Genomic DNA, 72,089 nt, shown 5'->3' with positions numbered 1-72,089 from the left:
TTTTCGTAGTTAGAAATTATGAAACGCCCTGTTAAAAGCAAGGAAGTTTTTATGCCCGTTGAAGTAAAACAAAATGCCTGACAAAGTATGGCTTGGACAGATTCCAAGTGCTTGTACAAATGTGCTAAAGAAATTATACTTTGAGTATACAGCTTGTCCAAAGTCATCCATTATTAATACTATTAGTAATATCTTCGGTAAAGGCTTTGATGCATAAATATTTCTGATAAAGGTAGGTTGTGTACTTTTGTCCAACTGAGCAATCTTGCTTTCATAAAATATACCAACATTTTAATGACTGAAGATTAACATGCTGTAATACACTGTTCAAAATTAAAGGCTCAAATGCTGTACATGAGAGGTTAAGCTCCCCCTGGCGGTTTTACAAGGTGACGCCGGATAGTTTCCGGCAGAGCGTCAAATGATGCGCGATTAACCACGTGACACTGCGTGATACCGCGACACGCCCACCGGGGTATGCCGCAAAATAACGCACCCATTTTGAATGGCTGCATCTGTAACCAGGGGGTAGGTTTATAGCAAGAAGCAGAAAGTGCCATCACCCGTTGCTCATCCTCGGTTAACCATATATTCTCATATGCCATGTTCTAGACGTCCCATTTATATTAAAAAGTTCTTGTAAAATGCAAGATTTTAAGACTTTTTATGGTCAGAAGGCAAGGTCGTGGTAAATATGCAGAAAGTGCCTGTGAACTTCTGTTTTGTCTTATTTACTTATTGTGTTTGTGTTACTGTGAGTTTTGAAAATTGGTTTACAATTTTCTGAAATGTGTTTCACACAAAAATGTTATTTGGATAGTCACTACTTACATATTCCCATTTACTGAGGATAAATACAGTAATCCATCCCGATTAGTACTTTTAAAAATTACTGTAAAGAGCCATCTACAGGCGAAAGGCGGCATAACATCACAGCAGCAGCATTTAAGGCAGAAGAAGAAGCTGGCGAATAAGAAGCCAGCTTCAGCCTCGTTAATGCAATACCATTGGGTGAAGTGGAAAAATATTTCTTGCTCTGAATCCTAACATTTTTATAGGAGGTGTTCTAGTACTTCTTGCCTCAGATAAAATTGCCAATACACTTATTTCTACTCCATCAATAGTAGCAGCGTTATCGGTACTGAGTCCTAAATGTACGTCCTGTCATCATATAAAATGTCAAAAGTTTCAACTGCATTCAACTGATCAAAGTTCTCTTCGATGACAGTTATAATTTTATCCAAAATACATCCGAAACAAATTCGCACTGTTTTTTTTTATCCAGAAGAGCATCATCATGAGACTCAAAACATACCTGTTTTTTCTTCTTTCCAGGAGGAAGGATTGTTCAGATGCAAACACTGGTCCAAAATCAATGTACTCTCCTATCGCTGTTGCTTCTTTAAATCCTTCATTTGAACGTCGATATTGAGGGATGATATCGTACAAATTGTGGTTTTCTTTTAAAGCAAATTATATTAAAGTATGAGCCTCTGTTATACTGTAGTTGTCTTGGAAGTTTCGAAAGGTATAATATACCCCCTTGTGCCCTCAGCTAAAATATGATAAAATACAACAAAATTTATTTACATAGAACAGCACTTATGGTTACATGTATATTAAAATTAAGATAAATATACAAAAGTATTGAAATACAAATGTACAGTCCTAACATAATCATGCTGTCCAACTATCTTTTTTGCTTGTCAAGTTCTCCAACAAATCTGTGTTGTAATTTAATTTTAAATATTCTAACTAAGGATGCATCAAGAGCATAAATGAATTCTTCTGCCAGCCGTTCAGTCCTTGGCTGAATATGATGTCCTTGAATGTTGGTCATTATTGGCCATTCCCAGTGATATTGACTTACGTACTTAATTGTTTAACAAAAACATTCACATGTCTTGCAAATATCAAGTGGGTTAAGGTTTTGCTAAGAAATCCGAATAAGTAGAGATGAGGTTTACATTGCAATAATGAGAAGTGCATTTCTGGGTGGGCTCAAACCACTAACCTTTCAATTAACAGAGACTCACATGTGTCCCTTTTCTCCATTTGCAAGCTTAAAAAAAGAAAATAATGCTTTTTTCTTACCAGCCTGCGATATACAAGGCAAGATTTGTATTTCATCTTTCACAAGCTGTATGAATTTCATGAAAAGCAAGTTGTTCCAGAAAGAAAATGAAAACTTGCGTTAAACAAAATCAAGCTGTACGTAATCATCCATAGTGATTCATTTTGTAAGACAAGCACTGCTGGGATTTGAACTCAGCATCTCCTGTTTTAAGAGGAAAGCATGTTAACCAAATCAGCCAAAGTGCCATCAATGGATCAACACCATGTCTGAGTCAGTGATTGCAGCTGACAGTCACTGGAGGACAGTTCATCGTTCAACAAGTCAGCCTGCATAATGAGGGGGAAGAGACTGACTTCTGTGATGCAGTATCGACAAATACTAACCTTCTGTCCAACTGTTCTCTGCTGCATTCTGGATTAGCAGGTAAATATTGGTTTCCATGAATGTGTAGGGGTTTTGTGTATTTACTGGGACAATTATTAATTGTAGCAGTAAGTCACAAAATGATTCTTTGATGGCTATTAGAAAACCGACCTTGTGAGTTAACTCATTAACGCACACACACAGATACTAATACACTTATTAATACATAAAATGTGCATATAAACATAACAGATCTTAAGAGTGTGGGTTAGCAGAATACAAAAGGTATATATTAAATCATGAAGAGTTCCAAACCAAGAGGGACATACATTCCGTATACCATTCATTTAGACTGTTTCGTAAATGAACTGGGATTACAACTTCTACACTAGATACTCAAAAGCAAGTACATCACTCATAGGTATTAGATTGATATCAATTGTGGTTGAGGTAACAATTGAATTCTCGAGCTGTAATGCAGAATGTTGAATACTCATCCGATCTGTGTGGATTCAGATCTCCCGCGGACAAAAGAAGTAGTGGCAGGCTGTTGCTGTGTGCAATCGGCACTCTCTGGCTCGGTGCCAGGCAGTGGCCGGTGCGGCTGGCGAGAAGGAGAGGAGGGAGAGATTCCTGTTGCGATGCGCTGCTGATGCTCTTTGAAGACCGGCTAGTTAGTGTTGGCTGAAACTAGCAGAGCTTGTGCACATGGAAAGTGACTGCGGGTCCAAGCCAGTCACACTCTTTAGATGGGAAGAAGACCAGTTCGTTCCCGATGTAGCGCTAGCCCTGAATCCTGAGATTCAGCTGTCGACAGTTCCGACCGTAGTTCACTCGTTGATCAGGCAAGCTTTGGCGGTGGAGTACCGGTGGTTCACGAGGCTGTCAGCTGGGCTAACCTACGGTAGTTCAGTGGCTAAAAGTTCCGCGGGCATTCGAGACCCATGTGGGGTTACCCTGCCCTACCAGTTCCTGATTGGCTGATTGAGGTGGAGGATGAGTAACAATGACCTCTGTCCTTAGGGTTGTAAACCTTGGGATGAGACTCTCCCATGGAATCTCCCAGACAGTAAGGTGCCAGAGATGACCATTTATTAGGGTGGCTGGTGAATCTCAGCCCTGGGAGCTGTTCCTTATCAGGAAACTCTATCAGCTAGAAAAACACCTTAAATGTGAACCAGATGGAATGGCCTCTCTGTATCCAGCTGCACTGAGATGAGGGAGAGAGGGACTGGCAAGGGAGCAGCAAACTTAATTCCTGTATTTTAAATACGCCTTGCTGCTACAGAAGTGTCCATAGACAGAGAGATCGCTGAACCTCACTGTTCTGGCATGTCCGTTAGCCTCCATCCTGCTTCAGCAATGAATGCAGCGGGGCACATTCTGAGAGAGATGCGGTCAATCAGGTTGCAGGAAAACCACGCTATGCTTTTTTTTGAGATCCTGAAAAGGCCAGAGAGGCCATGTATATGTGTGCAGCTGGATGTGTATTTGCAGGTGGCGTAGCAAATTCTGCTGAAGCCCCACTGCCTGGTGTGGACGGTAGCTGTGCATGTTGCAGCAGAATTGTGCATGTGAGATCAAGGGGGCATGTCATGTGTTTCAGCACTTCACTCCCTTCAGTAGCACGTGATTCCCTGAGTCCAAAACAATTGTGAGTTCTTTAGATGACCTGTGGACCAATCTTTCACGATGAAGAATTCCTTAAGAAGAATAGATCTCGGCCCACCATCCCAATGCCCCCGTCTCAAAACAGCAACCTCCCACTGCCCTTAGTCTGCAAGGCAGTCCTTTCAAGTGCGATGACAACGCCGGGACCTTCATTGCCTATTGTACAAGCTGAACTTTTGTGCTCATCAATACAATGCTCTTTCCATCAACTCATCTTGTCTTTTGACGCTTCGTGTTTTGCGCTCCTTTGACCATCGGCATATCGGGTGACTGCAAACACTGAAGTTCTTGCTTACGGAGTGTGGAACATTGTTTTGAAAGGATCGCTGTTCTGTCATGTTGACGCCGAGTGAATCTTTCTTTGGGCAACATGGGCAGCCTGACAGCAGCGCGAAAGAAAGTAATGGCAAATTTCTTGACTTATTTCTGAATGTGAATGTTCTTCAGGAAAGGGATGCGGCATTGCTTCTCCCCCATGTAAAGGTCACACGTTCCAGACGTGGTTATGAGAGAACAGTTGCCGCAAGTGTCTGAAAAGAGCAAGAGAGGAAGTGGCCCTGCCCCGAAACTCACAACTTTCTGATGATGAGGTTATGAGGATGCGAGAGGTCCCTCATTTGTAAGGAATCCACTGTAACAGCTGCTGCCCTGTAGTCGTTGGTGCAGTAGGTGACTAAGCAGAACACCAGATGATATTAGAACGTTCCTGAATATAGTGGAAATAATATCCTCAGTCAGAAATGAACTTGCATCAGTCGCTTGAATTTTATTGTAATATTTCCCTAAAATTGCTATAAAGACACACCAGAAATATACACAGCGAAGTTTAATTAATTCTTGTTTATTAATCAGTGCAATTTAACAATGTATTTTAATGTCTATAAGATTCGATATTTCAGCTAATAGATGTAGAGCCTTAATATGCAATAGTGAATTTTCAGAATTCCTGGGGAGCAACAAGAACAAAAATTAAATACATATTTAAATTCAGTGTATGTCTTAAATGCGATCTGGCCCCTCTGGCTGTTAATTTAATAGATTTGTTGAAATTTTCATTAGGATGGTACTCTACACTTTTGAGAGTGAAAAGGGATAGGATTTGGGGATTCCGAGTATAACGTTTGTAGGCCAGTGTAAGGACATGTCCTCTTTTTAAAAGTCATTATTTAAGACAGTTCTGAACACTCTCACTTCTCTCACTCACTCACTCACAAAGTCAGAGGAGCAGATTGTTTCAGGTCATTTTAGTTCACTGTAGTTACAGAGGTCTCTCCTCTGTAGCATTTTTGACTTATAAGTAAAACAGAAATTATATTTGCAAATTAATTGTATTTGCAGCTCTAAAAAGATAAACTTCAGAGACTTCTGTAACAGATCTTTTCAGGTCATTTCAGCTCAGTGCTGCTCCTCTGACCTTGGGAATGAGTCTTAGGAAATTCAGAACAGCGTGTTGCTCGCCTCTGACTTGCTCTGCGGACCAGTCCAGTAGGAGCTGCACAGTCACTATGACGTGTGCAGTCCTACACCGCCTTGATATCAACAGGATGAACCTCCTCTTCCATCTGCAAGACTATCAGCACTCTGGCTGTATATTACTGGACCACAGCCACAGGACAGAGAAGGGGCAGTGTTCCTACGAACTATCATGAATAATCACTTTTAAAAAGACGTAGAAGGTTCTTTCCTTGAACGTACCCTTACATTTGCCACCACAACTTAATTCTCTGTACCCCCAAATCCCCAATATCCCTGCTTTCCCCAGAGAGTCCTGGGACCCTCTCAAACTGCTAGGCGGTGCGGTCAGTTACAAAATAAAAGAAATTCCTTTATTTAGGCATCGTCATTCCCCGACATTTCCTTGGCCCAGTGTACAACATTGGACACACACCTTCGGAAATGTCTAAGAGGACACATTTTGTGGATATCAGAGATGAACCGCTGTTAATAAAGACCCTGCCCTTCACAAGCACTTGAATATTCATTCAACCTCTGGGTGAAGCCATTTCCAATTGGGGCTCCTTCTCACCAGTTACTTCCCACAAGTAACTCCAGTCGTTGGGATGTTGGAATGACAGATGACCCAACTGGTGATGTGCTTGTGTGAGCCTCAGTTAACTGGTGTCATGGGATACCAGATTACAGCGAACAACAGTCCCTCGGTAACAACAACATAGTGAGAGCTATTACAGCAATCTACAGCTAGTCCATATTAGGAGAGCAGGACGAATGACCGGAGACAGTTCATCACATCCTTTTACAGAATACATTTGGTTACAAAACAGATCATGACCCTTTTGCCCTTTCTATTTCCACATAAGATACAAGAACAGTGTTAGATTGCAAGGCTTAAGGAGTTGTTTCAGACCTTGCACAGGGAAATGTAAATATAATTAATATGAATATATTTAGAGGTCTCAGGTTTTGCAGTCTTATTTTCCAATAATAGAAAAACACAGTGACAGCAGTTAATTAGTACAAGTACACATCTCATTTCATTTCAAGTACACCTGTACTTCACCGGGTGCCAACAGCGTCCGAAAGCGATGGTCGAACGGGGATTGATTTCTGTTGTTTAAGTTGTGGTACGTGTTGCCAACTAAAGTTCAAACGCTTTCTACAATCTTTGGCTGAACGTGGATCTTGTAGGTCAAACAAATGTGTCGTGACTGAGGATGCCTCTTCTTCGTGTCTTCGAACAGCTTCCAGTCCATTTCGTCCAGCAATTTCCCTCACGGGATCAATAAAGTATCTATCTATCTAGCCAGCCCGGCAGAAGAACATGCTGGATTCTAGGGAGATGCGCGATGGCCCTTACACAGGCGACGACCAGGCAGGAAGAAGGTTTCAGCAGATGAGACACGGGTCTGGAGATGTCCACCTTCACCAGGTTACTCAGGCGCCCCAGACAGTGGAATAATTCCTGCCAACCTCTTTCTGTGGTGTTGATGCTGTGATCTATAATGAGTTTATGAAGTCCAAGGAAATGGCCATTTTGAGTTGCCTTTGCTAAAAAAAATATTTATATTTATTTATTACATGGAATAAGATAACATAAGATCACTTTATTAGCCATATACAATTTCTTGCATTAGGAATTTGTCTTTTCGCATACCACAGCTTGCCTTCCATGAGACAGACAGACAGAGAGAATCTTGGGGTCAGAGCCCAGGGTCAGCCATTGTACAGCGCCTCTGGAGCAGTTGGGGTCAAGGGCCTTGCTCAGGGCCCCAACAGAGTAGGATTCCTCTGCCGGCCGCGGGATTTGGACCAGCAACCTTCCAGCCAGAGGCAAAGTCCCTTAGCCACAGAGCCACCGCTCCTCCCATAGGCTGAATACAGTTGTGGTATCACAGCTGTAGGTAAGGACAGCTAATCAAGCATTTTAATTCATTTGGATGTCATTTCCAGGAACGTTTCAAAACAGTAGTATCAACCAAGATAATGTTTTCCTGATAGATAGGTTTAAACAATATTATTTTTTGAGAATACTAATGCTACTAAGTTTATATATATATCTAATAAAAAAAACTTCAATTGCATTGAAAAATGAAATGCACTATTGTTAGAAATAGAACTACTGTTTTCTTACAACACAGTCCTAACTTAATAGGATAACAATTCTGGCATGCAGCTTATAAAAAATTAGAAAAAGCTCTATTTTATTTTAACCAGGATATCCCACACGGGGTCGGAGGGGAGCTGGAGCCTATCCCAGCAAGTAACAGGCATAGGGCAGGATACACCCTGGATGGCACACCAGTCCATTACAGGGCAGACGAACACACACTCACAAACAGCAGGGTTAATTAACCTACCAGCATGTGGGTGGAAGCCCACATCAACACAGAGAGAACATACAAACGCCACACAGATAGCATCTTAGGAACTGAACCCAGGGCCCCAGCACTGACAGGTTTGATTTAGTTCTTATTTTTACACCATTTGAAAATCATACAGTAGACTTGTCATAACAAGCACTTATTCTGTTCTAGATCTATTCTAAACATAAAGGATCTCTGTACAACTTACCAAATGTGACAAGACTGTCATCTTTCAAACAGGAGTGCATTCGAAGGGACCTCAAGCACGGCAGTTTGACAAACTTTAATAATCATCTCAGCTGCCTTTTTAATGCCTTTTCCAAACGGCAGATGCAAGACTTCAAGGTTTTTAAGTTTCTGCAGTGCACAAGGTGAGAACACAGATAATTAGCAGCACTTATTTACTCAGCTCTATCCTATCCTCCTCAGCCTATCCCTTCAGGACATTCAGTCTCTTTACTATACATACTGTACAAATATGTGCAAGAGGGGAGTGAGTCAAGACAAACTTGAGGTTCTTGTCTGGACCGCATTTCCCAGAATGCTGTGGGGTGTGAGCTGCTGCCCGCTGTCACAAGACCTGCTGGTGGAAGATTATTGGTCAGGTGTCAGATCACAAAGAAGGAAGCTCAAGCTACCAAAAGTCACATGTTTTTTGTGAAGAGTCACAGAGAGAGAGAGACTGGAGTTAAGAGTTGTTCAGTTAAGGCTGGCAATTAGCTTAGCTGCCCACTCCTGATAGTGAGAGACTGAAAAGGAGCTAGATTATTCCTTTGGAGTTTGTTTTTTATTTCCCTGCACTATAAATAAACAGTCCTGTTTCTGAGCCTTATGCCTGTATTTGTGCATGTCTGTTTCTCTGCATTAGCCTGTGTTTAAAGACTGTTACAGCAAGTCCAATGGACAGTCAAATGTTTTCATCATTTGGTTTTCCATCACAGGGCACATATAGATGCCAGCTGTAGATATTTTAATGTTTTATAGACACACATACAATACAATATCTATGCAATGTATTTGAAAAAACTGATAATTCTGTCAACCAAATTCATCCATCCATTTTCTAGCCATGTTATCCAGTACAGAGCTGCATGGCAGCTGGCGTCTATCCCAGCAAGAAACACGTGCCTGGCAGATACATCCTGGATGTATCTAGATGTGCACATACCTATATAACCTACCACTGTGGGAGGACTGTGGGAGGAGACCAGAGCATCTGAAAGAAACCCACACTAAATCGGAGAGAACATGCAAACTCCCCACAGACAGAACCCAGGACCGGAATTAAACCCAGGGCTCCAGAACTGCTAATGCAATGACAGGCAATGCCAATGTCCCAGCAATACACCCCAGGGAGCCACCGTGCCACCCATGGACAGAGCAAGCTAATTGGTTTTAGGTCAACACAATCATGCCCAACATCCCAAAGAAATTGGAGCTGAATTGCAGAGCAAACAATCATTTCGCCTATATTAAAAAACTCAAAGAACTTTTGATCAAATCATAAATATGTTACAGTCACATTGTCAATAAGACGAGTCGTTCACATGAAAGCTTCAATAACTCAGTGAGAAGTGCCTGGCTTTTTAGAAGTTAGTTTCCACCTACCGAAAGCTGGCGTTACTTCCACAGTTTCAAACACTTCATTACACAGCTTCAGCACTTTCAGATTTGTGAATCTTCCAAGCTGTGCAACTGAGAAAAAAAACAAAACATTACAATTAGCAGAGATCAGAACTACAACTGTTAGAGTGATTGTTTACTTGATAAAAGACCTCTTACATTTTCTCTTCTATTATGTCCAGAAATAGAATACCTTCTGTACAGTTTGATCTGTGAAAAGGTTGTGCAAGGGAAATAAACCTAGAATCACAATTTATTTTACTTTTATTCACACACTGTAAAATACGTCCTCCAAGTGAAAAACAAATGGTCAGACACTCTAAACAGTAATTTCAAATGAAAATGAGATAGAAACACTGGCTGGACATCTTCAGAATGAACAGTGAAATGTGAACCAAAGAGGACAGAAGGAAACTATGAGAGTGCAGAACAAGATACCCAGGCATGTTGTTGAGGGTAATGCCCTGGATTCAAGTGTTTCATAGCAAAAGCAGTGAACTACTCATGCAAGTTACATTCTGTCTTAGATTTCTAATTGATTTGGGATGAGCTGTAGACTTTTGTTATTTTGACATTATTTTGTCAGTAATATGTGAAAAAGTCTAGGCCAGGGTTACTAGTTTTGATAAACTCTTTAAAACCCGTTGGTGTGGATAAGAACTGCTAGAACAACAATCTGGAATATGATCCATCAGAACATGGCACAGACTCATTGGCAGAAGGAAACGGCTCACCAAAAGAGCTCAGCTGAGAACCGGTGAACGCTATGCAGCCCAGTCTGAGCTCCTGCAGGCTAGCGCAAGGCAGGGGGCTGATGATGCCTTCCAATGCAGGACAGGAGTCACTTTCCAATACAAAGCTGGACAAGAGTGGGAAATGTGTGAAAAGCCACGCTGAAACAGAAACAAAAAAACAAAAACCACCCATCAGCAGCTTCATACTGTTACTGGTGCAGACGATGACTGGTCACTCCTCCTGAAAACCACAGCCTCTGGTTCTTTCACCAAGAAGGGCAGTGCAATCACATTGCAATAATACAGTAGGAGTTTTCCCAATAATAATTACTGTATATTGATTTGACCTCAGCATTGTCCTTACCTTGATTCATTTTGGTATTGGTATTCTTAATTTATCTGCTTGTGCCTTTTCAAACAATGCTGTGACAACTCCCAAAGTGCGCTCTATTCCTTCGTCCTTTAACTTTCCATCAGTACTTTTGTAAGACTTACATTTTGGTTATTTGTAAGCATTAATGTAGCTTCTACTTGTCACACACTATCGCATTTATAAAGGGAAATTTGTAGTTGATTACATAAATAAGTTTGGAAATTTAAGATGGAATGCAGTTAAGGCAGATATTTAGATTCATGCAGCAATATTTTTTGCATTCGTATTGCTCCAAGGAACACATCTGTTCGGTCATGTTAAGTGTTTTTAAAGATAAAATGGTTTGATGTTTTAGAAGAAAATGCAGTCCAAACACCCATATTTGTTTGCTCTGGCACAATATTTCTGGAATCATGTTTTGATCACCTAAAAACTGCTTCCCAGTCTTGGTCAGGAGTAGCCATTCATTCCAATAGATCTTTGTTAGTCTGACTCATCCATCCACCCTTTTTCTAACCACTTATTCCAGTTCAGGGTTAGGGTTAGCCTTGTAGCGCAGTGGCCCTGGGTTCAATTTCAGTGCTGTCTGCATGGAGTTTGCATGTTTTCCCTGTGCTCATGTGGGTTTCCTCCCACATTCCACTGGCAGTGCTGGTAGGTGAACAGACCCTGATCTGAGTGTGCATGTATGTTTGTATCTGTCTGCTCTGCAGTGGGCTGGCATCCCATCCAGGGTGTATCCTGACTTACCCCTGTTACTTGCTAGATAGGCTCTGGCTTCCTCATGACCCTGTACTGTATAAAGCACTTTAGAAAATGGATGGATGGATTAATCTGATATTACCTAATATAGCGTCTTCCTCTTGTATGGTAATATTCAAGTACAGTTTCCTTAGAGTAACCACCTTACTGAATCCAACTGGTAGGGCACACACAATTCCTGGAGATGGACCCAGTACTAATTTCAGTTCCTGGCAGAAAATTAAAATTCAGAAAATTAGAAAAGGCGGTTTATTCATTAAACTCTAAGCTACTAACAGCCAACTTTCTGTAGTAAAACCGTGTTCAATATTCATGATTTCGCTTCTTTGCACAAAAGTGTTATAAGGTTTTACAATGTTATAAGGCACAACTGCATTAACATGACTTAACATGATTCTGGAGCAGTGCATCCTGGGTAATGCTTCAGTTGTTCAGTTTCCTTCAGGAAAGCGTAAGAAGTGGCTTGTATGTGGACCTGTTACCAGAGCAGTGCCTGTGCGCGACTCAGTGTTGTGTTGCCAGATAAAAGAAATATTATTAAAACAAATATCTTCCATGAATCCCTAAACTATCAATTTCAATTTACTTTCCTGTCAGTTATTCCTGTGAGGTAATAAACGTCATTACAAGACGATAGTGCTGCATTTTTTAACAATAATAAAAATAAGATCTAAAAGGAAAGAAAATGCACACAACAATGAAAAGAAAAACTTAGTCCAGTACATGGTAATCTGTTATATAGCAGTGATCTTATTAGTTTGCACATACAATAATTAGAATTATAGGGAGGACGGAATGCTTTTCTGAAGTTTTCAGTACTAATTTTCTTTAAAAATACTAATAACTAATATCACTTATTTCTGATATAGTTATAACAAAAATAATTATGGTTTTGTGAACTGTGGAACCACACATATTTTCCCGCAAGGCATTAAGTTCCATGTTTGAAAATTCACCATCTGAGGAGACCTCAAGGCACCTAACCCTCATAAATACCAAAGTGTTACTGTACACTGTACTAGTACACTAGAGGGCACAAGTGAATTTCAAATTGGCTTCTTTACGAAAGCAGCTGTAGGTGTGTGGAACATGCTGCCCAGTGATAGTGTTGAAGCCGATACCCTGACTTCATTCAAGACAGCTAGATGAGGTCCTCCAGTCAGGAAGGGAGGCACTCCTTTACACAAAGGGATGTGGGAGCATGGAACAAGCTAAATATCCAAGTTGTTTCACAAATGGAAACCACAGGGAAGTACATTTAAAAATGAGCATGGGAGACAGTAGCTCACACAAAGGGTGGTGGGATAGTTTTCTTTCAGGAAACAAATGGATGACATCCTGGGATCAATTCAGTACTAGCTACCAAATAAAAAAAAGGTCAGAATGCTGTTGTAGTGTGCTCTCATGAGGCACCAGTTCTGTAGGGGTTTGGGCATTTACTGGGACAATAATTAATTGTGGCAGTAAATCGCAAAATGATTCTTTTAATGGCCTTAGAATCCAACCATGCGGTATAACTCAAACAACGCACACACACAGGTACTAATACACTAAAATACATTTATTAATACATAGAAGGTGCATGTAAATCTAACAGATCTTATCGTGAGGGTAAGCAGAAAACAAAAGGTATATATTCATTCAGTTACAAAGAGTTACACATATCAAGAGGACATACATTCAGTATATCATTCATTTAGACCGTTTCTTGAATGAACTTGGTTACAACTTCTACATTAGATACTCAAAACAAGTACATAACTCTTAGGAATTAAATTGATATCAACTGGTTGGGATAACAATTGAATTCTCGAGCAGTAATGCAGTGAAGTTGAATACTCATCCAATCTCTGGGGATTCAGATCTCCCCCGGACAAAGAAACAGTTGCAGGCTTGTTGCTGTCCAATCCGTGCTCTCTGGCTAGGTGCCAAGCGGTGCTCGGTGCGGCTGGAGAGATTCCTGCTGCGCTGCTCTCTGAAGACCGGCTAGTTAGTGTTGGCTTTAACTAGCAAAGTTTGTGCACAGGAGAAAACTGACTGTGGGTCCCAGCTGGTCAGGAAGAAGAACGGTTCGTTCCTGATGAAACGCTAGTTCTGAATACTGATTCAGCTGTCCACAGTTCCGACCTGTTCACGAGGCCTGCTGCTGGTGCTAACCTCGGGTGGATCCTCTGGTTACGCGCTGGCAACCTCCGCTCTAGACTCTTAGAACAAGGAAAGTTCTGGCACTCGGACACACTGGCCGTTACATGGTGGTCCTGGCTGAGTCTCAGGATGGTCAGGAGGCGTGCTGCGAGAATGTCCTGCACTTCCCAACTGTTCTGGCCTGCGGGCCGTCCTGTCCTGGAATCATTCACACCCCTGGAATTGTTCTTTTTGGAATTCTTCTTCAGGCCCTCTGTGTTGCCTGTTTTTACCTGGAGGAACTTCAGGTCGTTCATTGGCTGAAAGTTTAATGGGCATCAGAGACCCACGTGGGTTACTCGGCCCTACCAGTTCCTGATTGGTTGATCAAGGTGAGATGTGAGTAACTCACCCCTGACACTTAGGAATGCAGTCCAGATGTCCATCTGGCACTCCCTAGACAGATAGGCGCCAATGGATGACCATTGATCATGATAGCCAGGCTTAGCTAAGTGCATCCCCATTTGGGAGCTGTCCCTTATCAAAGAAACCTTAAATCAGCCTGCATGAATAGCTTATCTGTGGCTGCACCACAGAGATGAAGAGAGAGATGGGGCCTCACTGGCAAGAGAGCGCAAAACTTAATTCCTGTATTTTAATAAGCCTTGCCGCTACAGGTGTAACAGTAATAGTATCATGAAATCTTTATTCCTCCCTGCAGTCTCACTCTCTAACAATGTAAAATAAATGCATTATGACATTATCCATAAACAAATATTTCTGGTAGTAGCTGATACATTAATGCTGCACACTGGTATCTTTCCGGGAGTGAATAGGATGTGCATATAAACTGTGCATCATGTGATACCTGTCAGTTACACCTTCAACAGGCTGACAGGGTTAGCTTGAGAATACCAGCAGAGTTAGAAGATGAGTGTTAGTTGTTGTGAAGCAGGGTTATGGAGTGGTGTAGCTTCTTCTACACTCTGTTGTGTTAAATCCTGCTTGACCTTAAAATGCCTTTTGTCTTGTGTTTTTGTGTGTGTGAATTACCTGAGTCAGGGTAGTGTCAGCAGGGTCTTGTCACAGTAGATGAGTGTATATACAGTGCCTTCAGAAAGTATTCACCCAGTGGAATTTTGTTGCATTTTGTTCCCATTACACCTCCACATTTTAACATTTTTTCCTCGTTTTAAGAACACTAAATTCAACACATTTATGAATCAAAAATATTTTTTATTCAAGAACATTTGTTTTTCAAAATGAAAGATTTACATTTCTCATTTACAAAAGTATTGTATTACAAGAGATTGTTTGTGTCTGCAGTTTCTCCCATTTCAGCCAAAAAGCTCTGCAACTCTGTCAGTGTTGGAGCTGGCCACTTTTGGTCACTTTTCTGACAATCACCATTCTTGTCCGGTTGCTCAATTTGGTAGGAGGGCCTGATCTTAGTAGTGTCTGGGTTTTGCCATGTTTTTTCTATTTAGTTACAATGGGATTTAACGGTGCTCCTAGGAAGGTTCAAAACTTTGCCAATCTTTTTATAACCTTCTCCAGTTTTTTTTCCTCCTAACAACTTCATCTCAAAGTTCCAAAGGTAGCTCCTTGGTCTTCATGACAGCAGGACTGATCTGATCTGCTGTTTCAGTGAGACCTCACAGTCAGTGATATCTATTGTGCAATCAAGCAATTGAACACCGGTGAATTTGAAATGAACACAGGTGTACCTTGTTAATGTATTTAGTGTGATCTCTCAAGATAATTGACCCAAATTAGGTTGTTGAAACAAAGGGAGTGAATACTTATCAATTAAGTAATTTTCCATTTTTATTTTTAATAGATGTCTTCAGAATTATAAATACTTAATTTCATTTGAACATTATAAAGAATTGCTTCTACAGGAGTGGAGAAAAACATTTAAATATGATTTAATTTGACTTTGCAACACAGCAGAATGAGAAATAAACAATGGGGTGTGAGTACTTTCTGAAGGCACTGTATATATAGCTTGTCCTGTCTGCAGTTGCATTGAAAAAAAAATTGAAGTATTACTAACGGTGCCAAAATAGATTTTCTTATTAAAAGAGATTCATACAGTATCTTATTCTTTATTATTTACCCTTTATTGCATAAATATTTCTTGTATTTGATATATATGCTCTCTTATCCACATAAATTAAACTCTGTGACAAGAACTATTTCTGTTTTAGTCAACTGTAAATAAGAGTATAGTCAAAATTTAACTGACCAGACGAACTCAAAATTGGGTGACTACAAAGTGACTATGACTAATAGACATTTTGGGAACAAGTAAAGGTTTGTTCCATGCTGAAAAGAGAAGAAAATAAATGTCTCGGCTGTGGAGCCTTCTTCGGATGTCACATGCTGACGCACCTACCCACTTGAACTAAAGACATTTTAGTTGACTTGACTTAGACTATGATTAAATAAAAAACCTGGTGACTAAATTGGTTTTTTTAAGTCACCTGACTGGAACTCTTCCCACACTGACTGTAGCTGAATGGTCTGTCTCCTGTGTGAATGCGCTGGTGCTTTTTTAAGTCATGCGATTGAATAAAACTCTTCCCACACTGACTGCAGATAAACGGTCTCTCTCCTGTGTGAATGCGCTGGTGGGCTTTTAAGCTACGTGACTGACTAAAACTCTTCCCACACTGACTGCAGCTGAATGGTCTCTCTCCTGTGTGAATGCGCTGGTGCTTTTTTAAGTCATGCGATTGAATAAAACTCTTCCCACACTGACTGCAGCTGAACAGTCTCTCTTCTGTGTGAATGCGCTGGTGGGCTATTAAGCTACTTGACTGACTAAAACTCTTCCCACACTGACCACAGCTGAATGGTCTCTCTCCTGTGTGAATGCGCTGGTGGGTTATTAAGCTACTTGACCGACTAAAACTCTTTCCACACTGACTGCAGCTGAACGGTCTCTCTCCTGTGTGAATGCGCTGGTGTGATTGTAAGTGGCTTTTCTGACTAAAACTCTTCCCACACTGACTGCAACTGAATGCTCTCTCTCCTGTGTGAATGCGCCGGTGGGCTATTAAGCTACTTGACTGACTAAAACTCTTCCCACACTGACTGCAGCTGAATGGTCTCTCTCCTGTGTGAATGCGCTGGTGGGTTATTAAATTACTTGACTGACTAAAAGTCTTCCCACACTGACTACAGGTGAACAGTCTCTCTCCTGTGTGAATGCGCTGGTGGGTTATTAAGTTACATGACCAACTAAAACTCTTCCCACACTGACTGCAGCAGAATGGTCTCTCTCCTGTGTGAATGTGCTGGTGGGATTTTAAGGCATGTGACTGACTAAAACTCTTCCCACACTGACTGCAGCTGAATGGTGCCTCTCCTGTGTGAATGCGCTGGTGGGTTATTAAATTACTTGACTGTCTAAAAGTCTTCCCACACTGACTGCAGCTGAACGGTCTCTCTCCTGTGTGAATGTGCTGATGTTGTTTTAAGAGCTGCAAGTGACTAAAACTCTTCCCACAATGACTACATCTGAAAGGTCTCTCTCCCGTATGAATACGCTGGTGTCTTTTAAAGTCACTTGACTGAATAAAACTCTTCCCACACTGACTGCAGCTGAATGGTCTCTCTCCCGTTTGAAGGTGCTGGTCGGGTTTTGATTTGCTAGACTGACAGAAACGCTGCTCCTCTCTGTGCCATAATGGCAGTTTGTCCACTCCATCTGAGCAAGGCCTTGAGTGATTCTTCCTCATTCTCTGATTGTACTGGGGTCTCTTATTCTGCCAATGCTCCATGGAATGGTCTTGCTCCGTGTGCTGAGATTTGTTTTCTCCACCATGTCCTTCAGTGTGCTGCTCAGCAGTGTGAATCATCCGGGGCTCCTTCTCCAGCTCTCTGAGACTAAAACTGTCTAGTTCATTCAGTTGTTCTCCTCTTTGCCCAAGAACAGACCTACTCTCCAGTTCATTAAAACTTTTAACAATTTTCTCAGTAACCAGATTAGTAAACCTGTGTGTAAAGCCATCAGATACTAAGGGATCATATGATTGTTTGAGTCTCTGCAATGACAGTCTCTCCACTTGAACAGAACAAGGCCTAATTATCAAGCCCTGTAGGAGCTGCTGTTGCTCCTCCCTGTACTGACTCCTCTCTGTGTGCTGTGACTCAGTACTGTTCTCTTCACCAGGTACATCAGTCTGCTGCTCTGCAGCGTCAATCAACTTGGACTTCATGTCCTGTTCTGTAAGATTTAAAACATCCAGTTCTTCACTGTGCTCTCGTACAGAGACACAGCCCAGTTCATTACAACCTTGTGTAATATTGTTCGAGTCCAGATTATTAATCTTATCTATAAAATCATCACATACTAAGAGCCCAGGTGTCTCACTCTCAGGCTCTGTCTTCATCATGGTCACAGAGTCCAGATCCTCGACACTCTGTCTGCTCTCTGTGTGCTGCTCACTGAGTGTCTCTTTCCCTTCTGCGACAGTGAGCTCTCTCTCCTGCACCAAACTGGAGCCCCACTCCTCCTCACTGTGCTGCTGTTCAAGAGGAGCCATGTCCCCAGCATCAGAGAGAGCACTGGTCTCTGTGCCTGTAAATACAGGAAAAGAAAACAATAACTTTATAATAATAATAAACTTTATTTTATATAGCACCTTTAAAGGTGGCTTCTCAAAGCACTTTACAGAAGGCCAACAACAAAAAAGACACAATATAAGCATGATGAGAATATAGTTAGACGAGTCAGTAGATGGTGGTACTAAGTCCAGTAGGAGCAGAGGGGTAAAGAACAGATAAATAAAGGCTCTTCTGAAGAAGAAGGTTTTGAGTCTGGATTTGAAGAAGCTTAGAGAAAGTGACTCTGATATCCTTGGGGAGAAAGTTCTAGAGCTTGGGGCAAAACAGGAGAAGGCCATGTCACCCATAGAGTGTAGAAGGACTGGGGGACAAATAGTTGAACACAATTAGAAGAGTGAAGGTTGTGAGGTGGGGAGTAGGGCGATAACTCAGACAGGTACTGAGGTGCCAAGCCATAGAGAGCCTTATAGGTAAGCAGGAGGATTGTTAAGCATCACAAAACTTGACAGGAAGCCAGTGCAAGGACTCCAGGATAGGAGTAATGTGAATACTTGCACTAGACAAACTGGAAATTACAGCATATTAACACTGCACTGACAGAGATGGGTAAATACAGACACACTGACTGGACACTGCAGCATATTAGCACTGCACTGAAAGGGGTTAATATAGACATGCTGACTGGACACTACAGTACATTAACACTGCACTAAGAGAGGGGTTCATACAGACACACTGACTGGACACTACAGTACTTTAACACTGCACTGAGACGGAGGCATTTATACAGCCATGGACTGCTCAGAGAAGGGGGGTAAATACAGACAGACTGACAGACAGGACACTACAGTACATTAGCACTGCACTGAGAGAGAGCGGTTAATACAGACACACTGACTGGACACTACAGAACATTAACACTGCACTGAGTGACAGGTTAATACAGACATGCTGACTGGACACTACAGTACATTAACACTGCATTGAGAAAGAGAGGGATTAATACAGACACACTGACTGCATATTATAGTACTTTAAAACTGCACGGAGAGAGGTAGGTTAATACATAGACACTGACTGGACACTACAGTACATTAACACTACACTGAGACAGAGAGGGGTTAATACAAACACACTGACTGGACACTCCAGTATATTAACACTGCACTGAGAGAGAGAGGGGTTGATTCACACACACTGACTGCACACTACAATATATTAACACTGCACTGAGAGAGAGGGGTTAATACAGACACACTGACTGGACACTACAGTACATTAACACTGCACTGAGAGAGAGGGGTTAATACAGACACACTGACTGGACACTACAGTACATTAACACTGCACTGAGAGAGAGGGGGGTTAATACATACATACTGACTGGACACTACAGCACATTAACACTACACTGAGAGACAGTGTTCAATCAATCTTTATTGACAGAAAAAATAAAGAAAGTATGAATCTTGATTCTTAGGACCCCACCTTAAAAATTATTAAAATAAAATCATAATTGGAATATTAATTTTTTATTCACAATCCTGCACGTTTCCAAAACACCAATGCTTTTCAAATGTTCCACAGTCATTATGAGATAATATAAAACATATATTTTAACGACATCCTGCTCTTCACCAACCCTTCAAACATCCTCACCAAGTCTACAGACCCGGAACCAGAGATCTTATTTTTCAGAGTCTTGTAGATGGTGAGTTTGGCCTGGCCCAGTAGAAAGTTGGCGAGGAGGGTCTGAGTTTTTTGTTTTTTCGTATGACCCACCCCGAACATGAAAATAATGTAATTGAAGGCCAGGCCAAGGTTGATGAAGAGCCAAATCAACACGGCAAACATGGGCGACAGGTGGGGGCAGGCACTGTAGTAGTGGAACACCGTCTCCCTCTGAGCGCAGAAGGGACAGGCCCCTTTTGTTGAGGGGAAATCTGTAGAGGCTACCCCAGGCAGGCCGGACACCATCTGGCACCCCCAGACGAGCCCTCCAGGGAGTGTCAGGGAGTGCAGACAGCTGGGCTTGGTGTCTAGATGTTACAACTAGTCTATATAGACACTTCCCCCCAACACCAGCCAGAGACCTCTCCTCTGAAGCAAGGGACTCAAGGAGAGATCCTGTCGGCCCGGGACTGAGTGCAGGAGACACTAGCAGACCAGGGAAAGGAGGCTGTGTGGTTGGAAGGTGGCGTTCCTCAAACAGATCCTGGACTAGCAGCATCTCCTCAAGAGGCAGAGCAGAGCAGAGCAAAGCTGAGTAAGAAACCCGTCCACACACCGCCGCGAGTGTAGTCCCAGAGCGTCACATGCCCACTCCATGCTGCGCCACCAGTCCTGATCCACGTCAAGCAGGTGGTGGAGTTGTGTGACATTGGCGCGGACCAGTCTGCTGGTAAAGTCCAAGGAGCGGCCCAGTTCTGTGTCCATTCACGGATTGTGTACTAGTGGCTCTCAGAGTGTCCAGTATAGACTGGGCCGCTCCTCCTCTCTCCGCACGTGCAGATGCCGCCAGGCTTTCAGGAGACTACGCTGGAAAGGCTGCAGTGGAGACAGGTCAACCCTGCTGGTGTCCATCAGGAAGAGAACAGAGTCGATCCCGAAGTGTCCTGCTAGACGCAACAGGGTGAAGGTCAGCTCCTTCCAGGACAGCGAGGCCGGGCCATACAGCAGCTTCTGTACTGCCTGCATACGAAAGGCGTCCACCCGGCTCCGGATGTCAACGAGTCCTTGTCCTCCGTCCTCTCTGGGCAAATAGAGGACACCCCTCCACAGCCAGTGCAGTCCATCCCAGAAGAAGTCGAGAAGCGTGGCCTGCAGCTCCTCGATCAGTCCAGCTGCTGGCTCCAGGCACAGCAGGCAATGCCACAACATTGAAGCCACCAGGGTGTTGACAATCAGAACCCGGCCTTTGTAGGAGATCTGGGAGAGCAGCCAGCGCCAGCGGTCCAGCCGACCTTTCACTTTTTCGAGGAGCCCCTCCCAGTTCTTCCTCACACTGGCCTTGTCCCCCAGGTACAACCCCAGGTATTTGAGTCCTCCTCTGGTCCAGCTGAACCTCTCTGGCAAGACTGGGGGACCCGTCTCGCTCCACTCTCCCAGGAGTAGGGCGCTACTCTTGGCCCAGTTTACTTTGGCTGATGATAGCCACTGGAAATCATTCAAAGTTGTCTGTAGCGCCCTGACATCCTGTTCTCCTCCGACCACGACCATGATGTCATCAGCGTATGCCAACATCTTGACAGTAGAATTGGGGCAGCCCGGGATGGACAGCCCCTTGATGACCCGGCGCAGCTGATGTAGCAGAGGTTCAATGGCAAGGGAGTAGAGCATTCCTGAGAGTGCACAGCCCTGCCTGACTCCCCTCTGCACTGGAAACGGAGCACTCAGCCCTCTGTTGACCTTTAGCACACTGAAGATGTCACTGTACAGCACCTGAATCATGGCAACAAAGACAGAGCTGAATCCGAAAAACCTCATGGTTCTCCACAAATACTGATGTTCAACCCTATCAAAGGCCTTTTCCTGGTCTAACGAAATGAGACCAGTATCTAAACCCAATAGTCTGGAGGTGGCCACAACATCTCAAATCAGAAATATATTATCAAAGATTGTCCTTCTGGGTACACAGTACGATTGTTCGGACTGCACCACTGATCCCAGCACCACCCTCAGCCTGTTGGCCAGAGCTTTGGACAGGATTTTATAATCCACACACAGCAGGGCAACAGGTCTCCAGTTCTTAATGTCACACAGGTCCCCTTTCTTAGGCAGCAGGGTGACAACAGCTCTCCTGCAGCTCAGTGGCAGGTCCCCGTGCTCCAGACTTTCCGAGAACACATCCAGCAGGTCAGGTCCCAGCACGGCCCAGAAGGCACAGTAGAATTTGGCCGGCAAGCCATCAAGGCCAGGGGTCATACCATTACTCAAGACACTGAGTGCAGTGGAGAGCTCCTCCAGGGATAGAGGCCTCTCCGGCCATGCCCCCTCCTCTTCGGGGACCTGTGGAAGGTCTTCAAGGAACCTGCGTGTGCAGACCAAGTCCTCACTTGCCTCGCTGGAGAAGAGTGTCTTGTAGAACTGCATGGTCCTCTCCTGGATCTGCCCAGCCTCGTGCAGCTCCTGCCCTGTCTCCGAGCGCAGGCAGAGGTTCTGCCTGCTCTGGCCCGGTTTCTTCTCTAGGCCAAAGAAGTAGCGAGTCGGGGCGTCTACCTGTGATGCACTCTGAACCCTAGATTTTATTAGAGCTCCCTGTACTTTTGTGTCCAGAAGGCCAATGAGTGATTCTTTTTGAGTGTGGAGGTTATCAATTAGCCTCCTGTCTGCACAACACTCCAGAGCCTGGTGGAGCTCCAGAATGTCTCTCTCCAGAGCCTTCATGGACTCACGGATACCTCTCGTGACAATTCCAGTGTACTGCTGGTGGAACTGGCGAATCTGCACCTTCCCAGTATCCCACTACTGCCTCAGGGAGACAAAGTGGGCTTTCTGACTCCTCCACTGCTACCAGAAGAACACGAGGCAGTCACAGAAGTGAGCATCGTCAAGCAGTTGGGTATTAAAGTGCCAGTAGGCACTGCGGGACCTCACTGATGGGACGACGACTGTGCAGATGGTGAGACAGTTGTCCGACAGGCCCACTGGACAGATGGGAGTACTGCTTGACGATGCTGTAATGATGTTTACGGCAGTAGATGCGGTCAAGCCTGGCCAGAGAGAGGGTGTTCCCTCAGACCTGGGCCCAGGTGTACTGCCTCGTGTCCCCATGACATCTCCTCCAGATGTCAGTGAGGTCAGATTTGACAAGGATCCTGCGCAGCTCCCTGGCCGACAGGCCATGTGGCTCTCCGTGATTCCTGCATAATTCCTGTCCAGTGTGCTGCTCTCTGTGCAGTTAAAATCATCCCCCAGGAAGACCAGCTCTTCAGGCTGGCAGGTCACCAGCGCATTTTCAAGCTCCCTGAAGAAGGTGACCCTCTCTCCGCCGTCTGTGGATGCGTAAATGTTAATAAAAACAAAGGTTTTCTTCCTGTAAACTACTCGCATGAGTCAAAGGCGACCTTTCACAACCTCATGGACGGCGATAGAGAGGGGCTTGAACCCCACAGAGAACAGCACCGTGATCCCCGCGCTCACAGGGGACCCATGATTGTACACAATGTCCCCCTGCCACTCCCGCTGCCAGGCAATGATGTTGGAGCTGTCGGTGTGGGTCTCCTGCAGGAACGTCACCTGCAGGCTGTTTTCTTTGATGACCTCCAACACCGCAGCTCGCTTCAAAGCCCTCCGGCACCCATTGGTGTTCAAACTCCCTATTCTAATGCCGCCCATGTTTGCGGAAAAGAAAAAAAGAAACAACATAAAACACAAACAGACACATAGCACGCAGACGGATAGTGATGTGATGTAAGAGACGGGACTCATTCGTGCTGAGGTGCATTCCGCGGTCCTGCCCTGATCTTACCCAATAAGCTCTTCAGGCACCATCTCTCTTGATCGCTGAAGTCATTCGCACCTGAGCCTTTTCAGATGGTGGGTCGCGGAGAGGACAAAGAGCTCAGTGTCGGGAAAAAAGTCCTCGACCACAGTTCCCCTCTTACCTTTAGTCTTCTCTAAGAACTCCCTGATGCTCTGGAAACTGTAGCCTACTCTGCAGCTCTGCCGGGCCGAGGAGCCCGAGGCGAGAGAGGAGTCTGGGAAGCCGCCCTCGTCATCGTTGCTCCCGGACTCCGAGGAGCTCCGGGCGGCGGCGGCGAGGACACTCCAGCGCGTCCTTACTCTCCCAGTGTCGGAGTCACTCGCGGCCCCTGGGCCGGCGACAGAGCCGCCCTCCACCGAGCTCTCTGTGCTGTGCTTTTTCTGCACCGCACTCTGCATAGATTTTTTCGTGCGCTTTCTCCACGGTGTCTTAAAACCATTGTCTATTTTTCTGGATGTTAATTAATTTCCTCCCCACACTGTGTCTACAGTTTTCGCTGCCACTTGTGACGAGTTTTCCTCCGTCGGTGTCACTGCCTGCTCTCTCTCCCTGACTCTCCTGAGCAGCGGGGCTCTGCAGCTCCCCTGCTCCGCCAGCGCTCGTATCTTGCTCCCCGGTGTGGGGAGCTCCCATCTGAGGGCTGAGGTGGTCCACTCTTTGCTATCTGTTCTCCTGCATGGGACACCACCAGCTCGGGCTCACCTGCCCCCTCCAGCGATCTCCTCTCCTGCACCCCGGCCGTGGGCTCTGCCTCCCTGCTGCCTCCCTGCACTGCTCCACTCCCCGCTGCCTGACACTGTCTCCTGGCCTCCTGGCAATTCTTCACCACATGCCCCTCGCTCCCGCACCTGAAGCACTTCGTCAATTCCAAAGTCACGAATACAACATAATCACAGGTGTCAATCCGAAATTTAAGATCCACATTGATCTCTTCCATGGGGTTTTTTTAAGATCACGTAGACTTGTCTTCGGAAAGAGATGACATGCTTCAGTTGAAGTCCCCTGCAGCCCAGAGGGACCCTCCTGATCGGAGAGACCACCTGTCCGTAACAGGACAGCTCCCTCTACAGCAGCTCGTTTCTCATGAACGGAGGCACATTGGAGAGGGTGATCTTCCGAGCTGGGGCTGTGAACGGCAGCACCGGGGTGAAGGTGCCGTCCAGGACAACCCACTTTACCACCAGGGCATTTGCCAGATCAATAGATTGCAGGAAAATAACTATCCCTCCACTCATGCGGGAAGCGGACTTGATGTTCCTGCAGCCCACAACCATCCCAACCGCAAGAACGCACCTCTCCAGCGGTTCATACAGACACACTGACTGGACGCTACAGTACATTAACACTGCACTGAGAGAGGTTCATACAGGCACACTGACTGGAAACTCCAGTACATTAACACTACACTGCAATCAGAGAAAGGGGTTAATACAGACACACTGACTGACTGGACACTACAGTGCATTAACACTGCACTGAGAGAGAGGGGGGTTAATACAGACACACTGACTGGACACTACAGTACATTAACACTGCACTGAGAGAGAGGGGTGAATACAGACACACTGACTGGACACTACAGTACTTTAACACTGCACTGAAAAAGGGGTTAATACAGACATGCTGACTGGACACTACAGTACATCAACACTGCACTGAGGGGGGGGGGGTTAATACAGACACACTGACTGAACACTACAGTACATCAACACTGCACTGAGAGGGGGGGGGTTAATACAGACACAGTGACTGGACACTACAGTACATTAACAATGCACTGAGAGGGGAGGGGGGGTTAATACAGACACACTGACTGGACACTACAGTACATTAACACTACACTGAGACAGAGAGGGTTTAATATAGACACACTGACTGGACACTACAGTACATTAACACTGCACTGAGAGAGAGAGGGGTTGATTCACACACACTGACTGGACACTACAGTACATTAACACTACACTGAGACAGAGAGGGTTTAATATAGACACACTGACTGGATACTACAGTACATTAACACTGTACTGAGACAGAGAGGGGTTGATTCACACACACTGACTGGACACTACAGTACATGAACACTGCACTGAGAGAGAGAGGGCTTGATACAGACACACTGACTAGACACTACAGTACATTAACACTGCACAGAGAGAGAGGGGGGTTAATACAGACACACTGACTGGACACTCCAGTACATTAACACTGCACTGAGAGAGAGAGGGGTTAATACAGACACACTGACTGGACACTACAGTACATTAACACTACACTGAGACAGAGAGGGTTTAATAAAGACACACTGACTGGACACTACAGTACATTAACACTGCACTGAGAGAGAGAGGGGGGTTAATACAGACACACTGACTGGACACTACAGTACATGAACACTGCACTGAGGGGGGGGGGGGGTTAATACAGACACACTGTCTGGACACTACAGTACATGAACACTGCACTGAGAGAGAGGGGGCTTGATACAGACACACTGACTAGACACTACAGTACATTACCACTGCACTGAGGGGGGGGGGGGGTTAATACAGACACACTGACTGGACACTACAGTACATTAACACTGCAGAGAGAGAGGGGGGTTAATACAGACACACTGACTGGACACTCCAGTACATTAACACTGCACTGAGAGAGAGAGGGGTGAATACAGACACACTGACTGGACACTACAGTACATTAACACTACACTGAGACAGAGAGGGTTTAATAAAGACATACTGACTAGACACTACAGTACATTAACACTTTATACAAACAAGGACAAACTGGAAATTACAGCATATTAACACTGCACTGACAGAGAGGGGTAAATACAGCCATACTGACTGGACACTCCAGTACATTAACACTGCACTGAGAGAGGGGTTAATACAGACATACTTACTTCACAGTACGGTACATAAACAATGCACTAAGAGAGAGAGGGATTAATACAGATATAGTGGATTAATATTCCAGAGGAGTTAATACAGACACAGACCTCACCAGTGAGGAAGTTATAGACACTGGTTTTAAACACACACACATACTCTGACTTCATACACGTCACCACACTGACCTGACAACAGTTTCATGTCCATTTCTTCTTTTATTTCTGCAGTGACTTCACAGGGAAGCGTCTGGGTACCCTGATCTCCTCTTGCTCCCGAATCCTCCTCCCACAGCTGCAATCTCCACTTCAAGCTCTCGTTTTCCTTCTTCAGCTGCGCCATTTCACTCCCGACAATGTCCTGCACACACTGTGTGATTTTAAACACGGCCCGTCTCACCAGGACCTGGGAGACGCTGCGGAGTTTGTTTTCAAACTCGTTCTGAGTCAGACATCCTGTTTCCAAAAACTTCTGACACTTCATACACGATCGATTTGAGCAAAACGTGCATGAACGAGTCAAGCTGGATTTCCAGATTTAACAAGTACTCCGCCATCCTTCTTCAGAGTCGATCAGAAACAAAGGCTGACTTGCGATGTTTAAACAGAACAGCTTCTTTATTTCTATTCTTCACAGATTCTGTTGTCAGGGCTGTGCTCTGTTCAAGCATAAACACAGCTGACAAGATGCTACGTTTTCAGAAACTGAAGTTATTAAAAAAAACAACTTTCTTCTTTATAGAAAGAAAATCATTCAAGCACCCACAGCTATGTTGTGTAGCGCCGTGTGATGACGTCATTCGTTAGCGCGGCCGCGACTTCAAAACAATCGAGAAGCGGAGCTGAGAAAGAGGAGTTTCTGCAGCCTGATATAAACTTAACTGCACCTCCTAGCGCCACCTAGTCAAGAGGAGTGAATCACCTGCGACTTGCGCCGTTCGTAAGTGTGAATTTTGTGAAACGGAACATATTTACTGTTTTGCCCTTCCACAACGAAAACGTCTCCCTTTGCAGGTTTTTGGTTAAAGAAAAAAAATGCTGTCATATTCTTCCCAGCTGGCAGTATTTATTCTGCAACATAAGCAAGATTTGTATTTCATATTTCGCAAATTGTATGAATTTCTCGAAAAACACGTTGTTCCAAGAAAGGAAATAAATACTTCTAGTAACAAAATCAAGCCATATGTGATTGTCCTTAATGATACATTCTGTATGACAAGACAGGAAGAAAGGCACCTCAGGATTTCAGACACAGGATCTCCTGTATATTGAGAGAAGTTTATACCATCTGTCAGTTTTCATGTCCAAGGAGCTCAATTTGCATTCCATGTACAACAGCGTGTCCTCTACACCCGCCACTGAAGCACAGCACAGGCTCAGCATCTTGACATCTTCCTAACAGAGACACGTAGAGACCTTTTGGTGGGCAGTGGCTCAAAAGGGGAGAAGAGACCATTTCTGGAGCAGGATTTGTTACGTTGGAGTATTCTGGACACAAATCAGTGCCCGCTTTTATTTCTGTTTTTTTTTTAATTTTACAGAAAGTTTAAATGTGACTTTGAAGGCATTATAATTCACAACCATGGCAAAAAATGGTTGTCCATAATTGTTGATTATGTTTGATTAACAGACAAAATATGACAACCCCTCTACTGAGCATATACTTTATTTTCCTGATGTAACACATCTTAACAAGAGGGCAAAGTAAATAAAATAATTAGCATCTAATTGCATGCAATACCAAATGCAATCTCTTTCCATCTTAAGAGCAAGGGTTCACATGATACATCAATTCAATTTTTTTTTCCCAAAAAAGTGTCTATTGTGGGACGAATACTGCTTGAGCAGCCTCTGTTCCTCAACCACCTGGCTCAGGTCTCGATGGAGTACATGTTTCTATGAGGCTGAATTGTCTTAGTTCAGGGATCTTCTTTACGAAATAAAGGATGGCTTTCTACCTGCTCAAGCTATTGTCGACACTGTGCGGGAGGTTGACGATGAGCTGTCTGGCAGTTAGATCCTGCAGGACTTTGAGCAACTCAAACTCAGCCTCCTGGACAGCTGGCTGGAGAAGCTGTGACAGGTGCATGGCTCAGGGAGATGACAGTGAAGACGGGGGACCATGGGGTGAGCCTTCTGGGGTGCACCACCATCGTGTTCCACAGGCTGGTTGTGGCAAAGCAGTTCAGGGCACCAGTCTTGGATGTGGTTTGGGGAAAAATCTTTCCCCACTTCGAGCCGGCATGGCTGTGGGTATGTCTGAGGCTGCCTTTCCTGCCCCAGAGGTTGAAGCAGCTCGACAATTTCATCCAACATAATTGCATTTTATGAAAATGGTGCTGCAGCAAATTCTGTATGTCTGTTGTGTCCCACAGCTTGTGAGAAGAAGAGAGAGACCCCTATCTCTTTTGCCTTCCGTTACTCCCACTCAGGGGTCTTTCCACTGACTCTGTGAGGGGCAGGTGTGTCCAGTAGATTATCGAGTGGAAGTTAGGGATGTTGGAGATGCAGCTCCTTGCATTCACAACAAGAGTCACCAGCAGCAGCAGCAGTAGTGCCTGCAGCTTTCCATTCTGTAGTGGTTTCGCCTAAACGAAAGGTTTCCCAAGCGGAAACAAACCACCTTTATTCGCATGCTTCTCAACTGCATAAAGGTCCCTAGCGACAGGCCATCTTTTCTCAATGTATTTCTGGTGTTTCATGGCATCTCGTACCAAATGCACTTTCCTTCTGTACACGGAGCTGATCACTTGAAATTTGGCTGTGCAGAGAGACCAAGATGAGCTTTGTCGACTCCAAAGCAGCTCCTTTGTAAAACGCTGTTTGTTCACATCACTTATGTGGGGCTTATACACGGCGGTCTCTAAAGGTCTTTGCTACCTGATAGTGGGGCATTGCAGTAGTCTAACCTGCTGTATGCAAGAGCATGCATTAATTTCTCTGTGTCTTGAGTGGAGAGAAACTGCCTTAGTTTTGCAATTTTTCTCAACTGTAGGAAGTATGTTTTGATACTCTTTTAACATGAGAGTTAAACGAGAGCCTTGCGTCTAATATGGTTATGTGCTGAGTCTTTGAGGCAAATTTTTGAATGCTCTGAGTAAAGTGCTGAAGTTATAGTAGTCCTATCAGTATTGTAGCCACCAAACAACAGAACCTGTTTTATCAGAGTTGAGGAACAAAATGTTTTCACACATCCAAGTCTTTACTTCATTAATGCAATTAGATACTTTATTGATCCCTCACGGGATCAATAAAGTATCTATTAAATAAAGTGATAATAGACGAGTTGTTGTTAGGTGTAAACAAAATGTTTATTTGAGTGTCATCAGCATATGAATGAAAGTTAATATTATGTTTTTGTATTATCCTACCTAGCAGCAGCATGTACAGAGAGAACAATATTGGCCGCAGCACTGATCCCTGTGGTACCCCAAATTGACATTGAGGAACCAGTTCAATTATTAGATATTGGAACATTTAAAAAGCATCAGATATTTTTTTCTTGATATTGCATTTATACTTTATGTTACTCTTTTCTATATATTAACTGTAGAAGTCCTTCCCAATTTTTTTCAAATATCACAATTTGTAGGCATGGAACTAAGGCATGTTATATCAGAATTTATTTTACCTTCATTTACACATTATAACACTCAACCTCTAAGTAAATAACAAATGCTCAAACATTTCGAACAGTAATTATAAATCCTCTCAGTCAATAACTTTGGAAAATCAAGTTAGAAACACGTAATCTCTGTCTGTAATAGATTCTTGTAAATCTTGGATTTTAAATAAGTCTACTGTAGCTGAATATATTTCATGTAAAAGCAGAAATGTTGCACATCCTTAATCTCTTTAATTACCTCTCTGCTACATAAGGCATCTCAGAGAAAAGTATTAAGGGGGTGGTATAAAGAATCTCCACTTAATCTCAATCTCATCTCTACTTAATTGGATTTCTTAGCAAAACCTTAACCCACTTGATATTTGCAAGAAATGTGATTGTTTTTGTTAAACAATTGAGTACGTACTGTACAGCCTTTAATATGCGATAGTGAATTTTCCCGTATTCTGGGGAGGGAGGAGAACTGAAATTAAGGAAATACATATTTAAAGGGGGTGAAAGTCTTAAATGTGTTCTTTCATATCTGGGCGTTTGAATAGATTTGTTGTATAATTTATTGTGATTTCACTCCATACTTGTGTTTCTCAGGAGAAAGTAGTAACATTGGGGATTTGAGGGTACAGAAAATACATTGTACTGTACGGGAAAATGTAAGGTTATGTTAAAAAAGAAACTTTTCAGCACCCTTTTGAACGCGATTATTAGACACCTGTTGAATCTCAACCGGGATTTCTTGAGACATCATTCAGTGAGCGAAGCCTCCCTCTGGACTCCGCACTGAGTTGAAAGCTATGCGAGCTGCTCACTCCTTGTTCTGTACTGTTACCAGAAATCAAGATAAATCATGTCAGACATTTTTCCATCTTTAATGTGACCTTGCAACCAACAAAATTCAAGAGAAAACAGATAATTATTAGGAAAAATAATTGAAATTAAAAAACCTACTGTCACGGACGTCCAAAAGGACTAACCGTGGAGAGCAGGAGAGCGGAAAAAGACCCATATGCGTAGCGGCGAAACGGGGAGTTAGCCCGGGCTCATTCGTGCAAAGAGTTCAGGAGTGCCGTATAGAAACCAATGCCCTCAGGTAGCGGACGTAGGGCGACCTGGTGCTAGGCGGGTCTCAGGACATCTGAATGTCAATGCTGAGCCAGGGCAGAGTGCAAGACCCGGAAATATATAGCCCCAGAGAGAGAGAAATACCGGAAGGACAGCAAATAACCGGAAATGAGAGACAGGACAGAGAAGGAGCACCCTCTGGCTGCAGAGGGCGTGACACCTACAACACTCTGGTTGCATAAGTGTGCACACCCTTTTATTATGGGGGCTGTAGCTGTGTTCAGAGTTAACCAATCACATTCAAAATCATGTCTAAAGTAAAATAGCATACACCTGCCATTAATGAAAGTGATTCTGATTAACCCCAAATAAAAATCAGGTGTTCTTGTAGGACTTCCTTGAAACTTTCGTGGTTGAAGTCTACTGGGATAGCCATGGTCCTCAAGGAGGTGATTAAAAATATAAGGGATCTTATTGTTGAAAGGTACTGATCAGGAGAGGGGTATAAAAGAATATCAAAGGCATTGGATGTACCATGGAGCCCTGTGAAGATTATCATCAAATGCGGCACCACAGGGACATTGACAAGATCAGGACAACCCTCCAAAGTTAATGACGGGACAAGGAGAAAACTCATGAGGGAAGCTACCAAGAGGCCTACAGAAAGCTACAGAGACCTACAGAGCTGCAGCAATTTTTGGTGGGTATTGGTCACTCCTTGCATGTGACAACAATCTCCCCTATTCTGCACGTCTGGGCTATGGGATAGGAGGCAAGACAGAAGCCATTTTTCAAAAAAAATAAAACTAAATTTTGCAATAAAATGCATTCAGTCACCCTAAAAAATGTCTTATGGTCTTATAAGACAAAGGGTGAGCCTTTTGGCCTTAAGTTTAAAAGATATGTTTGGTGCAACACAGCCCATCATCACACACCACTTGGTGGTGGAAGCATCATGCTTTGGGGATGCTTTTCTTCAGCTGGGACAGGGGCTCTACTCAAAATAGATAGGATAATGACTAGCTCCAAATATCAAGATATTTTGGCACAAAACCTGCTGGCCTCTGTCAGAAACCTGTCATCTAGACACTGTTCCCAGAGCTGGATAAGTGACTCCAGATTCTACAGCTCTCTAGCAATAGAGAAAGTCAGGCTACAGAAGTGGAGAAATGGAGAAAATCTCCTCTTCACAATGTGGAAAAATATTACCGAGACGAGTAAATTTCTTGAAGTTCAATACTCTATACAAGTTACCCCTTCCCACCTGGCAAAATTTAAGGGCTTCAGTACAAAAGCTGGCTGAAACAAGCGATCACTATTATTACACATTTTTGCAGACCTCACGGTGCTCTACACTGCTCTTTTCTAAACTGAGCTGCTCATTTGGAAACCAAAAGGCAACAGAGAGGCGTTCTTATACTGGGAGCCAAACCCGGGCCACCTGGGTGAAAACCAGGAATCCTAACTGCTAGACCAACGTAGTCATTCTGTGCATAATGCAGGCAAATTGTAGTTCCTGTCTCTATGCCGTGCTTCCTTGAGAGCTAGCTGACAACCAGAGCGCTGCAGAGTCTAAACAGAAGGCCACACCTGCATTCAACATATTCACACCAGGAGTTGAACACAGATACACCTGATGAAAATCTTCCCACATTATAAACTTGCAGCCCTGGGTCTCAGTTCGTTTTTGGTAGCCTTAGCCAATCAAAGCCTGTATGGCTCCCAATTATTTACAAAGAATTGTCCAATCACAGTCTCAGCTCTCATTCTTGGTAGTTTTCACCGAATCACAGCCCTCCCTGCTTTCAATCAACTGGGGAGTTTATCCATTTGTGTGCTGGTTAATCAATCCGGTTTTTCAAACTAGAAGTACCAGAAACTGTGGGCTCCTTGTGTTTCTTTGTCCTTTTTAAAATATGTTTCTGGTTTGTAAAATATCTGTTTATGACATTATTGACTCAGCTTTCTCCGGTGCTGTTAGAAATAAATATAAATAGGTATGTGGTATTTTAACTAATATGGTGTTTGAATCAATTAAGGGGTGGCTCCATCTGCTTTGTAGTTATAAAAAATAATAAAAAATGTAAGTGAAGCTTGATATGAGGGTAATCTGTGTTTTTACAAGTTCGGTACTTAATAGACTTTTGGGTTTGGATTTTGAATCATTATTGTCATGCTCAGGGTGGGACCAGCTTCTTTCTTCACAGAAATGTTCACACACAAGTAAACCGTGTACACTCAGGAAAAAATCTCAATTTCAATTTCTCATCTAGTCTATTTTGACCTTACAGATTGATATTATTGATATATTATCTTATCTGTATTATTTATAGAGCTCATGTATTTGTTGTAGAGTATTTATATTCTTGAGAGAACAACTGTATAACTGTAGTATTAACAGAGACTCTGCATTAAATACTATCTCCATTGTTGTAACTGCTTCAATCAATTCAGAGTAGCGGGGTAGGCAGAGCCTATCCCAGCATTAAATGGGCACAAGACAGGATACGCCCTGAATGGGACACTACAGACACACACTTACACCAGGGCTGGTTTTCCCAGAAGCTAATTAACTAAACCCAAGCGAACAAGGGTACATGCACATACCCAGGGAGCAGATTGAATGCACGAAATGAACCCAGCAATGCTAACCACTGCACTGCCTCGTCACCCTGACAGAGATTTAATATAGAATAATCCACAACATAAGTCATTGATCTCCCTTCTTCCTTTATTTCTTATCTACACTCTGGTTTATCGATTCTCTCTTCCTAGTGTAGTGACTCCTTTCCGCTTGATTCTCAACTTTATTTCAGAATTTTTTTCAGATCCCTTCTTCTCTTCATTCTAGTCTGGTGAGAAGTCAGGCTCCAAACAATACCTTGAGCAGTTTCTGCAATTTTATTAATAATAATTAATTCTGCTTCTTCTACTAATGATATCACTCCTGCTGCTGCTTACAACAGTAAATTCCCCCCTTATGTTTATAGTACTGATGACACTACTAGTGCTCTGAATAATATCACAGCTGTATCTACTGCTGTTCCTGCTAAACCTACAGTCTAGACATACCTAGAGGCTGCTCTTCTCTTCCTTCACTCTCTTCTTCTGAGCTTTCATTTCTCTCTTCTTTTTCTCCACTTCCAGTCTCCTCTTCTCGACCTCCTGCTTCATCTGTTCCATCTCCTTCTTTTTCAAGATTTCCCCCCTCTTCTCCTCCTGCTTCATCTGTTTCTTTTCCTCCTTTTTCCTCCTAGAGTCTCTACAGTTTATACAGATGAGACTATACAGTGTGTCCAATAAGAGTCTGTCCAGGTAAGACTATACAGTGTATCTAGTAAGAGTCTGTCCAGATGAGTTTATACAGTGTGTCCAATAAGAGCCTGTACAGGTGACTCCACACAAGGACAGAGGTTCTGTTCACTTCTCACCTGTCTCTGAGTCTCAGGAACTCTGAAGTTCCTCAAAGGAGGGGGCTCCTCCAGGGCTTGATGGGGGCGGCATGGCACAGTCACCAGGGGTTTCTCTGAGTTCAGATGATTGAGGAGGGAGGGCCCAGGGGCGCCGAGGTCCAGGAGAGGGAGGGATGAACTTGTTTTTTTTAACAGCCTCGCCAATCTGGATCATGCGTCTCCTTGGCTGTGGAGACTGAAGACACACAGAAGACCTTTCTGTTCCTGCTGAGTCCCACAACAAGTCAGACTGTCCTAAGACTACTACAAAGAGAAAAAATTAACCTGCTATTCACAGACCTCAGTTACAGGGACTCCCAGGTAGTTCTGCAGGATGAGGTAGAGCTATGCTGCACACTGGCGGAAGCACTTGTCCACCTCAGAGAAGTCACACCTGACCTTCATGTTTTCGAAGCAGGACTTCAGTGTCTCCTTCGCCTCCTCCTAGTCATCCTGCTTCATGATTCCTGTGCCCTGGAAGGGAAAATCCTAGGAAAATGGGGAGAGAGAATCAGGCAAGATGTCCTGACCATGTCTGCTGCTGTCAAACCAAACCTCCATTATCAGAGCTCCCGTTGTGTTGCCCGTTGTCTTCACTGTTTTAATTTTGGGATTTGGTAAAATTTCTTATCATATCCTCTGTGAAACTTCACTAACTCAGTACCAACTCCTGTACCAGAGAGAGAGAACAAAGACAGTGAATCATCATCATACCTCCACAGCGCCAGACAGGAGATGCAACCTAGGGGTGGAACTGTGGTATCTCTAAAGCCAAAAGAGAGGGGGAGGGGGGTCACCCCCCTGTTAATAGAGCCAATAGAGAGACAGAGACACCCCACTGTTAATAGAGCCATTAGAGAGAGGGGGAGTAACCCCACTGTTGCCATCGATGACCAAGAGTCTCACCACCCACTCTATGATGCCCGCTAGTGGTGATCTATAAGCGGTGTGTCTTTCAGCCAACCACTTGAAATAACAGCAGGCTGGTGTCCCAGCCCAGCTCCTGTCTCTCTCCCCTTGGATCTGGGAAATTTCCAGGTTGAGTGGGGTGACGCAGGTATCTTGGAAAGCTGAGGGGGTCAGGAGAGTCGCCCCAGCCCCTGTACCGCCCTGATACCACAGTGTAAGCTGGACAAGGGGAGGGGTTTCAGGGACTCACCAATCCCACATATGCTGCCTCCGATCCAAACTTGGCCAGGACCTCATCGTACAACTCCAGGCAGTCAAGCTGGATGGAAGACATCGCATTCTGAGCCCAGGTCCGCACCCAGCTCTCCTCAACCTAGAGAAGCCCCTCCAGTTCGACCCGCAGGCCCTCCCCGAGCCACCACAGGGCAGCCGGGGCCTTACCTACACTCTTACCTACAGTTACACTATAACTAACACTTACACAAATACTGCCAATATTACAACAGTAACACTGCAATTAAGGCTTACAGTTTGTATATTACTAACAATAACACAAACTTAGTAGTACACTAATAATACCAATAATAACAGTAATACTATCAAAAGAACTAACATGACAATGAGTATTAATACTCTGACACTTACACTATGATTATCACTAATATTAACATGAATACTAGCATTAAAACTAAAATTCAAAGTAGCTCTATCATCACTAATTCTCACATGAATACTAGTATTCAGTAGTGCTATCATCATTAATACTCACATAGACACACAGACACTACACATACTCATGGACACACACCCACACACATCAAACACTCACAAACACCCACACACCCACAGACACCACATACGCTAATAGTGATAAAAACACAGCACTCACAGATTTCTGTTCGTTGGTCTGGACTCTAGAAAGTTCTAAAGTGCTCTAGAAATTTGCAAGTGACTCTGGACCTCAACACCTGTTGATGGGTCACTTCTGTCAGACACAGCATTGGAGCCCAAGCCCACCTACACACACATTCACACACACTGACAGATATACACCCACACATTCACACACATTATGACATACTGACAGACACACAACCACACACTCACATACATTCACACAAACACTACACACACTCACAGATACAAACTCACAGACACACATTCACAGACACACACATAGACACAACACACACTCACAGGCACCACACACATTTATACACACAATCAGACACTCACACACATACAGTACTCGCACACATTCACAGACACACACATAGACACTACTAATACTTACAGACACACACCCACACACTGATAGACACCACACACTTGCAGACACACCCACACACACTAACAGACACACACCTGCACAATGACAGACATATCACACTGACAGACACACATTCACACACTGACAAACACCACACACTCACAAACACCACAAACTCACAGACACACTCTACACTTATAATAACAGTAATGATATCACTAAAACTAACACTACTGCTACTGTTAATACTGTAACAGTAACTCTATAATTAAATTTAATATTAACATTAATATGACCATTAAAACTAAAATTATCAGTAGTGCTATCATCATTAATACTCACATGAACACTAGCATTAGTAAAACTACCAGTTGTACTCTCACTAATATTAACATAAATACACTAGCATTAGTATTAGTTGCTGTCCGTGACGTCACACCACTCTTTGTGACGAAGGCGAGACATCTAGCCAGGCACAGTGATGTGCCACGTGTCGCCATGGTTACCATACTTATGATTTGTAAACAAATGGAAAATGCATTTAAACTGTTACTTACACAAATTTATTAACTTTGAATATAATTTTCTAGCTCTAGGATACAATTCCTAAATAATAATTTGAATAAATCATTCTTTAATTTCAGATTGAACATTATTAACACTAAACGCAAGTTAATTAATCGATTTTGACTCTTTTCTAGATTTTAAAATGGGTCAAGAATGGGAAAAGAATCAGTGCTCACCAATCGGTGAACTTAATCGATTATTCTATGTTTTTTTAGTTGAATTAATTGCTTGATAAGTGATCAATAACTCTCCTCCGTGCGCTCTGCGCGTCTCCCGCGGTCTCGCTTTCCGATTCCGGCGCTCTGCCTGGTGTCTGTGACGTCACAGCGCTCTTTCTGACAGAGCAGAGCACGTCTCCGCTGGAGACGACTCCTGTCCGGAGCCCGGAGGGCTTTTCTTACAGATATAACATCTCCAAAAACAAACCACACCGGGCTGTTAAGAGAAGCGATTCATAACAGCAGAAGGAGGAGAATGACAAACCAAGAAATGAAATTCATTAAACACTAACAGAAAAAAAAATGTTTACTTCACAGAATAATGCGTTATAAAGCATACTCCTGTGGAGCAGAAGAGAAAGAGAAGGAGCACAGGTCTCTATAATAAGTGCTTTTAAGCATTTTACACGAATCTCCATAGAATAGAAGCCAGGAGGATCAGACTCCTGATCCTGGAGGTTGAAGAGCAGCTCTTGGTTTTATTTTCACTCGATCTCTCAGTTCCTCAGCCAGTTTGATTATTTAATTAACTATATAACTGTTATCAGACTCTGTTTAACTGTATATTTATAAGACTCCACATGAGAGACGTGTGGGAGACGCTGAATCCCAGGGCTGGTGTGGAATCACACACAGACAGGTCTTCTGTGTGATCTGAGTCCCACTGCTCAGAGCTACAAACTTGTCAACTAGTCACTATTGTAGACACGACCATCAGTCTGCTGCTGCTGATAATCATATTACACTTATAAGAGTGACAACACTGCTGTTCATTAAATAAGTAAAAATAATAATAAGAGATAATCACATATTGCTCAATTGTCAGTCAAACACTTCTGACAGATAGGTTTATTCCATGCTGAAAAAAAGAAGAAAGAGAACACAACGTTTCGTTCGTGGAGCCTTCTTCAGGTGTGAGAGAGACAGGGCAGTAGGCAAAGGTAAAGTAGTGGGAGAACAAAGGCTGGGAGGGAGGAGGAGTGAGAGGCGGGAGCAGGGGACAGAAAGAGAGGCCAATCAAGAGGTGTGAAGTCAGAATAGATGTAGAGAGGTGTGACAGAAAGAGGGTCTTGGAACAGCTGTGAAGAGACGGAATGGTGGTTTAGTGAGAGAAGCGGGCAAGTGGCCCAGGGAGGAAGAGATTTTATCTGTTTCTCTACTGTGCATGTTTAAATCCACTTAATATTGAATATTAATATGGAATTTTACAACTAAGGCTAAATTTTGGTAGCTGAAACAGAAGTACTGTATAGTACAATTTTGTTTTGATTTGAACCAATGTTTGCACCTCAATAATCCATTCGTCATCGAAAGAAGCAAAGGCAGATGTGTATTGAATCTCACGACGATCCTGTTCTCAATCCGAAAGAAAGGTTTAATGTGATCCCACTAGAAAAAGAGTCAATTTCTATATCTAATGATGTCCCTCAAACATTTTGTAATATCTCTGGGAGTGTATACTGTAGAAGCCTGGTTAACTGCTTAAATTCAAACTAAACAGGACTATGGGAATGAGATTTGATTTTGAACTGGGATTTAAATAAATAGAAACGTTGCACTACATTGTGCTTTATTTAAGACAAAAGGTGGGCTTCCTGTGTTTTCGATTACTCAGTTGTAAGAGCGGAGGAATATAGTGGAAACAGCTGGGAACTATTTGTTCTCTGGTTTGAATCTGTCTGGAAGAAAGGTGTTTTTTATGTTCTTTAATCAGAAAGTGAAAATTTGTCATTCACTTAGTTGTCCAACGAAAGCTGAGTAAACGGTGAAGCAGAGCCTCTTGTTCTGAATTCTTCTAACATTTTCTAGGCTTGTAGACTCCTCACTCTTCCTAAAACAAAGTGCCGCAGATAAAGATACAGTAGTTGTCGGGAGTTTAGGTCAGTGGTAGAGCACATACAGTACAGTACCTTGCATGTATATGGCTGTTTTCAATCGCCGGCGTCTCCACTCTGGATTTCTTCCTAAGCGCGATATCTTTCCTTACTTGTGTGTGAATTTCAGCGCAACACATAAAGCCTTCGTCTGTTTTATAAAGATTCTATTTTAAATCAATTAAAACAAAAGAAATACTAATTAAATACACATAGAAAACACATGTATCTAATTAGAACATTTGGGCAATGTATTACTAGCAGTTGAGCTGAGCTCAAAGTAGAGCAGTTGATATTGTTAAACCACGTATTGTTTTTGAATGACGCTACTAAGCACTGGCACGGTGTTTGTGCAGTCCTTCCCAACCTTTCTATCGACTGGATGAGTCTCCTGTTCCATCTCCAATTCTTTCCGCACATTTCGCCTGTTTCACCACCATTATCATTAGACTATAGCCACTAATACGAGAATACTGTTCTGAAAGACTGTCTTAAATAATAATGTTGAAAAGGGTAATGATAAGAGTTTTTTTTCATTAAGGTAACCGTACATTTGCCTGTATAGTACAACTTATTATCTGTATCTGCAAATCCCCAATATTAATGCTGTCTCCTGAGAAACACAAGTGTAGAGTCAAATCATATTAAATCATACAACAAATCTATTCAATTAACACTCCTATGTGACAGAACACATTTAAGACTTACACCCCTTTAAATATGTATTTCCTTCATTTCAGTTCTCTCCCCGGGATACCTGAAAATTCATTATAGCATAATAAAGTCTGTGCATGCATTACCTGTAATACAGCTACTAATAAAGATAACATTAAACTTCATTATTAAGATATCACGCTTTTATTAATAAAATATGTATTGATAAAATTCCTTGTGAATAATTGTAGTGTCTGGAAAGCAATTGTTCATTACTTAATGACGATATTATTTCCACTACATTCAGGACAGTTCCAATGTGATCTATTGTTCCGCTTAGTCTGCTTAGTCTCCTACTTTAGTAACGTCTAATGGGCAGCAGCTGTTATTTTAGGGTTGTTGCAATTGAGAAGAGGTTTGGTACAGAGCTGCTGACAAATTTCAGCAGCCAGTTTGTTTCAACTGACCCGTTGTAGCTACCAATCAGAAGCAAGGAGAAACAAACATTAGTTTAGCCTTTTTTTAAAAAAAAAGGAAAACAGAGTAGTAGTTTATGTGGTAATTTCAGGTACAATGTATGAACTAAAGTTAACTAGTCCCACAGTAATGCGTGGGGTCCTATCAAGAAAAAAATAGTTGTAACCCGAAAACACAACAAACACAAAACGAGAAGTCTTCCGGGAACCTAGGTAAATCCCTGTAGTAGTCTAGCAACTATAAAAAACAACCAAATGCAACAACTTCAAAAGAAAAAGAACATTTAAAAACAAATCTGGGGAACAACAAAAACAGAATCTAATGCAAGAGCTTTATCAAGTCTTCAGTGCTCCACTCATCTCAGTAGACCTCTCTCATATATTTGTGTGCAAGTCAACTGGAGGTACACATTCCATGCTGAAAAGAGAAGGAAACACAATGTTTCAGCTGTGGAGCCTTCTTTGATTGTGACTCGAAATAAACCTTTACCTTTACTTGTTCGTTTGATGTTAATTTATCTCCATCAAATACCTAAGAGTATCTAAACTCGACAGTTGCTTTCAGTAGCTAAAGACACTGCTCCAGGTGAGGCTTGAACTCACAACCTCGGCATGACTCCGCTGTGTACTGCTGTATAAGTACCACGCGCTGACCGATTGCGCCACTGGAGCTGAACAAGTTGTGCTCCTCATACAGACTGACGCTGCAGAAACACAGGGTGAAACCAGTTTCGGTTGTGGATCCATCTCCAGATGTGGAAAAGGAACAGTAAAATAGCAAGGAAAATACAAGAAAAGAAACTGAAAGAATTGTGCTAACAGCAAAGGGGGACGGAGGGAGGTGGTCGGACAAGAAAATCAACCCGGCGGATTATTTGTAGCGACATTTTTTGAGTCAATCAGCACACCGAGTAGTCCAGTAAAGTGACAATAATGGAGAACTAGCTGACGCACCCCGTCGTGAAGACCCTCTGTAAGGTGATTACACGTTTCATTTTCAAGTCGCCTCCTTTACACGCAATTGCAGCCCCGACACTGAGAGAAAGCATGAGAAATGGCTTCAATTTCAATGTAAAAACTCACCATAACACGGACTTACACTGGGAAAAGGTGTTGCACTTTATGCTTATTGCTACAGCCTTCCCCCCGGTTATGAAAATGTCTCACAGTTCCGACACTGATGTGTGAAAGACAATGTAACAGACTATCAAAATCCTGAAGTACAAGAAATTTTAATGCACCAATTTTTTTAATATGTCCCTCTGATCCTGGCATGTCAGAATACATTTCGAAAAAGTATGGCATGAATTGCACGAATTGCAATGGCACAAATTGTTGAGAATATCACTGACCTTGCCGATATTTGCAGGGGATACGAATGTTTTGCACATGTTGAACTACAACACGTAAAAATTGAGCTCCTTAGTCATTATCACCGGGAATGTCCAATAATGACGAACATCAGTAGCTTCAAGGAAACTTAGACTCGCACATGGAGTTTTATCTTGGAATGGAGGGTGGGAGAATTCATTTAGACTCTCGTTGCTCATTAGCTAAACTATATGACACAGCTAAAAATAGCTAAAAATATGACACAGATTTGTTCGAGAAACTTGTAATCACCTTAAAAAGAGTCTTCTTGAAGATGTGAACCAGCTAGCTCTCCACTGTCAATTGACAGGACTTTAGAAGAAACTGTTCTCATACAACCAACATAAAATTACACATCTTAAGGAACATGAAGAGAAATCCATGTACTAAATAACATAAAACTGTCGCTGCAAATCATCACCAAGCTGTTTTATGTGTCTGACCACCTCTTTCCTACTTTGCAGCAAGCACAATTCTTTCTGTTTCTTCATCGCTATTTTACTGTCTCTTTTCCCCACATGGAGATGGATCCACAGCCGAAACTTTAGGTCGGTTCCTGTTACTCTGTCCGATTGAAAGAGCTGTATTAAAGGCACTCCCACCTCTGCAGGAAAGTTATTGCTGCTCTCAACACAATATACTGCAGTCAAATGTGATAGCGATACTGTCACTGCGTGTGGGCCACGTGTTCCTGCTGTCAGCCTATTATGTCATGTTCATCCACACCCAGAAATATTACTGCTGTAGCACAAGAGTTATATAGGCGCAGTCGAGAGCGCATGAATCTCTTAATCTCAGAACTGTGGGTTCAGCTCCCACATTGGGTCCCTCTGTGTCAATTTGATCCCCCCAATTCTCCTAGCATGACCCGATGGCGTAACAGTGATACCCAGTGCCTTATGACCTTTGCGTAATTCAGCTTTCTTTCCACTTGATTCAGATTTTGATCTGAAATCATCGGCCAAACAAGAGTTTGTCTAAATCAAGGGTGATTCGCTCACAAGCAAGTATTAAACACTTCAGCATTTTCTGTTCGAATACCACACTTTGTCAAAACACTGCCGCTTCTTAAGCTACCAAGTAACGGTTTTTGAGCACGCGTTGTATTGTAAATACTTATATTAAAAAAGCATAAATTCACATAATGGAATTTGGACGGAACAAAGTAGTCCAGCCCCTATACAACATTACATACCCACTGATTAAGTTTAAAACTACAGCAACAGGAGTAACAATAATGGCAACAACATCTTTGGAGTTCGGCATTTCATTTATTCTGCAGAAACATCGTATCAGAATGAACTGCCCGGATAAAAGAATAATTGCGGCTTCAGATCGTTTTTACAGAGCAGTGCGTTGTTCTGTTCATGCTGACTACACGCTTTAAATATATGTCATTTATTGCAAGCATTGCTTTTCCAGGTTTTTCTGAAATTCCTCGCATTTGAGACAGCACTAAAATATTTCATTCGCGTCGCTGAATACATCGTGGAAACGGTATTTGCCATTTTGTTATTCGGTTCTGAAGTTTGAAAATGAAAATGAAACGGGGGTCACTTCGTAGCCTTGAAAGAAGTCCAAGCAGCATAAAAACCCGAGGATTCTCACAAATTTCTTCTGCTGTTTTTATAATTCGGACTTCAACATTTGAATGCATACGTTACTGCTGCTAATCACATTCACGTGTTCACGAAGCTTTTTTCTGTCCATTATGTTGTTGCTAAGCAGTTTCTCCGTTTTCCTCGTATTGTGATTGTCAGCGAGCACAAGACTGAAACAGTGTAAAGACAGGGTAAAACGCCTGACTGTCGGGAGTGGGATTTGAACCCTCGCCTCTATCTGGAGAGCGGAACACAAAGCTTAAAAGACACGAATCTATGAATCTGCTGTTCTAAACCACGCGCCTATCCTGAAGAAATGTACGCCGAATGCACCAGTTGCATCCGATTTTCCGTAACTTTAGGACGATTGACACGACTGGACGAACACAATTTGTGGCGTTTAGCATGACATAGTCTTGCAGGCAGACAATGTTTTGTCCCACTACTTATATAATTCTATCGTTTACTCGTTTTAAAAAAACACGGTGTTCTCGTTCCTAATCAGATTTTTAGTGCTTTCGGACGTTACTTCCAACCTAGACTGACAGCTCACCCGATCTGTTTGTGATCAGACCATGGAGTGGGGGGGCTGTACCAAATGCCCGTTCCTTCCCAATGCTGAGACGATCATTCGGAAGATGGGTGTGAAGAGAGACAGGCTTTGTCGACTAAAGAACAAGACAGGATATACAAGAACACTCATCACTGGCAACAGTTACATTCTTTTACTATAGAGACTCCTACTTTGCGTGTTTTTTAAAGACACTGAAACTCAAGGAAAGTGGTGACAAATGAAACAGGTGGAGCTTGAACCCACGATCTTCGGTTTACGAAACCGACACCTTACCACTTAGCCAACGCGCCTTCAAGCAAACAGGCTACTAATGTTGTTCAAATTATTTGTTTCTGAATCTGTTTTACATCGCCTGGAGGCAGCAACAACAACAAAAAAGGGATTCTTAACAAGGAGATACGCGGCAGCGGTGTGATTCCAACAGATGCCCCTGAAGAGACTGGAGCTTTAATCCAGCTCCTTAGAGCGCTCGGCCGCGTTACTCTCGACAGCGGCTCTTCAGTTCTTGTGGTCTGACCTAGTGGTGTTATGACGCGTGGAAGCGACTGCAACTTCATTTTCTGAGATGCTTTCTCTCACGTGGTGAAATCTCGACTTTGGCACCTCTGGATATAGTTATTCTGTGGAGCAGGCTTTCAAACCTGTGCTTATAGCGCCCTTGAAGTCATTTTATTTTTACAGGAAGACGTATTCCAAAAGACGCATTCGTACTGGATTTGACTGGGATTCTGAAATACTTCTTGCAAAGGTATTCAGACGTTCTTGAACCTATAATAAAAAACAGACCTGAAACTCCATAGCTTCCAATCTCTGATGTTACTCTCCTTAAACTCGGACGTGATGTTCTGCAGACGTGCAGTGTCCCTTTACTCTCGTGTTTTCAAAACGGCCTCCGTTGTCGGGCGCAGTAGAAGTGGAACTGGCCTGACTGCACAGGAAAGTACGGAATAATAAAATGTTTCTACGGCTCAAACATGTCCCTTTAGACCCTCGTCACGTCTCTGTGAAGAAGGGGCAGGTAGAGAGATTTTACAGATGCTCATGATGTTTCGCACGGTATGTTACCTGTTGAAGTGTCTCCCCAGTGGGCAAAAGATGTAGAATATAAGTCTATTAAATGCATACCTTAGAATTATAAATGTGGTCCATAATTTGTCTAGAATGAAATTCTAATATACGTATATCATTATACGTCAATTACACATCTATGATTATATGTCCATTATACATAAATGGTTGGAGTTCTAATATACGGATTAGTTTAGCGGACTATTATACATATATGGCTGGAGCTCTATTATACAATATATAGTTCTATTATAACATTAACTGTAGAGGACTATTATACACATATGGATAGAGATCTATTATACATCAAAGATTTTAGTTTTAGTTTTAAAAGTTTTATAGGCACAGAAACAAGTAAATCAAGCCAATGATTTGGTTTAGAAATTTATTCTGTAAATATACAATCATTCACACCTGAAAAATATCTAGTTCAAATTATAGTACATTATATACAATATTGTAATCAACATATGGCTAATCATCAACTGCTACTAGATCTTCACTAATCAACCAATCAGACATACCCATTACACATTTTCAAACATTAACTGCACTTTTCTGCAGTCTTTGCTCAGTCCTAGAATACAAAATGACCATATTTCAAAGTTCAAAAGTTGTAGTAACTTTTTAGAACATGGAGCTTTTTGTAAAACACTTTATTTTGGCATTAAAAGATCAGCAAGATTATACATTATAAACTAAAAATAAGAAAGTATGCCAGAGATGGATCCTATTAATCAGATGTAAGCTGTCATATAATGACCTATCTGTAAACTGGAATACTAGTAGTGGATATTTTCCACACCACAGAGAGAATATAATATCATACAAGTAGGTTTTGATTGTCCATATTGTCAAGGACTCGCTTGTGTGTACAGAACTCTTCCATTGTGCTCAGCCTCTTGATGTGGAATTGGGAGTCCACCTGTTCTATACACTTTCCCACACAACTCAGTTCATCCTCTGATCTCTATCAGGAGACCCAATACCCGAAACTCTGAAATCATTCACATTTTGTATCAGCATTTGAAAGGAATTAGGTCAGGATTTTCTTACACTATTGTTACATTAGCATAACTGTAGTGTTGCTAATGTGCTGCATGTAATTTATAATCCTAAAAATGTTAAATTTCCACATTTGCAGTTGATTTTGTATGATCTGCACTTTCACACTATTTTTATGTGCCATTTATTGCTTATTAACATACTATTTTTAATCAAAATAATATTAAGTAAGACCTGTATGTATTCAAATAGTATTATTACTATTTATACTTACTCATCAAAAGAGGATTGCTCAGAAAAACATATTTAACCTAAATGGCAAACAACGAATATCAGCAATGCATTGTGGTATATAACCGGAAAAGAACTGTGTTAGATATGTTTTCAATTTCAATTATATATGCATTTATTCATGTTGATGATATTACAGTTGAAATTTAACCATGGTGGGAATCCCTCCCTGTCATACAGGAGAGTGGGGTTTGATTCTTGACAGGGAGCTAAGGAGCTTTTTCTACAACCTGTTTACAATTTAAACTGTAGTGTGAGACACCTTTCTTCCTACAGAAATCTATTTTTTTTTTAAATGAGATGAATTTGTTATAACAACACAAAACATCAAAGTGAATCTGCTTTTCAGCAACCCCTTGGCTTCATGGGAATTTTGTTTTTTTGACAGCAGGGTCATTTGCAAAATTAAACAAGGAATTGATTCACTCCTGTGAAATACTGTATAAAATGGAAGATGGGTTTGATATGGAAACAACTACACACATTTTAGTTTTTTTTTCCAATTGTACTCCCATCAAAGTGACATAAGAAAAGTCATTGTCAGAAGTGGGATATGAAAACAGGCCACCAGGGGAGACTGATGTAATAAGTGCACCAGAAATATATTGAAAACAAATGGGCTGTCACTAAGAGAAATAGAGGTCCCACCATAAAACACCATAAGGAGTGCAAAACATGTTAAGTTATTTCTGTACTTCATCAGCGTCGGTAAAAGAGGGACTCAAGGACACAAAAAATCTAGTTTGGGATTCGGGATGAGAAAGGGAAGTGTGACTTTAGATACAGGGCGTTGCAGAGAGGAACAAATGGCGCAATGAAATAAAATGCCAAAACCCCAGATTGAACCAGGGACCTTTAGAGCATCAGTCTAAGGCTTTCTCAGCTGAGCTATTTCAACCTCTGTGTATGATCCGACCTCTGCTGTCTGCAGTAGCCTCTTAAAGTTCCAGCATGAATGCATGAAGAGGAGTGGTAGAGTGTTACTGCAACATCATTCAGAAGGGAAGTGATCCGGCTCAGCTCTCTGAGGTCTGGTAGATACATCTTCCTCATGAGTAATGTAGGTTCAACTTCTTCAGGCTGGAGGAAGGGCTTGCATTTCGGCAGCAGTGACTGACTGAGTAGTGACTTCTAGGACCTGGTCTTATCAGGTTGCTTTGCCAAGTTTGTCAGTTCTGCTGAAATGACCTGTCTCTAGGAAATTTAGGAAGCAGAAGAATGACTATCTGAAAGGTGACATGATCTGCTGGCTGTTTGACGTGGTCACGAATGACACAGGAAATGCGAGTTCTTGCAATAAGACAAAACAAGATCCATAAAACACTGGCAGAAGTGCAAACTGTGAGAGGATAAAAAGACACCTGTTTCTGCCCGATTTCAAACAGGGGATCTTGCGCATGTGTGATGAACGTGATAATCACAATATTACAGAAATGACAGCAGCATTGAACGTGTCAAGACGTAAAAGATTGTTAATTCACTTCAAATACTCACAGTGTCTTTATTCTGCTGTAATAATTTACTGTGCTCATCAGGCAGTAACAAACCTGTTACCTACACTGTTCCCAGAACTGGATAGGTGACTCCACATTCTACAGCTCTCTAGCATAGAGGAAGTCAGACTACAGAAATGGAGAAAATCTCCTCTTCGAAAAGTCTTCCTCGTTAGTATAGGACCTGTCACCTGTCCCCACCTGTCACGCGGGAGACCGGGGTACATCAGGACGCGCATTGAAGTGAAAGCAGGAAGCGCTGCGACATGCACTGTGCAGATCCCGCCACACTAAGAGGTGAGTGGGTCTGTTCGATCACAGCGCTAGGTGAATCCCCAATCCCCTTTTGTGCGTGGCAACAAAAGAAGTCTGTTTCCACCCGGTTTCGAATGAGGGACCTTTCGCTTGTGAGGCAAACGTGATAATCACTACACTACAGAAACAGTGGCAAACTTTGCCCCGTAGCCCAGCGCTGAGCTTCGCCAATGCGATTCAGCTGCTTCCAGTGCCTTTATTGAAGTGCGCTGATGGACCGTGCTCTCTCTCCAGAGACCAGCACGCCTGTCATGGACTGAGCAGGAAAGGCGGCACCACATTCTACAGCCCTCTCCACGCAATCTACGAAATCGGGCTACTGAAGTGGAGAAAATCGCCTCTCCAGAAAGTGCAAATATCATCTTGGAGAGTATAAATCCTATTGCCGAACGTCAGCCCTGTCTACCAGAGTAACCCTCCCACCTCCTGCAACGATGATCAGCTCGTCTCACACGCGAGAAGTCTTCCTTGTTGGAAACAAGCGCCCCCTCTTCTCGCGCGTTTTGCACATTCGAGTGGTTTTAATGCGGCTCCTTCGTACACGGTGCTGATCTTTTGGAAAGCAGGAGGCAAAACTGACACGTTGCTATACCGGGAGTCAAACCCAGGCCGCTTGGGTGAAAACCAGGAACCCTAACCGCTAAACCATATGGGAGCGAACAACCCTGCTGTTCCGGGCATCATGCAAGCAAACTACATAAATATGAGAAAACACGCAAGAGAGTTGTCACTCAGAGTGTCGAAGGGTCGATGTATACTGGGGCTCAGTTGAAATGCAACGTCAGGACTTTTCCGAATTATGTCATACGAAGAGAGCACAGCCTTTTCCGCCCTGTCCCGTGTGTCTCGGTAACTCTCCGTGATTGTATAGTGGTCAGTACTTTGCGTTGTGGCCGCAACAACCCCGATTCAATTTCGGGTCACGGCAGAATAGGGGCGTCTGCTTTTATTACTTGCACGAATGAAGGCAAAAAAAAGCCAATCGATGTGAACGAACGGCGCTTTACAGAGGAGTACTGCCTGACTGTATCGTTGATGAACGACAGAGGCCACTCCGACCTCTTCTCGGTTTTCTTCAATGACTTACTAAGTATCTTCTTCACATTCGCCCATGCAGGGGAAGCCAGTTACACCAAAGGAAATGCAGGAAAGTGCAATTCAAGCAGAGACCAGGAGGGACTTGTTTACACCGAGAGCGGTCGGAGAATGGAACAATGCGCCCAGCCCTGTTGCTGGAGCCGATTCTTGATGAGATCTTGGGCTCACTAAGAGGCCCCCGCTGGATCCTTATCTTTCTGTTGTTCTTGCAGGTCCTGCGCTGCTTTTGAGCCGACAGAGCTCGTCCTGGTCTGTCGGCACAGCCCAATTGCAAATGATCGGCTCCGCATACAGAAGGAACGTGCGTTTGGTACAAGAGCGCATGAAGGCACCGGAAATACATTGGGTACAAATGACCGGTCGCTCAAGACCTCTGTGAAGTACAGGAGCGTGCAAAAAGAGGCTGTTTCTCGAATTCTACAAGAGTGGGGAATTCTACAAGGCAGCGCCACATTTTACACATTCTACTGGGCCCGATTTCTCCGGTTCGAAACCGGGCGGAAACAGGCCTGTTTCGTTTGTCGCCACACACACTGTTTGGGGATTCGCCTAGCGCTGTGATCGAACAGACCCACTCACCTCTTAGTGTGACGGGAACTGCACAGTGCATGTCGCAGCGCATCCTGCTTTCACTTCAATGCGCGTCCTGATGTACCCCGGTCTCCCGCGTGACAGGTGGGGATACTCGCCACTATACTAACGAGGAAGACATCGCTCTCTGCTTAGTGTGCAAAACACTTACTTGCAGCATTGTGGGTGCTGTGGTTTAAATGCTATTGGTTTGTGAACAGAATCCCCCTATCCCAGTGCATTGTGCCACATTAAATAAACGCACGAGAAAAAAGAGATTCAGAACGCAAAGCTGTGTCAGTGTTCTGTGTAAAAAATCGGTTTGAACATCATGGGAGCTGTTTTTAATAAGCTGCTGAGTAAAGAATATTTTAATCTTCCTGCTGTCAGTAGTATTGTGAATATAGTTGACTCTTACCTGAATAAAAACAGGACGTAAAGGAAGGGTTTCAGAATTCAGACAAAGCTTTATTCCCGTGCTTACAGTCTGGGTAATTGGAGACTGCGCTATTCTGTTGCCTATGGTCATATACGGGTTTTTCGCATGAAGCCGTATTGAACAGTATTTCTCGCGTTGTGAACTTGTGTATACAGCGGTCCCCCGGGTTCCAGTTAGTGCGTAATTACGCATCGATGAAAAACCGGAGGTTTAAAAAAAGATAATTAGCTCACTGATACTTTGATGTAGAGGCTGTGGAAATATCCATATGTCGTGGCCTTTAAAATGCATTTGGTTTGAAGGCGTTCTGTGCTTCCGTTGCGAAGATATGGACAAAAGAATATTCGTGCTTGGTCAAAAAAATGTCATACTGTATAAACGAAAAAGTAAATGCTGAGAAAGCATTCACAATGTATTTTATACACAAAGCAAGTATTCTCGCGATTCTAAGAGGTTTCGTGTAAACGCTACAGGCGTCCCAAAATCGTTTTCGAACTTCAAGCTAACTTTAACCCGGTTGAGCCGCGCCTGCAGCTCCCTGAGTCTTTTGTTATATAATCTCAGAACCCGAAGACACCCAGCGTCTCCAGCCCGTGTTGGAGATTTACAGTTCAGAAAACTGCTGTCTCGAGCAGAAACTGATCTTCCTGCTTTGGTTAAGGTTATCGGAATCGGCGGCTGCTGTGGGGGTATAGCGCTTGTATCTCTCTTCTCTGGCTAAACACTATCTACTGTAAAGTATAGAAATAGACAGAAGATGAAATACAACTACAAATACTTCAGTAAGGCCGAGTAGATAGGAAAGTTTAAATCAAATGTTCTATAAATCAATTTGCCTATATTTTCGAACTCTCTGTTAGAGCTCTGATATAATCCTCTCTGCTCCTGCCGCTGTCACTCTGCATTCCGTAGGGCTACAGGTTGATTTCACAATGCCACATTTAATTAAATACAGGAGGAACCGCAAGGAAAACAATGTGTTTTAATAAATCTTCTTCTGGATTTATATTTCGGTCTTTCACCTTTGAATCCATACCTTGGCTGTAAATATTTACTCGATTACAGGCATCCCAAAAAGTTCTTAAGGCAGAAATCGAACCCTATTTGACTTTCTGCTAATAACGTGTAAGTGTTCACAAAGCATTTCCCTGCCCATCATGTGCCCGCAAACCGGTTTCTCCGTCTTCCTCTTCCTGTCATTGTCAGCTAGCACAAGAAGACGGAAAAAATGCAAGACAGGGAAAAGGGAGCGACTGTCAGGAGTGGGATTTGAACCCACGTCTCTATTCAAAGACCAGAACACCCAAGCAAGGGAAAGACACAAGTGCTTGTATCTGGCACCTTAGACAGTTCAGCCATCCTGACAAGCTACTTAAGTCATTGTGAACCAGTAGTTCACAAAAGTGAGAAATTCGTTGCTGGAGAAGCGCCACGTTCCCTGTTGTTGCCTAAACGTATTGCGGAAATCAAATATTCGGATCGATTCAGAATGTGCTTTACAGCCTTTGTGTAATATTTTAAATTGTTAAAAACAAAGTGTGTACTGTGTACTACGTTTAGGACTAGTTAGTGTGGTAGAATATGGAGATCATCTCCAGCTCTGAGCTCAACTGCAACAAGAAGTCGTGCTGAACAAGTGAGAACCCAGCTGATCGTGTGCTCAGTGTGGTGCTCAGGACTCAGGAGCATTGTTGTGGTTCTAATTTGCACAAACTGCAGGGGCTCTGAATCAGAACATTTCAATTGATCTATTCAGTAAGTTAAAATGCAGGACACGTTAAAATAGGATTATTACTTTGTCTCTGTCCTATTTGTATATAACTGAACGTCCCTTACATTTTTAAGGACACATACCTACTAATGCGATACTCATTGCAAATAGTCCCAAAACAAGCACGTCCGGCAGCTGCGGGGTTGAAGGTGAACATGTATCGTATTCTAATGGCTTCTATTTCCACTGATGAATGAGACAGATTCACAAAGAGATCCTTCACACGATTAAGCGAACACATTGCCTTTTCTGTCTGATGTAGAGGCTACATTTGTGTCAGCAGTACTATACAGGTAAGTCGAATACACTTTCGGGGGCTGCATCTGTAGAGCTTCATCTAAGAGGATTGTTAGAGCACAGTTACATTCACCCACGCAACTTATTCTATGATCATCTAAGAGGATTTTTTTACTTTTGCACACGGTTACATTCGCCCACACAACATATAATCTCTGAATGTCCAATGGCTCAATAACCCTGTTTTCCCCTGGGAACCACTAGTGTACAGTCCCATCCCGTTCAAAAATATAACAGATATACTCAATTGATATATTCAATTAACAAATATAAAAAGATATTATGAACAAGAGAACTCTTGTTCATATAGATCCAGGTTTACACAATTAATTTAATGCATACTCGAAGTGCCTGAAGTCTTGCTCTGCTGTTTTAAATATACCTCCAATGCATTTAGTTGTGTTAACTACCAAATTATTTGAACTAATTTAATGTAACAGTATATTCAGGAAATTCCGAGAAAGTCTTCAGACTTGTCGTGGCTGTTGAAGAAGCCACCTGTTGAATCTAGCCCGGGATTTCTTGAGAGAGCGTTCAGCAAGCGAGTCCACCTTCTGCACTCCGCACTGAGCTGAAAGCTGCATCGTATAAAATATCCATGGTACAACTCGAGAAAAAAATGAAGACTAAACAACGACTTTTGATGATTACAAGAGATTCAAGAAACACAACCGTCCGCACATGGGCTTGGATCCTGAACGCTTAAGTTAAAAGACAAAACGAAGGATACGAACTGTAAACTCTCTTCACGTCTTACAGTTTATGAAATAAAACAATTTCTTACTTTCTTAATAATTTCTTACTGCTGATAGACGATTTGTTGCATTTTAACAAAATCACAATTACAAACATTCTGGGTTAAACTGTTATTCACGTACTCTAGCGGAGAGAAACGTTAGTGTCTTCAGCTGTGTGAGCCCATTTCTAAAAAAAATAAAAGTTATATGAAATTAATTGTTCTACTTTTTAGGCTTGCATAGCCTTATGAATGTTTCGGTTAAATCTTTTTTTCTGTAGTAATTTCAGTTGATATTAAAATTAGTCATGATTTACAATTTTTGGACATGGTTCATCTTAAATAATTTTGTAATTAGTTTCAGTTTTGGAAAATCGCACCCAGAAGCTACCAAAACTGGTAATGTTCATATAATGTGTAATGCAATAGCAGCATTTTGGGTGGGAAAACAAAAAGTATTTCTTGGTTTGAATCCCAAGACTTCATAAGCGGCGTTCGAGGACTTCTCACTTCAGATAAAGGTGTCAATACATCGCACATTTTTACTCAATCAATATCAGCAGTGTTATCGCTACCGAACGCTAAATATAGATCCTGGCAATACTTCGTGAAATCTTCGTAAGAAAATCCAAAATACCACGGGAGCAATCAAATGTATACGCTTCTTTTGGATCGAGAAGAGGATAATTATGAGACTCAAAACATGCCTGTCTTTTCTTTTTTCGAGGACACATGGATTATTGAGGTGTAAAGATAGGTTTAAAATCAAAATTATCTGCTATTGCTGCTGTTTCTTTGATAGTTTCTTCAAATCCTTCAACTGATCATCGATATCGAGGAATAATATTATACAAATTGTGGTTTTCTGTTAATTGCCAATTTTATTGTAATTACATCTTCGTTTACAGATGTCTTGCATGAATCACAAGGTATAATAGTCGCCGTGCGTCCTCAGCTAAAATGTTTTAAAAAGTACGACAAAAGTACAATATGCTTAACAACATGTATGGTTATATCTATATTAAAATTAAGATATTAAAAAACAATTTTACAGTCCTAACCTAATAATGCTTGTGAAGTTTTCCAAAAAATCCGAACTGTAATTTTGAAATATTATTGCTGAGAATGCAAAGAGAGTACAAAGATCAAATTCAATGAGTGAGAATACAACAGTAGTTCACTAAACTGAGTTTCTTCCCTGAAATGATTTGCTTGCGAAGCACTAAGCAGCTTTGAACGGATCGCGGGAATCAAATATACAGATGGGTTCAGAGTGTGCTTTCCAACTTTTGTGTAACATTTTCCTTTGATAGGGCAGAGTTGTCTTCACAATCTGGGTTAAATAAAAAGGAGTGACGTCAGTACAAAACAGCTTTCCTTCTTGGGGAACAACGGTTGTGTTCCATATTTCTAACTAATTTGGTTTCAAGATCTCAATTTAGTGTGAAACATAAAAGCCAGCTCGATAAATCTCTTACACGTCATTTACAATGGCCTTTCAACTAATAGCCCGTGCAGGGATCAAACCCCAGCTGTTGGTACTAGTTGCGTAAGGCTCTGCAACATGCAGTGAAGAAACTAACCTCTGCTTCTTCATTATATACACATTGAGCTATATTTGTGAGCCTACTGTCCCCTGCGGGCTCTGTATTTGATTGCGGTACAAGACCGGCCGTGGAGGTAAAGTGAGACGGGTGTGTACATTAAAAGGCTCATAGCGTCTCTGGGAGGGCTCAAACCACCACCCTTTTTGTTAACAACCGAGCCACAAAGACTCATGTACAGCTTAACACTCCTCGGTCTCAGTGAAAGTGATACACTCCGTAAAATTTCCGGAGATTTATTTGTTTTTAAAGAAAAATCACCAACAGCGGCCGAGATCTATTGGAGTTTTTCATTCTATACTGCGATTTCTGTAGGGTACCCTGTGAAAATACGAGTTTTGACGAGAAGGGATGGACATAGAAGGTCAGAAGGCTTGGGGAATTGAACTTTAAGGTGAAGACAGCGGGTTCAGTAGCAGCAGAATCTGATCAGTATCAGTTGACTCCGATATACTTTGAAAATGAACTTGGGGATTTAGAGTCAGACGTGCTACCGTTGCACCATGGGGTACTTAATTTAAAAAAATAGAAAAAAAATCAGTGTTCCTGGATCTGTAATTGAGAACAACACCTGCACAAGAGCTGCAGAGGAAGAATAAAATGTGGTCTGGGAAGAAGAGACTCTCTTCGGAAGAGCGGCGCTCTTCACAGATTTTTTTTTTTGTGAAGCTGATTTGTCTCCTTTGGGGAATTCAAAGGCGCTGACAGTTGTGACCTCGTGGCGCAACGGTAGCGCGTCTGATTCCAGATCAGAAAGCTGCGTGTCAGCTATTGGTTTTTCAGGTTCTGCTGGTCCTGAACACGGAATTCACACCATGCAGTTGAGTTCTATCTGTACACCACATAGATAATCTAAACAAAATAGAGCAGTACAGGACACGCAGTGTGGCGCTCACACAGCGAATAGCCTTGAACACAAGAGAAAAGGCACCGTTCACATCTGCTAAACATCACGTCCAACTTTAGAGACAGCTGCATCAGAGAATGGAATCCCGGAAGTTTCAGATAACTTTTTTTAATACAGGTTCAAGCAAACCTGAAAGTTAATGAGTTTCCGGACACTTTTGTTTTATTAAAAAGTGTCTGAAGCCTGAAAATGTAATTTGAAAAAAAAAACGCTATTGTACATTAGCAGGTGCTTTTTGTAACGATTTGCTATTTCATGCTGGAAAACAAAGGAAACAGACCCATCGTTTGCTTTCAGGTGCGGTTCATTACATAATAGACATCTATTACTGAGGAGCTTGAATATAATTTACACGAGCCAGGTAGAAGTCGAACCTACAATCTTATGATCCGAAATCTGACGCGTTATTTATTAAACCGTTGGCATTTCACATAGCCTGAATTCCCCCATAGTGTGCTCAGCGCCGCTACTAGTAATGCACCGCTCCGTCTAAAATTTCAAAGTGAGAAACATGTGTTTTCTGATTTTTATGAGTTTTAAAATATAATCTCTTTAAATATGACAAGGGGTTTATGTTTCGCACTGAAATTCCGATTGATTGAGAATTCAAAGAAAGATTGTTTTCTTCCACAACACCGTATAATTATCACATCCACCAGGCTCTCCAACCTCTCCAGACCTTGCTGGGTGAGCAATTGCTCCGATAAATTAGGTCACGTATCATGTTAAATCATTTCTTCTCAACACATTTCCTGGTGCACGTTTTCTCTATGAAAAAAAGTACATTTTTCCCTTGCACGATTTTTCGTTTTTATCAAAGCGTACAGAAAGAAAAAAAAGAAGAAATAGTGTCGCAAAAGAACTCTGTCGCCCTTGAGAGATGTCAAACGCATTGGACATGAAAAATGCCAGATTAAAGCCAGTTCTCTTCGTTTCTCAGTGTCGGGGCTGCTATGTAAAAGAGGCAATTTGCTCTGAGAGCAAGTTCAGCGCTTACTGAACGCAGATGTCTCAGAGCGGTGTGTCCAAGTGGCTGTAAAAGGTGATGGTTCTCCTGTCACCGTAGCTTAGTTGGTTAAAGCGCCTCTTTATTAAACAAAAAAAAACGAAATTCAAATCCCAGCCGTGTATTTCTTCCTTTCTTGTAGTACAGAACGTACCATTTTGGGCACTCACAAAGGGCTTGATTTCGTTAAATGCATGTGTTCATTTCCTTTCTGGAAAACTTATTTTTGATGAAATTCACACAGCTTGCGGAAAATGAAATCCAATTCTTGGTTATCAGTGCAGAAGAAATATTACCGGCTGGCAAAATAAACGGTAAGAGATTTTTTTTTAACCGGAAATTTGTGATTCGAGAGCAGAACCTACAAGTCAGTCTCTGTGGCGCAATCGGTTAGCGCGTTCGGCTGTTAACCGAAAGGTTGGTGGTTCGAATCCACCCAGGGACGAATTTCTTCGGCGATGTAAAGTCGATTGGATTTCTCAGCGAAACCACAGCCATTTTAATATTTGCAACAAATGCGAGTGTTAAACACGTGTCAGGATCACCAGGAAATGTCCAATAATGCCCAACATCTTAACTCCGCAGAAAACCATATTCACCCAAGAAAAATGATCGTCGAATCGTCATTTATACTCCAGTTGAATCCTCTGCTGAAATATTTTAAAAATACAATGCAGGTTTGTTTGAGAACTTGACAAGCATTGTTACGATAGCACTGTGCAGTTGGATTTTGATATTTTGACATATTTACCTTGATTTTAAACATAAATACTATACAGTCTATTGTAATTTTAAAATATGTTAGCTGAGGATGCAAAGGGGTGAAAGGGAAAGGTCAGAGGGTATAGTAACAACAAGGTTAGGATTGGTGGAGGTGGTAGGGGTGTTGATGGTTTTTCTCTGTAGAGGATGATTGAATGTTTTATCCTTCTCTGAAGTGAGAAACTGGAAGAGTTGGGAGTTGAGAGATCTGATCAGGTTATATATAAAAGGAAGTTGATGTGGAGCTGTTAGCAGTAAAAAATACTTAATGTCTTTGATGTTGTCATCAAAGATAAACTGTAGTCAGCAAAGATAAAAAGAAAATTATCTTTGCTTACTGCCCTGTCTTTCTCACACCTGAAGAAGGCTCCACAGCCGAAATGTTGTGATTCTTTTCTTCTCTTTTCAGCATGGAATAATCCTGTTCACAATGTCACAACTCAGAAATGCAACAGTGAAGTGTTGTAATTACAAATGTACATACTGTTGGTGACATTGAGATGTTTTGGTAATGAGGAAGGAGGGACATGCAATGTTCACAGGATCAAATTTAAAAAACAATACAGTAAAATTTATTGTACTTCGGGATTATGAGAGCCTGTTACATTGTGTCTCACACCTCAGTGTCAGAATTTTGAGACGTTTTTATAACCAGGGGGAAAACACTTTAACCAAATCAGCCAAGGTGCTGTCAGAGTATTAACATCATGTCTGCGTCGGTGATTACAGCTGACTATCGCTGGAGGACAGTTCACTGTGAACAAGTCAGCCTGCATAATGAGGGGGAAGAGACTGACCTCTGTGATGCACTATAGAGTTACACTAACCTTCAATCAACTGTTCTATTCTGCATTCTACCCTAGTGGTAAATATTGGTTTCTGTGCGTGTAATATTCCTTTTTTTGTCAAATATTTTCAAGCACAGAGTTTGCTGTTGAAAATAAGCCTTGTGGTCCTCAATGTTGTGATCCTTTTCCCCCAGTGTCACCCAAATTGATACATTGTGCTTTGGCAATTCTTCAGGCTGTATTGTTTAGAGGAGCTCAGTTGAATTAGTTTGCGTAGATAAAGTATTTCTTTTCCCTTTGCAATGTTGTGGTAGCCAAAATGTAAATGTAGTGGCTCTCTGAAGGCACCAGTTCTGTAGGGTTTGGGCATTTACTGTGACAATTATTAATTGTAGCAGTAAATCACAAAGTTGATTCTTTTGATGGCTTTAGAATCCAACCATGCGACATAACTCAAACAACGCACACACACAGGTACTAATACACGAGGATACATTTATTAATACATAAAATATGCATATAAACCTAACAGATCTTATCGAGAGGGTTATCAGAATACAAAAGGTATATATTCAATCAGTTACGAAGTGTTACACATCAAGAGGACATACGTTCAGTATATCATTCATTTAGACCGTTTCGTAAATGAACTTGGTTATAACTTCTACATTAGATACTCAAAACAAGTACATAACTCTTAGGAATTAAATTGATATCAACTGGTTTGGATAACAATTGAATTCTCGAGCAGTAATGCAGTGAAGTTGAATACTCATCCAATCTTTGGGGATTCAGATCTCCTGCGGGCTCAAAGAAACAGTTGCAGGCTGTTGCTGTCCAATCTGCGCTCTCTGGCTGTGTGCCAGGCTGTGCTGTGCGGCTTGCGACGGTGCGCTGCTGATGCTCACTGACCGGCTAGTTAGTGTTGGCTTTAACTAGCAAAGTTTGCGCACAGGAGAAAAGATGACTGTGGGTCCCAGCAAGTCAGGAAGAGGACCGGTTCGTTCCTGATGAAGAGCTAGTTCTGAATAGTGATTCAGCTGTCCACAGTTCCGACCTGTTCACGAGGCTTGCTGCTGGTGCTAACCTCGGGTGGATCCTCTGGTTACTCTCTGGCAACCTCCGCTCTAGACTCTTAGAACAAAGCAAAGTTCTGGCACTCGGACACACTGGCCATTCTGTGGTTGTCCGGGCTGAGTCTCAGGATGGTCAGGAGGCTCGCTGCAAGAATGTCCTGCCCTTGGGAGCCTTCTGCTCCTGGGCCGTCCTGCCCTGGAATTCTCCTTTGAATTCCCTTTAGAATAGTCCACAGAATCCTCCTGAATCTTACTGAATCTCCCAGGCTCTCTGTGTTGCCTGTTTTTACCTGGAGGAACTTCAGCTCGTTGATTGGCTGAAAGTTCCATGGGCATCAGAGTCCCATTGGTTGATCAAGGTGAGATATGAGTCACTTACTCCTGACACTTAGGAATGCAGTCCAGATGTCCATCTGGCACTCCCTAGACAGATAGGCGCCAATGGATGACCATTGATCATGATAGCCAGGCTTAGCTAAGTGCATCCCCCTTTGGGAGCTGTCCTAGGAAACCTTAAATCACCCTGCACTAATGGTCTCTCTGTGGCTGCACCACAGAGATGAACAGAGAAATGGGGCCTCATTTGGGAAGCTCAGAAACACTTAATTCTGCCTTATTATTAAGCCTCGCCGCTACACCTTTAATCCTTTAAAACATATTACATTTTCAATACATTGTACTGTATCTTTCTTCCTACTAATTGTCATCATTTTTTTCTGGCTTGATCTTGTAATCAGAGATTTCAGAATATTCCTTAAAAACTAGTAAAAGAAGAGGGACAGATTCGTGCACACTAAAAAATATGAAAGGGTAGCAGGACACAGTAACCACTAAACATCTTATAGATTATGAATGTGCCTGAATTTTTTCAGTGATTTAGAGGGTTCTGCCATTTTAGATGTTATGCTGTTCCTGTGTGATGTATCAAATGTGTTATTTAAATCTCCAGTCATTACTATATCAGTCTGAATATAGATTGCAATTCATCCAAAAATGCCAAGTTTCCCACTGGTGATACACACAAGGAAATTAATGTACATTTCCCCCCCAAATCAACCAATTTAAAATCAACTACCTCCCTCCTCATCTGCAGGTGGAGAGAGAGATGTCAGAAGAAATACAGGTTTAAAAGTCAGGAGCAATGATAGTCCTATTTTAAAATTATGCTAAAATACTCACAATATATTTAAAAAGTTCTGTAAAATGCAAAAATAATTAAAAAAAATATTAAAATAAGGTTAAAAGAAATGATACACAGTTATAAAGCTCAGGAATGATCAATTTGAAGTTACAATCCACTTACAATATGCCAAAAATGGCAATAATATGTAAAACAGGTATATAATTTTTTTTTAAAAAGTTAAAAATAAATACTAAATACTTTTAAAATTCAGGAATGTGATTGGTCAGATGCTTACGATGAGTGTTGCTGGTGTTTCGTGTGATTTAGCGAATTGAAACAAAATATTCAATTTAAAAACGGCAAGAGCTCGTATGAAAAAAAAGTTCGTAATGTAAGTATCTTTGTTGTAAGAACTGCGCCAGAACTTGTGTATTCATATACATCAGAAAAGTACCTGAACTTGACTGGTTTATATTCAGTTATGTGCATTGGGAACAAAAGGGAAACTTACATGGATATTATTAGGTTTTAGGAATCAGAAAATGTATTTTTACACGTTTATGCCTAAGAGCAGAAATAACTTCCTGCTTTCAGCGATTTTATTGTTTCTGCTTGTAACCTCGAACAGAAAAACCCAGTACTGACTCACAGAAACGCCCCGGAGTTTCGGTGTTTCTGGGATTTAAGAGGGATGTATGAAGACAGTAAAGGGGAGTTTTTTTTCCCTCGCTGTAGAGTATGAAGGCGGTGTGACGAGTCTGGAGGGAGGAGACGCGCATTCCGCACGGGGAGCGCAGAGCAATGAGTTTCACCTGCAGCTCGCCGAGTCCTGTCCTATATAACCGCTGAGCCCGGATACACAGAGTCTCCAGCTAGTGTTGGAGATGTACAATTTCAGTAGTTGTTTTTTTAAGCAGAAGCCAGGATTTTTTCCCTGCTATTATTATTATTTTTATTTTATTATTACTGTATTATTATTGGAGTTAGTGGTTACTGTGCTAGACTGGCGCGAATAGCGCTTCTATTCATTTTCTCTGCTCAAATACTCTGCTGGGCAAAGCTTAAATTAAAACCTTTTTCTGAAACATTGAGTGTGAGGGGTAACAGGTGGAGTTTAAAGCCAAATAAAGGGCTGTTTTGGATGAAAGCAGTAGATTGGGTCTGATCGAGCTCGTACTGACCTCACTCACGCAAACTCCATACGCGGTGTTCGGGGCTACGTGCGATAAAGAGAACAGTACCTCCTTGTGATGTATCAAGAATACACATAATAATGAAGCCCATTTCCACCAGGGAGTGAGAAAAAACCGCGCTATGGTATCTCATATTTGCGTTTTCGAAATTATCCCCATATAATTCTGTCCTTCCGTAATTGTAACGGATTCGGGTTCTAGGGCTTGTGCCCTTTTCGCTCCCGCCCTAGTTCATGCCTCACTGTATAGGCTCGAACCCAGGTCTTGCCAACTAAGCTAAAGACCTTCAAGTAAAAAAAGAATTGTACCAGAATTCGTTTTCGATAAGTTTGTGAAATTTGAGTTAGATACCTAACTCACCAGAGCTGTTTTTATAACAAAATATGGGAACTGGAAGAAAAGCAATAGGGCACTGCTGGAGTTTATAGACTGTGATACAGGAATAACTAAGAGAGGAGGGACTAGTTCAGGAGCACAACCAGCTCTCCCCTGCCCAATCTCACAGCAGGGTCTGTTGTACCCCAACATGAAATTCAGAATCTTGGAGCTCAGCTTTTGATCACTCAGCTGAGAGATGAGCCCTGGGAGTATGGAGCAAATACGGAAGGCACGCGTTACTCGAGGGAGAGTTTTTATCCCTAAGGGATGACTTGTTTTACAACAGCAGACAATATAATGAAACAAAACCTCTGTTCTGCTGCTCCAGGTTGGTTCCACTGGGAACAAGTGGGGCTAGGAGTTCGTGAACAGCAATTGGCCCAGTGGGCAAAAGATGTAGTATATACTTCTATTAAACACATACCTTAGACATATAAATGTGGTCCGTAATTCCTCTAGAAAGAAATTCTAATATATCGTTATATGTCAATTATACATCTAAGATTATATGTTCATTATACATAAATTGTTGGAGTTCTATTATACGGATAACTTTAGAGGACTATTGTACATATGTTGAACAATACTGAACATTTCGTTACGGCCAGGTTAGTGTGATAGAGAGGTTTAACAGAACTATTAAAACTTGGATTTTTCCGCAGCACGTTTCATTTCATGCATGAGCTGATCAATGTTGCAGTAGTACCCTCCAGGTAAGGTACGTGTCCATATACAGTAGTCTCATCGTTGATGAACAGAAAATCTTCATCTTGATCAAACGTGTTTAGCGTATGCAGATAGTGCAGCTCGACCAGACCCACTTCCCAGCTCCCGTCCAGGTCAATCGCCTTTGCTAGATACTTTGTGAAGTACGTGCTGGTGTTCTTTGGAAACATCTTTGAGGATGAATTACTGGCCTAGAAGACATTGGGGTTTTTTTACCTCTATATTTCTGTTAAGGGTTCGGTAATAGGGACCGAACCAGTGAATGAACCCACTTGCAGGAGCGAACAAATCCGAGTCGTAATCCGTAAGCAAACCGTAATCGTAGGAACGAGCCGAGAGTCCAGGGGAAGCAAGATATCCGAAGGGAACGAGTACCGAAGCCGAAGGGTGATCCGAAGTCGTAGTCCGTAAAGCAATCCGAGAATCCAGAGGTAGCCAGTGATCCAAAGTAGAGCGAAAGTACCAATCCAAGCCGAGATCCGAAAAGCCGAAGTCCGAAGGGAAAAACCGCAAACCAAAAACCAAGACAAACACAGTGTAGATGAAGCACAACCAGGAAGCTCGAAAGGGAAAACCAATACTGAGCCAGGAGGTAGGGAAAGACTAATGCTTAAATACCAGATGAGACGGAGGTGTGGTGGTGAATGCGTACCGTGATAGGTGGACTGATGAACTAAGGCTACGCCTTCTTCTGCCTCTTTCGTTGCCGAGAGGCAGGGATCGTAACATTACCCCCTTCTCTATGGGCGGCTCCCGACGCCCTAGCTGGACGATTAGGGAAATTCTGATGGAAATCCCGGATCAGGTTTGAATCCAGTATATCTCCTTCCGCTACCCATGACCGCTCCTCTGGACCGTAGCCTTCCCAATCCACTAGGTATTGCAGGGATCCACGAGACCATCGGGAATCTAAGATCTTATTAACGGTGTAGGCAGGAAGTCCATCAATTACACGAGGTGGTGGGGGTTTTTGTTGCGGTTTAGACAGAGTGGATCTACGAAAGGGCTTAAGGAGGGAAACATGGAACGTAGGGTGAATCCTGAGGGTAGGAGGCAAGGCCAGCCGATAATCAATACAGGGACGGAGCCCACCATCCTTCTTTTCCACAAAAAAGAAACTGGCACAAGCAGGTGAAGTAGATGGGCGTATAATTCCAGCCTTTAGAGAATCTTGTATATATATTTTCAGGGCTTCAGATTCCGTATTGGAGAGCGGAAATATACGGCCCTTAGGAGGAATAGATCCAGGCAAAAGGTCTATGGCACAGTCATAGGGTCGGTGGGGTGGGAGAGCCAAGGCCTCTTGCTCATTAAAGGCTTCCTGTAGATCAGAATATTGGGGAGGTATCGTAGGAACGCCAGAAGAGGGCGTTTCCGTGAGTGCAACTCTTACAGGCAGACGACAGCACCTACCAATACATTGGGGTCCCCAAGTTAAAATTTCTCTACGGGACCATGAAATGGTAGGGTTATGCTGTTGGAGCCAGGGAAATCCTAGTACAAGAGGATGTGATGGGGTCTCGATGAGATAAAACCAGATATCTTCAACATGTGTGGCGCCAATTTGAAATCTTATTAGATCAGTTCGCCATCTTATAAGTCCTGGGGACACTGGAGAACCATCAATAGATAGTACACGAAGAGGAGGAGTCACCTGGGTCAGGGGAATTTTCCAAAGTTGAGCTAAGGAGACGTCGAGGAAGTTCCCCGCTGCCCCCGAGTCAATAAAAGCTAGAAGCGGGATCTGTTTAGTACCCCAAAACAAAGTAGACATAAAAGACAATCCTGAGGAACACTTAGAAGATTGAGTCAAGTCACTCACCCCAGGATCTTGAGTAGTTGGGAGGCGCCTCAGAGACGAACATAAAGCAGGGCAGTCAGCTTTAAAGTGTCCTAATTTTCCACAGTACATACAGCAGCCCTCTTGTCTGCGTCTCTCTCTTTCTTCGGGAGTTAACCAGGCGTGGGCAATTTCCATGGGTTGCTCTGAGTCTAGAGTGTTGGTAGGTGGTGGCCGAGGAACCTCTTGAATCTGTGTCCGAGACCTTTCTCTATTCCTCTGACGAAATCTAAACTCTAACTCTAACACCTGGGAAATCACTTCCTCCAAGGTTCTGCCCGACTGTGGCATAGTTACCAGGCGATCCTTTATTTCTTCACATAATCCTTGCAGGAAAAAAAAAAATTAGGACCTCATTATCCCAGGGAGTCTCTGCTGCTGCCACTTGAAAGTCTTGACCAGCTGCGAAACGACAAAAAAAACCCTTGAATTTCTCTAGAAAGAGATCATAGTCCTGTACCTCAGGAGCCCCGCGATCGAGTAAGGCAGTAGCCCATTCCAGAGCACAGCCAGTTAATAAAATCACTATTAAAAACCGGTACCCTTTGCCCCTAATCCCGGCAGCACTTGAGTCCGTGCATGGGGCCAAGATCTTCACTAAACTGGATCTACGGGGGGCCTATAATTTAATCCGTATTCGGGAAGGGGATGAGTGTGTAGCGGCGAGGCTTAATAATAAGGCAGAATTAAGTGTTTCTGAGCTTCCCAAATGAGGCCCCATTTCTCTGTTCATCTCTGTGGTGCAGCCACAGAGAAACTATTCATGCAAGATGATTTAAGGTTTCCTAGGACAGCTCCCAAAGGGGGATGCAAGTAGCTAAGCCTGGCTATCATGATCAATGGTCATCCATTGGCGCCTATCTGTCTAGGGAGTGCCAGTTGGACATCTGGACTGCATTACTAAGTGTCAGGACTAAGTGACTCATATCTCACCTTAATCAACCAATCAGGGACTGGTAGGGCCGAGTAACCCACGTGGGACTCTGATGCCCATGGAACTTTCAGCCAATCGACGAGCTGAAGTTCCTCCAGGTAAAAACAGGCAACACAGAGAGCCTGTGAGATTCAGATTCAGAAGATTCAAGGGAATTCAAAGGAGAATTCCAGGGCAGGACGGCCCAGGAGCAGAAGGCTCCCAAGGGCAGGACATTCTCGCAGCGCGCCTCCTGACCATCCTGAGACTCAGCCCGGACAACCACGGAACGGCCAGTGTGTCCGAGTGCCAGAACTTTCCTTTGTTCTAAGAGTCTAGAGTGGAGGTTGCCAGAGAGTAACCAGCAACAGGTCGGAACTGTGGACAGCTGAATCACTATTCAGAACTAGCGCTTCATCAGGAACGAACCGGTCCTCTTCCTGACTTGCTGGGACCCACAGTCATCTTTTCTCCTGTGCACAAACTGTGCTAGTTAAAGCCAACACTAACTAGCTGGTCAGTGAGCATCAGCAGCGCACCGTCGCAAGCCGCACAGCACAGCCTGGCACACAGCCAGAGAGCGCGGATTGGACAGCAACAGCCTGCAGCTGATTCTTTGTGCCCGCTGGAGATCTGAATCCCCAGAGATTGGATGAGTATTCAACTTCAATGCATTACAGCTCGAGAATTCAATTGCTATCCCAACCAGTTGATATCAATTTAATTCCTAAGAGTTATGTACTTGTTTTGAGTATCTAATGTAGAAGTTGTAACCAAGTTCATTTATGAAACGGTCTAAATGAATGATATACTGAACGTATGTCCTCTTGATGTGTAACACTTCGTAACTGATTGAATATATACCTTTTGTATTCTGATAACCCTCTCGATAAGATCTGTTAGGTTTATATGCATATTCTATGTATTAATAAATGTATCCTCGTGTATTAGTACCTGTGTGTGCGCGTTGTTTGAGTTATGTCGCATGGTTGGATTCTAAAGCCATCAAAAGAATCAACTTTGTGATTTACTGCTACAATTAATAATTGTCTCAGTAAATGCCCAAACCCTACAGAACTGGTGCCTTCAGAGAGCCACTATGATTACATATTTGGCGTCCCTGAACCGGTTTTCCTACATTTTTGGCATCCCTGGGTGGGCGTGGCAAGACTGAAATGAATCAACCAAGCGGAATAATTCAATATAAAACGCCGCGGGTTTCATACACGATAATACAGTGTGCTGAAAGCCGAAAGAAAAAGTTCCCCTTGCTCTTTAAGCAGTGCTTGAGTGTTTTGTGATCTTTTGCGATCTACAGGGTTGATTGCATATTTGATCTTGTGGTTTTCTGTGGTAAAACTGTGATTTCGTACTTAAAAGTAATACTCTTTAAGTTTAACGATGGTTGCTAAAAGGTCTGAATTCGATTCGCTATTAAGCACTCTCTCTAGCAGCGACAGGTCTGACCACGATCTCCGTCATATCTCCGTCAGCGGAGAAGCTAGGAGAATAAATCTCCATTCTCTGAGAGAGCTAACGAAGGACATAGAGAGATTTGACCCTGCAGTGTCAGAGAATAATATCGAGAGTTATATTCAAGACCTCAGGTATAACCTGCAGTACCTGCCAAACGCCACAGAACAGGAGAAAGTGTTTCTGGTCAGGAAAACTACCAGCAGAGCTGTACATGAGTGGATGGCTAGGCAGATGAAAGAAGTCTGTAATGACTTTGAACAGCTTTGTCATGCACTTATCGAAGAATACAGTGCGTTTATTGACCCGACTGCCGCGATAGCCGCCGCTCTTAACATTAAGCACGAGAGAGCAGAGTCCCCTCGCGAATATTACGAGAGACTTAGACGAACTTATTTTGCAGGGCGAAATGATGAGGGTTGCGAAGAGAACATACATTTCAAGGGTTTATTCATTGCGAATCTCCACCCATCAGTCAGAAAGATGATCTTAATGCATACAGATGCACAGACCATGAAAATGACTGATATTAAGAGATTCGTGCAGAAAGCCTGGGAGTATGATGTCCAAAGTCGCTCTGAGCAAAAAGCTGCTAAAGCGACTGTGTTCGCCGTCAGAGCCAGCAGGGTTAACTCCCTCCTGCTCGAAGGAGCACAGGCTCCTGAGCTGGCTAAGCCCCGTTCCAAAGCAGGCACACAGGACCGCACCCAGCGTCCTAAGAGCCATGAGAACACTGGGGGAGGGAAAGGGCTAGATAAAGCTGAACAAAAGGATTCAGTAGCCGCCCGCCTGGCCAGGCTTGAACAAGTTTTATTAGGACAGAGACTACCGCTCCCCAAGGCTGCCGGAAGCGTGAATGAGCTGATACTCTCCACTGGAGGAGGCGGAGACCTGCCCCCTCTCCCTCCCTCAGTCTATCTGATTGAGCGGAAGGGTTCCTGCCTGGATGAGGTCAGCCACTCCCAAGCGAGTGCTGACTCCACCCCTGAAGTCACAGAGCAGGCAGTAAAACACAGAGGAAAAGCAGGAAGCTTTTACCTTAAGGCTGCCATGGGAGATGTCTTACCCAGTGAGACACTGATTGACACTGAGGTTGAAAGGTGTTTGATGTCACACGGCAAGCTCAAACGTGTAGAAAAAGAAAAGGGTATGCGACTCAGAGTGGAACCTTTGGTGGATCGCCAGAAAGGCAAAGTGTGGAAACAGGTCAAGGCTCCTAAGCCTTCTGTACAGAAGGAAAGGGGGGCCAAGAGGCAGACTGTGCTCACACAGTGCCCACCGAACACAGAAGCCTATGCGGAGATTCCTTCTGTTCCCTCTGGACAAGAAATAAAAATATTTTCTTGTTCCCCGGATATACAGGGAAGTCGTGCCCTGGCCAAGGTCCCAACAGCCTCCATGCCACAGGAGCGGTGCTCCGAGCAGCCGCCTGATCCACCAGGTAAAGCACACACCTTTTACATCCCTAAAGAGGAGCAGATCTCCCCACCTGGCGATGAAAAGGAGCTTTCCCTGTGCACCCTGGCACCCAAGAGGGGTCAGGAACACCACCCTGCAGTGGTGGAAGGGATCCAGATGGCAGGAGAGCAGGTTGGTGATGTAGCCCTCACCCTTAGCCCTGAGAGGTCCTCTATTAGTGAGGATCTGCTTGAGCAGCTGTCACAGGGCCACCGCCAGGTGCCCCTGGTGCAACATTCACAGGTTAGACAGGAGGTCCAGCTGGACGCTGAGACTACTGCACTGTGGACACACCTGATCCCAGATGCCGATTCCCTCTGCTGCGACCCAGGGAACCTGCAGTCAGGTAACATTATTTCTCACAACTACCAGGTAGTGAGTGAGACTGACCTGATTGTTCCTGCCTCAGCGGCAGGGTTGCCAACACACCCAGTCCCCCAGAAGGGACAGGGAATGAAAGCCGAGCCGGTTTTCTTACAGCCACCAGCTCAGTCTGTCAGTCTGAGTCTGACCAACAGTGGTTCAGCCAGACTGGAGCTGGATGGTCAAGTCACCTGCCTGCCAGTGCAGAACATCGCAAAGAGGGATGTCAGAATCCCCGCCTGCACTGACATGGGCCTGGTGAGTGATAGTAAGTTCAAAGACAGTGAACTAGCTATCCCAGTGCTGGGACAGCTCCCTGAACCCCTAGCGAGGGAAGGGGGGAGCGAGCAGGTGTCCTACACCCACGCCCAGCGAACGATTGTATACATGCCGATAGAGGGATTCCTCAATCAGGAAGTGTGCAGGGTGGACCTGAACAGTGAGAATGGGATAACAATCCCAGATCACTCAGGTGCTCCAGATGACCACTCAGCCGAGGGTCAGGCATGCTCCACCGCTGCACCACACCCTGCAGGGTTCCTAGAGCACAGGCATGAACAAATCGAAAAAGTAGATGCCCTGGAAAAGGAGGAGCAGCATCAGCAGCTGCGTCAGATCTCCCCAGATTTCCAGGATGTTGGTGCCCAAGATGCCACATGGCATACTGAGAAAGACACCATGTACACGCTGCGCCAGCTTAGAAAGGCGACAGTCACTCAGAAGGAGATGACTGGGATCAGCCACCCTAAAAGACTTTTGGGAGGAGTGATTGCTGCTGCCACTGTTGTGCATTTGCTATTTCTGGTAGGTTTGTTTGCTACTGGCACTCTCACCCTGACTGCCCCAAGAAGGCAGGTGTCAGAGATGCCAGAGGGTAGTGACAGACTGTATCGACAGCAGCAAAAGTTGGAAAGCTTAGGGAAAACCCTACAGGCAATTTCCTATGCAACAGGGTTAAACCTTATTCCCCAACCAGTGGACATGATTGTTGGTGTTATACAGTGGGTTTATGCTTGTGTGCAACAGGCCAGAATGTTGACACAAGACCTGTTAAGGGAGTTTAGTGCCACTGTAGCCAGTCTAGCCACGGCACAATTCCCAACCCACTTGATTCCACTCTTCTCAGTAGAGGAGTATGCGACATTAACCCCATCGCTCATAAGCTCACCCAGAAGGCAATCCAAGATTGAATTCGGTTCCAAATCTTGAGATGGGTATGGCTACTAAAGCTATCCATTGGCTGTGTCTAAACGATTCACCAATGAAGGGTGTAAAGCTACTAACGAGCAGAGGGAGGTTAATGAACCCCATGAAGAGCAGGTGGGAAGTAAATGGCTGGTCAGCACACCACATTTAACTGTCACCATGACTTGTGACAGGCATGATACAGCTACCACAATGCAGCTACCTAATCAATCAGTTTTTCTGCAAGTTCCCGAGGAGGCCATAGTACAGCTTGGTGACTTAACACTGTACTGTCTAGAACCAGACATAAGACCAAACTTGAGGTCGTGGATGCCTTCAGGTGCCACACTAAGGAATTGGATAGAAATCCAAGAAACAGTAAGCCCTGAAGAGGTACAGGTAGTTGAGTTTGCTTTAATGGAACAAAATTCCAAACCACCCTAGCAGATACCCAACACAGGTGTTGTGGTTTATCGGGGGGGCTGGGAACAGGAACTGTTGTTATTGTAACACTACTGCCGGGTAGCTGGGTCATGACTGACAGTGTACTCTGAATGATGTACTCTCACATCAAGATGTACTCCGGGTAGCATGAATGAGTCAAGGGTAGCATGCCAAAAGAAAGGAAGTGACTTCTCCCCAAATATCTACCACAGAGGTATCAGATAATGACAGTGAACTTCCTGATGTGTAATTCCTAGACTTAGATAATGTCTCCTACCGTGTTTATACATACTCCAGATGTTATTCATCCTGTTTGTATCCAATGCTGGTTCCGGTATGAATTCTCGAGGAGTAATGTAGACATTTAAGACTAATGTTCAAATGGCAAGGGACATCACTTAACTCTGTTTTGTTTTGAAGGCAACAATGACTCGGGACCTCGTGACCTTCAAAAAGGGGGGATATGTAGCGGCGAGGATTAATAATAAGGCAGAATTAAGTGTTTCTGAGCTTCCCAAATGAGGCCCCATTTCTCTGTTCATCTCTGTGGTGCAGCCACAGAGAGACCATTAGTGCAGGGTGATTTAAGGTCCTAGGACAGCTCCCAAAGGGGGATGCACTTAGCTAAGCCTGGCTATCATGATCAATGGTCATCCATTGGTGCCTATCTGTCTAGGGAGTGCCAGTTGGACATCTGGACTGCATTCCTAAGTGTCAGGAGTAAGTGACTCACATCTCACCTTGATCAACCAATCAGGGACTGGTAGGGCTGAGTAACCCACGTGGGACTCTGATGCCCATGGAACTTTCAGCCAATCAACGAGCTGAAGTTCCTCTAGGTAAAAACAGGCAACACAGAGATTCAGTAAGATTCAGAAGATTCAGTGGACTTTTCTAAAGGGAATTCAAAGGAGAATTCCAGGGCAGGACAGCCCAGGAGCAGAAGGCTCCCAAGGGCAGGACATTCTCGCAGCGCGCCTCCTGACCATCCTGAGACTCAGCCCGGACAACCACGGAACGGCCAGTGTGTCCGAGTGCCAGAACTTTCCTTTGTTCTAAGAGTCTAGAGTGGAGGTTGCCAGAGAGTAACCAGCAGCAGGCCTCGTGAACAGGTCGGAACTGTGGACAGCTGAATCACTATTCAGAACTAGCGCTTCATCAGGAACGAACCGGTCCTCTTCCTGACTTGCTGGGACCCACAGTCATCTTTTCTCCTGTGCACAAACTTTGCTAGTTAAAGCCAACACTAACTAGCCGGTCAGTGAGCATCAGCAGCGCACCGTCGCAAGCCGCACAGCACAGCCTGGCACGGAGCCAGAGAGCGCGGATTGGACAGCAACAAGCCTGCAGCTGATTGTTTGTGCCTGCAGGAGATATGAATCCCCAGAGATTGGATGAGTATTCAACTTCAATGCATTACAGTTCGAGAATTCAATTGTTATCCCAAACAGTTGATATCAATTTAATTCCTAAGAGTTATGTACTTGTTTTGAGTATCTAATGTAGAAGTTATAACCAAGTTCATTTATGAAACGGTCTTAATGAATGATATACTGAACGTATGTCCTCTTGATATGTGTAACACTTCGTAACTGATTGAATATATACCTTTTGTA

The 72,089-nt window shown here is 43.1% G+C and overlaps 1 protein-coding gene and 2 non-coding genes across 3 annotated transcripts; 1 reads left to right on the top strand and 2 right to left on the bottom strand.

The window, feature by feature from the left end:
* Window positions 1-12,972: 12,972 nt before the first annotated feature.
* LOC148813188 (uncharacterized) lies at window positions 12,973-27,291 on the bottom strand. Its single transcript, XM_088908436.1, has 2 exons — window positions 26,691-27,291; window positions 12,973-18,136 (listed from the first exon to the last, which is right to left on the bottom strand). Exons 1-2 carry the CDS (start codon window positions 26,983-26,985, stop codon window positions 16,026-16,028), a joined length of 2,406 nt encoding a protein of 801 aa, XP_088764562.1. The 5' UTR covers window positions 26,986-27,291; the 3' UTR covers window positions 12,973-16,025.
* Window positions 27,292-41,183: 13,892 nt separating this feature from the next.
* trnai-uau (transfer RNA isoleucine (anticodon UAU)) lies at window positions 41,184-41,277 on the bottom strand. The gene is made up of 2 exons: window positions 41,240-41,277; window positions 41,184-41,219 (listed from the first exon to the last, which is right to left on the bottom strand). It is a non-coding gene; the product is annotated as a tRNA-Ile (tRNA).
* Window positions 41,278-57,122: 15,845 nt separating this feature from the next.
* trnan-guu (transfer RNA asparagine (anticodon GUU)) lies at window positions 57,123-57,196 on the top strand. The gene has a single exon. It is a non-coding gene; the product is annotated as a tRNA-Asn (tRNA).
* The last annotated feature ends 14,893 nt before the right edge of the window (window positions 57,197-72,089 follow it).

The sequence above is a fragment of the Atractosteus spatula genome (genome assembly GCF_055471065.1).
Source record: "Atractosteus spatula isolate fAtrSpa1 chromosome 10 unlocalized genomic scaffold, fAtrSpa1.hap1 SUPER_10_unloc_10, whole genome shotgun sequence".
In the NCBI taxonomy this organism is placed as follows: Eukaryota; Metazoa; Chordata; class Actinopteri; order Semionotiformes; family Lepisosteidae; genus Atractosteus; species Atractosteus spatula.
This window is presented reverse-complemented; position numbering and strand designations above follow the sequence as displayed.

What these genes read in the sequence shown, in the direction of transcription:
- LOC148813188 (XM_088908436.1), bottom strand. Translation starts at nt 26,985, where the DNA reads ATGAAGTGTCAGAAGTTTTTGGAAACAGGATGTCTGACTCAGAACGAG. An exon ending in GGACATGAAACTGTTGTCAG is followed by an intron (nt 18,137 to 26,690) that starts GTCAGTGTGGTG and finishes CTGTATTTACAG; the next exon opens with GCACAGAGACCAGTGCTCTC.